The sequence below is a fragment of the Myotis lucifugus genome, unplaced genomic scaffold, assembly GCF_000147115.1.
Source record: "Myotis lucifugus unplaced genomic scaffold, Myoluc2.0 scaffold_17, whole genome shotgun sequence".
Classification (NCBI taxonomy): domain Eukaryota; kingdom Metazoa; phylum Chordata; class Mammalia; order Chiroptera; family Vespertilionidae; genus Myotis; species Myotis lucifugus.
Window position 1 is genome coordinate 11,206,446 of NW_005871065.1, and position 72,089 is coordinate 11,278,534.

A 72,089-nucleotide genomic window follows, 5' to 3' on the forward strand; every position below is an offset into this window, starting at 1 on the left:
TCGAGTGAAAAACAATGAAATGATTAGTTAACATATATTGTTTTTGAACAAGCATGACTTTTAAAAATATGTCATAAAAGAAAAGAAACACAGCTGAAATAACTGGCACCTTCCAATTGCGAATAACCAAAGTAGCAGTTTGCCTACAGTATAAAGGGCCAAAAGTTACTTTCCCCAAATGCCCTCTATGATTGGCATATAGAATAAGTGGGACAAAGAAAAACACTCCAGCTCTGGCCGGTCCAGTTGGTTGGAGCATCGTCTTGTACACCAAACTGTGCAGGTTCCATCCCTGGTCAGGGCTCATAAGGAAGGCAACCAATCGATGTCTCTCTCTCTCTCTCTCTCTCTCTCTCTCTCTCTCTCTCTCTCTCTCTCCTCTCTCTCTCTTACCCAAGTCAATAAAAAACATCCTTGGGTGAGGATTAAAACAACAATACTTCAGTTATCCTAGTAGTTCCCACTTAGCTGTGGTTTTGCTTTCCTTGGTTTTAGTTATCCATAGTCAACTGCAGTCTAAAAATATATGAAAAAGTCCAGAAATGAATGATTCATAAGTTTTAAATTGCACGCAGTTCTGAGTGGCATGATGAAATCTCACATTATCTGCTCTGTCCAGCTTTGGACATGAAGCATCCCTTTGTCCAGCGTCTCCGTGCTACATATGCTCCCTGCCTGCCTGCCTGATAGTCGCTCAGTTATCAAATTGACTATCCAGGCATGGCAGTGCTTGTGTTCAAGTCACCCTTATTTTACTTACTAATGGCCCCACATTGCAAGAGCAGTGATGCTGCCAATTTGGCTTTGCCAAAGAGAAGCCACAAAGTGCTTTCTTTACGTGAAAAGGTGAAAGTTCTCAACTAAAGAAAGAAAGAAAAAAATCATATGCTGAGGTTGCTAAGCTCTACAATAAGAATGAATTTTCTAGTTGTGAAATTGTGAAGGAAAAAGAAATCTGCGCTACTTCTGCTGTCACATCTCAAACTGCACAAGTTATGGTGATGGTGCGTGATAGGTGCTTAGTTAAAGATGGAAAAGGCATTACACTTGTGGGTGGAAGACATGAACAGAAAGCCTGTTCTGATTAATGACATGTTGGGCCAGAAAGCACTGAGCCTATACAAAGACTTCAGCAAGGTGTCCCCTAAAATGAATGATACCATCCACTTACTGCAAGTGAGGGATGATTATAGATTTGGAACTAGGTTTGGACTGAAAAATATAAAAACTACTGGAGAGAGAGAAAGGGAGAGAGAGAACATTCACATAACTGTTTTATGTATATTGTTATAATTGTTCTATTTTATTATTAGTTATTGTTGTTAATTTATTACTGTGCCTAGTTTATAAATTAAACTTTATCTTAGGTATGCATGTATTAGGGAAAACATGGTATATTACTATCCAGAGTTTCAGGAATCTACTGGGGGTCTTAGAATGTATCCCCCATACTGCAATTTCAAGAGCCCTTTTGCCCTCTCTGATCACAAAAGCATACTAAGATAGACCCTTGAAGCAATTATTTCCACCACACCTTGGTTTAAGAGGTGCAGCCTTGTATTAAGAAGTCATCTGTCGGGGGTGGGGAGTGGGGGGGACATCTGTAACACTTTCAACAATAAAAATAATTTTTTTAAAAAATAAGTCATCTGTCAGATAAGATGGTTTTTTGTTTTTCCAGATGTCAAGAAGATCCAGCTGATAGAGAACTTAAAGGCTCTGATCATTTATCTAGGCTATAATTTATCTTAGTTTTCTTTTCTTTTTTCACATAAAAACCTCTCTTAGGTTTGGGACTTAAAAGTTTTCCTGAACTCAAGCAACTTACTGTCCAATTTTAATTGATGATATCTGTGGTATGGTATATCTGCTAACAATTTGCCCCATTTTATTAGCTGATGTGGGTTTTTTTTAAGATTTTGAAATTGATTTTTTAGAGAAAGAATGTTTAGAGGGAGGGAGGGAGAGAAACATCAATGTGAGAGAGAAATATCGATCGGCTGCCTCCTGCACACCCCCCACTGGGGACAAGTGCAATGGGGAGGAGCTGCCTCCCCCTCCAACCCCCACAAAAACAGAAAAACCAAAACACAGGCGGGAACTTTAAGAGAAGGCGGGGATCTTAGGGGTGCTGGGAAGAATGGCCTTTTGCTGTGCTAAAATGAGGACTGGTGGGTCCTGGGTGAGGAAGACAACATTCATCTCCTAGGCAGCAGGGGAGTGCCAGCCGGGAGCCGGGAGAGGTGCCCATCAGGAAATGTGTGGGAGCAGCCCCGTGGGCATGCTGGGCAGGGGGCTCCCCTGCAGTACCTGTGGGCTCTGTGGGACTCTCCCTCGCTGTCCGTGGAGAGCAAAGGTGGCAGTTGTTACTGGATTTCATTAGTGAAACCTCATCCCTAGACTGAGGATGCCGCCCTGCGCCCCACAGGGCTGTATTCAGAAGTAAGTGAGCTACTGTGTGTGAAGATGTTTGCACAGCGTCTGACATAGAACAGCCACCCCAAAAAGATTTTTATTTTTCATATCTCAGGAAATGACAGTAAGGATACTTACAAGTAAGAAAGGTTGGGGATCCAATAGGCATATTCCAGGTATTCGGTGGGGCTCCCGCTAAGTGAAATGTGATTTCTCCCTCTCCCGCCAGGCAACCCAGAGCCCTCGGGCTGTGACATGGGGGACACCTTCTCCTCTCCTGTGCCCGGGCCCCAGGCCAGCTCCCTGAACCCTCTCTTCTTTGTGGAGGCTCCCGAGGATGCTTTCCTCTCAGTGGCATCCCCCAGAGTCTCTCCTTTGGGCTTTTTATTCTCCAAAACAGGATTCTCTTCAGCTCCCACTTTCTTATAATGCCCTTTCTACTTAAAAGCAGACATGAAATAAGAAGGCACAAAGTCCTGGTCCTCCAGTGTTCAAATCCCGAGCTGACAAATAGAAAGCCCATGGGCTCCTGCTCTCCTGCTCTCTCTCTGCATCCTCCTGAGAGGGAGGTTTCAACAGAGACCCCTCCTCCTCGCCCCCAATACCAAAGGGATGGTGGATTTAGTTGAATATTCTTTGAGAGATGTCCATGGTTATAAGCTGATTTTAAAATAAATGAAAATTATAGACAATAAGCACATTTCCTTGTTTAGTAAATGAAGTAGGATTTCCATTTTAATTCAACTCCTCACCATTTGGTGTTGGTTATAACTTCAGGAATTGTTCACTGATTTTGCAAAATTTTATACATTACTGTGATTATAAAAATATCTTAAGGTTGAGTAGATTTAAAACAATATAATGACCTTCAGTGCCATTGATAAGTGAGTTAAGGTCACAGAGTTTTGTGTTGTTTTTTCATATATACTTGTCTTATTATTTCAGAGAGGGAGAGATAGAAACATCAATGATGAGACAGAATCATTGATCGGCTGCCTCCTGCACGTCCCACACTGGGGATCAAGCCAGCAACCTGGGCATGTGCCCTGACCAGGAATTAAACCCGTGACCTCCTATTTCACAGGTTGATGCTCAACCACTGAGCCATACTGGCCAGGCAAGGTAACAGTTTTATAATTGAATGAGGTCTGAAGTATACATCACTGCAGGTGTGAATACATTTCCACCAACTATACAGGCAGATTAATAACCAAGGAGGCTATTTTAGTAAATTTTCAAGTAAAAAAAAAAAATTGCCCTCAGGAATCTCTTCAAAGTTGCAGTTAAATTGTGCAATGATTAAAATTTGATGTAATAAATTTCATACCAATTCTGAGTTTCTGGGATTAATAACAAACATACAAAGATATTGTGCCGCGAGTGAGGTCTGGGACCTCCTGCAGAACTGAAGAGACATCCTCAGAGACAGGGACAGGGTGGGTGGACAGGTCCTGAGGGCTGGTCTTAATGCCACCACTCCTTATAAGGGGCCAGGCAGTGCCAGGGTAGGGCACCACGCTCTCTAGTCCCAGGTAAAAGGCAAAGAGAAGGAATGCCATAGCCCCTGTGTTCAAAAGGCATGAGGAAATGAAATGGAGGCAAGGGGGTGGTACAGTTCCCCTTGGTTCTGAAGAAGACCCAGGTAGACGAGAAGAGAGCTGAACATGGTCCCAGATTTATTTCATTCTTACAGCATACAGCTCTCACCCTTCACAACACCCATGGAACTTTAAGGGAAGTAAGACAGAGAAAATAAGCAACCAGCCCCATTTAGTGGGCTCCTTCTCTTCCCTCAATGTCCAGGACATCCTGACCACAGATCTCCACGAAGGACAGCCGCAAGATGCAGGAGGAAAGGAATAGAGGAAGCTGGTTCAGTTTGTGCCCTTGATTCTCCAACCTGTTTTAACTACTTACTTAAAAAGCAGCTAATTACTGGGGAGCTGGCATGGGAATAAAAAGAAAAGGGGCCTGTAAAAAATAGTAAAAGAGGAAGAAGAGAATGGAAAATGCTAACAGTTCATCAGGCATCCTGTTTCTCTATCTGATACCCTACTATGTGTTAGCTAAATCAATTCAGTAGCATCCACCATTGAATGATAGAATTTTTAGATCCAACTTGGGGAAGGTTGAGCTTTTAATGTGTAATTATAGAAAAAAGGGTGGCCCTAATTGGTTTGGCTTAGTGGATAGAGCATCAGCCTGCGGACTAAAGGGTCCCAGGTCGATTCTGGTCAAGGACATGTACCTTGGTTGCCAGCACATTCCCAGGAGGGAGTGTGCAGGAGGCAGCTGACCAATGTTTCTCTCTCATTGATGTTTCTAACTCTATCCCTCTCCCTTCCTCTCTGTAAAAAATCAATAACATATATATATATATTTCTTTTTTTAAAAAAAGGGTATCCACATTAGCCCAACCAGTGACTCCCAGAATCACAAGAGAGTGTCACAGTAAGCCAACTAAGTCAAGACAAGAGGTATCTGGGAAAGTTAAAGGCATTCATATGTATATGAGGGGGAAGGAGTAAGGCAAGACATTTGTGAATGCCAATTTTTATAGGGAAGTATAACTGCAAAGATTAATGTCCTTGTACATAGACTAAATAATGTCATTTACTACAGCTCACTATGTAGAATGTTTATCCTCTTTGATCTCATCTGAATACAAAAATGATGGCATGGTTGTTTGTGGAGAGGCCCACAGGATACAGACCTTCTGTAAAGGATTGGGGAGCCTCTGAGTTCTGAGATAAAAACTTTCCTGTATATTTACCTTCCACAGGAAGAGAACATTTTTTCTTTGGCACCTTTTCTTTTTGTCATTTTATTTTTTCCCTTTGGCGCCTTCTTAACCTGGTTCAGATCCCTGACTGATGTCAAATAGCGTTTCAGTACAAGTAATGTATCACAGAAAAGAGAGCACCGAACTGTTTCTATATCTGAACCATTGCTCATGTAAATGGTGAGGCTATTTCAATGCGAAAGTAAATGCATTCTCCATTCAGCCCCAATAAGTTTAGTACCCACCTGGCACCACAGTTATTACAGTGTTATTAACTATATCCCCCATGCTGTACTTACATCCCCAAGACTGTTTTATGACTACCACTTTGTACTTCTTAATCCCTTTTTTCACAAAACCCCCTCCATTCTGGCAACCGTCAGTCTCTATGAGTCTTAAACAGTTATCTTTAGATTAAAAATAAGAAAAAGAAAAAAATCAATTTACCTTCATTTATTCCTTTCCCTACATGCTTCTATTCTTTATATAAATCTGGGTCTGACCTATATAATTTCCTTCTGCCTGAAACTTTCTTCTAATTTTCCAGGAAGGTCTGTTGGCAATGAATTCCCTCCAGTTTTGTTAGTCTGAAAAAGTCTGTATTTCTCCTTCATTTTTAAAGGATAATTTCTTTCAACACTAACGATTTACTCCATTCTCTTCTTGCTTGTATGGCGTCCATGGAGAAGGCTGCTGTATTCTTATCCTTGTTCCTCTATAGGCAAGTTACACACACACACACCCTCCTTCCCATCTGCCCCTGGATTTTTTCCGTTTTCTGTCTTTGCTTTTTCTACAGTTTGAATAGGATATGCCTAACTATAGATTTTTAGGTATTTAACTGGCATGATGTTCTCTAAAATTCTTGGGTTTGTAGTTTGGTGTCCCCAAAAATGCATGTTACAACTTTTATAATTATCCCATAGTTCTTAGATGTTTGGCTCCGTTTTAAGTTTTAGTTTGAGAAGTTTCAATTGACCTATCAGCAAGCTCACTGACTTTCCTCTGCTGTCTAGTCCACTGATGAGCCCATCAAAGACATTGTTACTGTGATGTTGACTTCTAGCAGTTTTGATTCCAAGTTTCCATTATCCATGTTCATGTTACCTTTTTCCATGAGTCTTTCCCATATGCATGTTATTTCAAATGACCTTTCCCATAATTTCATTATCAGTGTCATATATGTTCTGATGGCTGCTCTATTTCTGTCATTGATCTTGCCTTCTGGCATTCCTTGAAATGTGTAAAACTTGAAATCTGGATGTCTTACCAGGTAATAAAACTGAGGTAAATAGGTCATTTATGTAAGGGTTTGTTACTCTGGCTAGGAGCTGGAATGTGTTTACTGTTTGTTGCAACTATAAGCATGAATAGGCTTCAAATTCCTCTAGTGGGGTTTTTTCCTCCTCTTGATTTTGGGACTTCTCTTGAACTACTGTCTTGCAGCTCTCAGCTCTAATCCATTATTGCTAGTTACTACTTTTTAGGAAGTGCTAGGTCATGGGCAAGGGTATTTTCTAATCAAGTCTCAGTATTTTAGTTGTCCCATCTCAGGGGTGTGGGTCAGAAGCATATCTGACCCCTCCCCCAGGATAGCTTTCCGTTTTTTACTCCCAGCCCCTCTCCTAGCTTCAGCATCCTCCAAAATCCCTGCTGACTATAAATTTTAGTTTTCTTTGAGACTGAAAGGCTGAAGGATAAATTAGGGCTGGGTTCTCTTCCTCAGATGGGATGTTTCAGAACTGACTCTTCAGTCCCTTCTCTTGGAAGTCAGGCCTTTGTTAGGGAGAAGGGGCTCAGTGTTTCCCTATGGCTGTTTACCCCAGACAATTAATAATTCACTCAGGAAGCTTTTTGGAACCCTTCTGGGAACCTACCTGGGGGGTCCCCCTGAGGAAAAATCTGTTAACTTATGGGCCCTACACCATGATTGTAGCCCGTTTTCACTTTCATGCTAGTCTGCAAGCAGCCTCCAATAGTCAAAATTGTTTCAGTACTCCAAGATTGAAAGCAGCTTCTGCTCCAGGCATCCTATGGTTGTGACCAATTCTCTAGATTTGGGGATGGTGGCTTGCCCTGTGACCTGTTCTCTGATCGGAACAAGAAGTTTTGACATCTGCAATATGAATCACCATTGGCTCTTAATGCTTCATCTAGGAAATTGTTACAATCCGACTAGCTGGCAGTAGGACTTAAAGCAGAAAGGAATCTAACTGTGGGGTGCCTATTATTTATCATCTAAGCTAGGGCATTTTTTAAAGAGAGAAACGTCCATATGAAATGCCCATCAGCCACCCCGCCCCCCACATGTGCCCTGACCAGGAATCCAACCACCACCTTTTGGTGTACAGGACAATGCTCCACCTAACTGCGCCACATTGGCCAGAACTAATCTAGGGCATTTTTGAGAGTAAAAGGGAGACTTCATTAGAACTCCTTACCAAAAGAAAAAATGTGTTGTCTCTGCTGTAGTCATTTTAAAATAAAAATCCTACACTTTTACAAAGCTGTTTATGCCAACGTTCTCAGATCTCTAGCCAGAATTAAAACAAGTCCTCCTATAACTATGGAGGTCATTTCTACTAATCATTTTAGAGTCATATAAGGAAGCTCACATCACATCCACTGTGCACTTTAGAATCATGCCAGAAACCTTTTATACTACAAACCGATATCCCTAAGTCTGCCACTATCACGAATAAAAGTCAACAAAACTTAAACAACAGATAGCCAATTTATTAAAAAGCCTGATTTACGCATCTGCAATGGTGACCTCGACCTCCACCCCCGGCTCAATGCTGATGGACGTGATCTGCTTGACGATCTCGGAGGGGCTGTGCAGGTCGATGAGCCGCTTGTGGATCCGCATCTGGAACCGGTCCCAGGTCTTGGACCCCTCCCCGCAGGGGTCTTCCTTGTGGTGATTCTCAGCGTCTGCAGGGAAGGAAGGAAGCCAGGCGTTTAGGGCTTTTGTGCTCATGGGCCGGGGGCACCCTGGGAAGCTACGCTGATGGACTCCCCCTTTCGTTTCCCCGGGCACCACTCCCTCCCCACCACAACAGGTTCCAGACGCTTTTCAGTTCACAGCGAGCCCCTTCCCCGCAGACTCCCCTCCCCCAAACAGCAGCAGCCAGGAGGCCCCCGCCGCCGCCGCCGCTTACAATTAGCTCCTCAATGGGAACCACCCTCCACCTGCAGAGGAAGCTCCGGGCAGCCAACCCCGCATCCCAAGCCAGACCCCGGCCCTCCACAGCCCCCCTCGTCAGCAAGCCCAGCGATTCGCTTCACTTCACTCACCTTGGTCGGCATCCGCACGGGCCCCTTCACCTTGAGATTCTTCTCCTTGGCGCCTCTGATCAAGTCCGCACACACTAGGGAGAAAGCAGCACCCTTTAGTTCATTCGAAACAGCCAGGCCGCCCTAAGAAACGCTGCCCGCCGCCGGCTCAGAATAGCGTACAGAACTATCACCGCCGATCAACGAGCAATCGTCTCCTCATCGCCAACGGCGGGGTGCAAGACACGGTGAAAATGAAATTTCAGCTTCTGCCTTCTCAAAGGCCAGCGACCCGGGTCAGCTTCCTTCCGGGTCCATCTTGCACAGAACTAGTGACCCTCCCGGCCCCATGTCTCCCCCCGAAGCTACCGACCCTTCTCCAGGGACTTGACGTTGCGGCTGGTCAGCGTGATTCTGATCCGGTGAATCGCCACCTCCGGCTCCACGGGGGTCTTCCCGGTGTCTTTAAACGCCTATGGCCCGAGGGAGAAGAACAGCAGAGGAACTTTGTCAAGTCTATCGCTCCTGGGGACGAGCGTCAGCACAAGCCTCCCGGGCTCCTCCGCCATTGCCGGGAGCCCCGGGACTAGTGAGTCTCGGTTACTCACCGCCTCCCCCCAGCCCGGCATCCGTCCCCAGGAGCGAGCGAGGCGCGGGCCCGAGTCCCGCGACCGCCACCACCGCGCGGCGCCGCCCTCCGCCTCACCATGGCTGCGGCGCGGCTTCCTGACCGACTTGTTCCTCGGCGAGAGCGAACAGCGGTGAGTCAGGAGCAGGCGGGACGGAGGTACGCTCCTGCAACCACGTCTTCTTCAAAGAGAAAGGCGTGCAGCCCGCGCGGCGCTTATATAGCTGCGCTCGGGTCTGCTTCCGGGTCTCGCACGTCTCTCCGCGCTGCCCCGGAAGAGGAATGGCCCGGTTGGCGCTGGAGGCTCGAGAGGCGGCTGCGCGAGTCGGGGCTGGAGCGCCGCGGGGGTTGGCGGGAAAAGCGCGGACTCGGGCGCCCCCTGTCGGCCTGGCGGAGTCAGAGACCCTGAAGATGGCCCCCGCTCCAGCGCCAGCGCAGTACCAGGACAGAGAAAATGCGACCTGCCCTAAAACCTGAGAAACTTCTTTCTGGAGAACTTACCTCCAGGGAAATGACTTCTGTGGTTTTACAGTGCAAAATTTGCTTCCCATGCAAACCGAGTCACTCGTTCTCTGAGTAAGTGGGTAAGTTTTCTGAGTTTAACTCACATGGGGATTAGGAAAAATGCTTCCCATAACCTGGGCATGCTATTTTTAAAAATTAATAGGTAGTTATTTTTCATAGCCTGAAATATCCTTTGGCCTCCCAGACCTCTATAAGCATCTACATCTTTTTCTAGAAACCACTGTATCTGGGTTCTCCCCTCCCGAGAAAATGAGGGCGAAAATGTGTGGCTGCCTGGATTTTCCTGGAGCAAGTTGTACATCTGGAGACTCAGACTATCTACCTGATTCTAAGACATGTTATCTCCTCTCTCTTCCCATAAAGTAATGTTGGATAGGACCCTTCAAGATCTCACTAATACTGAGCATCTATAATAATCCTATATAATAAAAGACTAATATGCAAATCGACTGAACGTCAGAACGACCAGTCGCTATGAGATGCACTGACCACCAGGGGGCACACGCTCAATGCTGGAGCTGCCCCCTGGTGGTCAGTGTGTTCCCACAGGGGGAGCACTGCTCAGCCAGAAGCCCTGAGCCGGGCTCACGGTTGGCGAGCAGAGGGGCAGTGGCAGGAGCCTCTCCCACCTCCACAGCAGTCGGACATCCCCCCGAGGGCTCCCAGAATGTGAGAGGACACAGGCTGGGCTGAGGGCCGGCCTCTAGTAAAAGCATAATATGCTAATTAGACCAGACGTCCTTCCTGACGAAGCTGGGCCTGTGAGGGAAGCCTGGTCCTGGGTGCCAAAGGGCAGCCAGTGCCGGCAGCCAGGGGAAGGAAGGCCTACTCTTGCACGAATTTCGTGCATCAGGCCTCTAATCTATTCATAATCAAGTATGGGACAAAGTACAGTGGGAAAGCCAAGAGTAGTCAACTGACCTAGGCGGCCAGGAGTGTAGTGGGGACATATATACAGTAAACCCTTAATTTTGCGGGCTTTGATTTAACAGACAAAATTTCCTATCCCTATGTCATGTGAAAATTAACACCCTGTTAATTTTAAAATGCTTTTAACCAAGATTTTCTTATAATTAAATTAACAGGTTATTTTTTTGTTATTAATTCGCTGTTATTTCTAACACATTTTAGCGACAAGGCCATGTGTTGGAAAAACCATTGTAGTAATTTCGCCGACATAAATATTACCTTTCTACAACTGTAGTCTACATACTTATATCCAAGAGTCACGGCTTATAAACAATGTTCAGCAAACCATTAGCACGTGATCACTCGGTATTGGTTCTGTTGTGGACTTTCTGCAGCAGTTAACGTGGGCCTGTTCAATGTTGCCACTTACTGTGCTAAGCCACATGCCAGTTTGTGCATTTGTTTACTTGTGGTGACTGGTGAATTCACGCATTGACTACACCTGTTCAGTATAAATTTAAAATTACAGTAATACATATAGAAAGCCTTTGTGTGAAATTAAACTTTTCATGCACAATTCTAATTACACAAACGTGCCTACGTAAGTAAAAACAGGTAAACTAACTAATTTGTCCATTTTTAAACATACCCATTCGGAAAACCTACTTTATTACATAATGGACTTTTGGTTTTAACGGACACCTCCTCGCCTGGAATTAGTCCGTTATATCAAGGTGTTACTGTCCCTAAATATGAAAGGCTGTTTAAATAGAATGAAGTACAGGGCAGAAGGAAGAGTAAATAATCTCATTATTTTACAAGTGAACCTCTGAGTGCAGAAGAGTCATTTGCTCAGACAAGGAATTGGTGAATGACAGCTCTGACCCCTCCAGTTAGGACTCTTTCTTGAACCTTTCTCTTCTGTTCCTCGGAAGGAAATTATATTTAAAATGCTTATAAAATAATAGTATTGATTTACTTATTGGATGATAACTGGCTTTCTTTGGCTTACAACGAATATATATATTAGATTTTGCTGACATTTAACAATTCGTTTATGTGTGAAAATGTGGATATTGTCCAGTGGAGTTATTCTAAAATGTCATCCATTGGCTGTAAATATTAGCAGAATTTCCAGCCGAAAAACAAAAACCTGCATTCTTGCTGTATTGGCTGTAACCAAAATGAGACTTCATAATTTAGGGCTTTAACTTAGCAGTGTATGGTTATCAACAAACAAAAGTGCAATTGCCTAAGCTTCTGGGGATGTGAGCAACCACCATTGCATTGGTATTGAAGGTGAATGCGCATTTTTTTTCTTTTTTTTAAATTTTGTTTTATTGCTTAAAGTAATACAAAGAGTATTACATATGTCTCCTTTTTCCCCCCCCCCCTTGTCATTCCCCGGACCTCCCCTACCCCCCAGTGTCTTGTGTCCATTGGTTATTCTTATATGCATGCATACAAGCCCTTTGGTTGAATGCGCATTTTCACAGCTTACGGCAGCATTCCCGTTTTACCAATGCTCAAAGGACAAGCAGAAATTCAATGATGGAGTGCTTGAGAAGGCCATTGGTGATTTGTTCCAATACCAAATATCTGCATCTATTCTTAGGCTTGCATTCCCCTTCAAGCACTTGAGGAAATGGAGAACAAATTAACTTCCCTGACCGTAGAAAAAGAATTTCAGTATAGACAAAGGCAAAATGTGGCCAGGAATGCATGGGAAAAATTGTTGATGTGACTGGAACTAAGGAAACAGCTGGTTAAGATAATATGAGACAAATGTAATGAAAACCTCACTATTTTTAAGTTGATAAGCAGTTTCAAATATTTTGTTGTGTTTTTTCTCTTGAAAGTTAGCAGCTGCTATAGTCCCCAAGTCTTAATTTAATATGTAATATTTTAATATTAGATGTAAGATATTCATTAAAGAAAAAGTAGAATTTAAAAGGCCGCACAAAAGAAGAAAATGCCACCAGTCAGAGATAAACCACTGTTTATACCTTCAAGTGTGCATGTATCTCGTTATATTCTATACAGGATTTGTTAAGTTGCTTTATTCACAGAATATTTTGTTACAATAAGTATACTTCTGCAACATCCCCTTTAATAACTGAACTATATGAATGGTTCATCATAACTTATTGAACTAGTCCCCTATTTTTAGACATTTAGGGTGTTTTTCTATTTTTCACTCTTGTGAACAGTACCAGGGGATACATGCTTCTATCTAGACCAAGGTTTCTCAGTCTCAGCAGAATTGACATTTGGGGCTAGATAATTCTTGGTTGTGGGGGGTTATCCACTGCATTGTAGAATGTTTAATGACATTTCTGGCTTCACCCACCAGATGCCTGTAGCAACCTTTCCCCTCCAGTTGTGACAATAACAAGTCTCCAACATTCATTCCCCCTATACCCCCCCACCATGAACCGCTGCTGTAGATGAATCTTTAGCTCATTTTAAATATCTTGGATCAATTGCTACATATACTTATGCATTGATAGCTTAATCAAGGAATAAGCATATTTTAAATACTTTGGAATTGGGTAAATTGCCTTCAGGGAAGGTTATACCAAATAGATACTTCTAGCAGTATGATGGAGATTTTGTTTCTTTGTAAAATTTAAAAATATTCCTAAGACCATTACAAACTTTGTTTTGAATATCTCTAGCCATCACCTTCCATGACCAGTTGCTGTAGTTCTTTTCAGTTATTTGTAAAGACTTTTACTGCAGTTATTTGTGTCTTCCTGCGTTCGGCCACCTACTGGTCTTTTGCTGCAATGACAGTGTCGTCATACTACTTCCAAAAGGAAATGTGCAGCATGAAAAACTAATTCGGGGTCCACGTGTGTATTTATGGATAACATTATGACAGCAAAATGTCAAATGAATGAGCACGACTCTGTTTAGACACTGTTTGCTGAGATTTTGGTCTAAATAAATTTATGTTCAAACGTTGAAGTCTGAAATTGAAGAAAAGCCAGAGAGTTTTACCAAAGAATGCTATTTGCCTTCTTTTGTGAGATGATTGGAACCTATGGCTTTAACCACACAGCAATTCTGCTGTGTTGCTTTTATGTGCTGGACAGCCTCAACTATGGCCCCAGTGACCCCCCCCCCCCCCACCAGCTATGCACACCACCTGGAATGCTCTCCTTTTGAGTGTAGAACCTGTGACTTGCTTCTAAACACTAGAATTTGGCAAAAGTGCCAGGACGTCACTTCCCTGAATAGGTTACAGAGGATTCTGACTTCTGTCTTGCTAACAAACTCTCGCCCTAACTAGCTTTGATGAAGCGAGAACCATGTTAGGGCAGCCCATGACTGACAACCAGCAAGGAACTGAGGATCTTGGTTCAACAGCCCCAAAAGAATTGAAATTCTGGCTGGCTGGTGTTGCTCAGTGGTTGAGCATCAATCTATGAACCAGGGCACATACCTAGGTTACAGGTTCAATCCCTGGTTGGGGGGGTGGGGAGCAACGGATCAATATCTCTCTCACATTGATGTTTTTCTCTCTCCCTTCCTCCCTATCTAAAATCAATAAAAATAAATAAACTCTTTGTTTAAAATTGCCTCATATTGTCATGGATCATTTTGCTTGTTAAATGTTATGCCCTGGCTGGTTTTGTACAGTGGATAGAGCATCAGCCGGTGGACTGAAGGGTCCCAGGTTTGATTCTGATCAGGGGCATGTGCTCTGGTTGCAGGCTGGGTCCCCAGTAGGGGGCGTGCAGGAGGCAGCTGATCGATGACTCCCTCTTATCATTGATGTTTCTATCTCTCTCTCCCTCTCCCTTCCTCTCTGAAATCAATAAAAAATATATATTTTTAAAAGTTGTGCTTAAAATTCACCAATTTAAAAAAAAGTTGCATCACAATATTGTTTTTCTTGATTACTGAGGTTTTTTGCGCCATAGCAAATGTTACACCGAGGTGAATACCTCCCAAGGCCTCAGCCTGGTCCTCCCTCTGATGGGCACATGTTGGAAGCAGCAGCTGTGGTGCGGCACAGGGGACACCGGAAAGGAGGTGGGAGGACATTCACAAGTGCAACCCTACCACTTACTGGGCCTGCCATCTCTCAAGAGTCATGTCATCTACATGAGCCTTACTTTACTCGTTTGTAAAAGCAGGGTGTTGACCTAGATGATCTTCCAACTATGAAAATCTATTGTGCGGAACCAAACAGATTCAAGGCTATCTCTTCACCATTAACATATTGCCAGGTGTGCAAGATGCCTTCTGCCTTCTCTATCCCTCCTTCCTGCTCCCAACACCAGGGGAGCCAGATTTAGAATGGGTGTATGTGTGTGTAGGGGGGGGGGCGCTTAAAATAGCAGAGAAAGGTCTCTTCTCCCCATTTCAAGTCCTTTGCTCTGTGGTGACTGTCCATGTGATTTGGCCAGGTATGTACAGTCTCAGTTCTTTCACTCAAACATGACCCAATTTAGATGATAAATTTTATGAGCTTACTCCAGCAGAAGTCTAACTCATGATAGTGGAAAGCTTTGCATTGGATCCTCTTAGAGCGTTAAACAGTACTGGACACAGATTTAATAACCTGAAGTTACCAGATAGTCATGGGCCCTTTCCTAGATTTTGATTAAGGGATGGGGAAAGGTGATTTGACACAGTGCAGTTGAAATCAGTTACTGGGGTAGTGGTGGTGGGGTGGTGGGAATGAAAACTTTTCCATGTCTATACCCTCCTGGATTGGGACTCATCAAGAAATTGATTGCTAAGAAAGACCTTCCACATTCTGAGATTATTTTTTAAAAGTTATCCCTGGTTTCTTTGAGTAATTTTATGATTTCATTATGGAATGGATTTAGAATTATATCAAACACCTTTTCATTAACTCAGCAGGTGTTTATATGATTTTTCTTTTTTGATCTATTTTGATCTATTAATAGGTTGAGCCTTTTTTTAAAAAAAATGTGTCTTTTTAAAAAATACATATTTTTTTTTTATTGATTTCAGAGAGGAAGGGAGAGAGAGATAGAAACATCAATGATGAGAGGGAATTATTGATCATCTGCCTCCTGCATGCCCCACACTGGGGATTGAGCCTGCAACTCGGGCATGTGCCCTGACCAGGAATCAAACCATGACCTTCTGGTTCATAGGTTGACACTTAACCACTGAGCCATGCCGGCTGGGCAAGGCACCCTATTTCTAATATGCAGTTCTTCAAGTACTCATGAGGTAACATTTTCCTATTTTTCTTATTTGTTTCCTATATGCATTTTTTTCTTTCCTTTTCTTAGGAACTTTCTTTTCCATCAACCTTATTTCCATTCTGTTAAGATTTTGTGGAAGAACAGCTTCAGATCACTCAGTGATGGTTCCTACCCCCGAGTGGCCTGAGCAGTGGGGGCTGCAGACCAGTCTTCGGTAGGAAACTGCTGAATAGGCACACACATGCCCGCCTTCAGGCCCGTCTGCGACCTCAGTTGAGCAGCAGTGAACTTGGGCGCTGGAGCAGTCCATCCACCCTGAGATTCCTCCTTGGTCACAGCCTTTGCAGCAGTGCCTGCTCTTCCCTTTCAGTCTCTTCAGGATCTCTCTAGAAGTAGTGATCAGGCATAACTTCCCATGGGCATTCATGGGAGAGGGTGCCATGTGTGTTCAATGCTTCCCAGGCCAGCATCTACCACATCAGACCCACTGAGTGAGCCTCCTTGTTGTTGCAAGGGATGGCAATGCCCACATAACACAGAGGAGAGTCTGTCTTACACAAAGCAACGGTAGGCAGGTTAACATAAGACGCCTCTGTGAGCCGCTGGGGGTCAGCCCTGGGATCATAACCACCAGAAGTCTCGGCTCCAGGAAGGCTGCCTGGATCTGGTTGGTGAAGGGTCCAGGAGTGAAGCAGCAGCAACAGGAGGGCTCCAGAGGCAGCAGCAAACTTCAGCACAGCTCACTGGCCATACTCCTGGGTGATATGATGACATCAGCACAGCTCGCTGGCCAGTGTCCCTGGATGATATGCCTGACATCAGCGGGGTTTTCAATGGCAACAATGGCACGAGCTGCCAGCAGAAGCTTCTCCCAGGTTCTCTTCAGATTTTTTTTAAAATATATTTTTATTGCCGAAACCGGTTTGGCTCAGTGGATAGAGCGTCGGCCTGCGGACTGAATGGTCCCAGGTTCGATTCCGGTCAAGGGCATGTACCTGGGTTGCGGGCACATCCCCAGTAGGGGATGTCCAGGAGGCAGCTGGTCGATGTTTCTCTCTCATCGACGTTTCTAACTCTCTATCTCTCTCCCTTCCTCTCTGTAAAAAATCAATAAAATATATTTAAAAAAAAATATATATATATTTTTATTGATTTCAGAGAGGAAGGGAGAGGGAGAGAGATAGAAACATCAATGATGAGAGAGTGTCATTGATCGGCTGCCTCCTGCACGCCCCACTCTGGGGATCGAGCCTGCAACCTGAGCATGTGCCCTTGACTGGAATTGAACCGGGGATCTTCCAGTCCCCAGTCCAATGCTCTATCCACTGAGCCAAACCAGCTAGGGCCCTCTTCAGATTTGTGATGTAGATGCCATCACTGTTCCTCTTGTAGATGTACTGTTGCATCTGGAAGTCAAGGCTGGTGCCACCTAAGTGGGTTCCTGCTGCCAGGAACTTGAGGACATCCGCTGCCTTCATTTGCAGAACACCAAGGGGTCTGGACGTTGTGAGAGTTTCCCTTTACGTTACCTGCAAACCGAGAACAACACCATACGGGCCCCCTCTCTGGGTAGTGAGGAACGGGTATATGCATTTTCTTTATCATGAATTGACTTTTTAAGATTTTTACTCATTTCTTGCCTTGGCTGGGTGGTTTGGTTAGAGCATTGCCCTATACACCACAAGGTTGCAGGTTCGAATCACAGGCAGGGCACATATCTGGGTTGCAGGTTTGATCCCTGGTCTGGTACATATGGGAGGCAACCGATTGATATTTCTCTCTCACATCAATGTTTCTCTCTCTCTCTCTCTCTCTCTCTCTCTCTCTCTCATCAATGTTTCTCTCTCTCTCTCAAATTAATAAAACAACAACAATATATCCTCAGATAAGGATTAAGAAAAAAAAGGATTTTCTTCATTTTTCCATTAGGGTATGATGATGTTTCATTTTTATTTGTGTGTGTTCTTTATAGAAAAAAATTAACCTATGGTCAGTCACATTTTGAACAAAGTTTTCTCAGCCAATTATCTGTATTTATTTATATTTTTATATCCAGAAGTTATACTTTTGATGTAATAAAATATGGCAACCTCCTTTATAGTTTTTTCACTGCTTTTATAAAAGCTTAGGAACTCCTTCCTCCTTCTAGTTTGTATTAACTACTCAAATCCATTTCTTCCAGTTTTACAGACGCTCTTTAATCCATCTGGAAATGATTTGGGTATGTGGTATGTAAGTTATTTATTTTAAAAAACATATAGTTTTAGTAGAACTGTTGGTGGTAGGCTAAAAGTTCCTTGAAAACAGGAAGCATGACATATTCACTCTGTTTTCCTTGACTTTCCCAGACAGAAGAATCACTGAACACAGCCTCTCTCTCCTGGGGGAGAGCACCCCAAGCCGCAGTCAGGAAGAGTGGATTCCCCCACCCCTTCCCTCTGTTTGGAGACATTAACTGCCTGTCCCCTTGCTAGTATCATGGCGTCTCCCCACGGGCGCTTCTGCCCCTGTTGTCCGTTAAGGACATCTTACACATTTGCAGAATCAGGGAAAAGGCGACCCAAGATGTGAGCCCCCTTGTGCCTCTTTTATTTCAATTGTTGTGATTTCAGTTGTTCATATAACCCTCCACCCTCCCCAATGGTAATTTTTCCTGGAAGGTACCTCGAAAGATCTTCTCCTTCAGTCCCAAGGGCGGCCTAGGCTACTTTCTCTTTGCCCTTACATTCTCTTCAGGAGAAATTTCTTTTCCATTGGAACAGCTTCTCAGTGAAGGAGAAGCCATTATTTCCTGGTTGCCTTTTTATGTTTTTGATTAGGAGAGGTGGAGGGTTGGTGGGTGATGGCCAACTATTAGCGATCCTTAGTGATCCTTTCCATGAAGTCTTTGAGACTTGGTTTAAATAAGATCCTGAACAGACACTCCCACTACCCTCACTGGTGTCTGAAGTTGTAAGTTCCTACTCCAGGTCCACCTCTGGGACTCTCATTAAAAAATTAAAAAACAAAACAAAACACCCAATACTTTGCTTTTAATTTTTTTAAATTTACCTTTATTGTTGAAAGTATTACAGATGTCCCCCTTTTTATCCCCATTGATGCCCTCTACCCCGCTCCTGCCCCCTTCCCAGGCCTTCACTCCACTATTGTCTGTGTCCATGGGTCATGAATACTAGTATATGCATATAAGTTCTTTAATTAATCCCCCCCCTTCCCTCTGAGATTCATCAGTCTGTTGCATGCTTCCATGTTTCTGGATCTATTTTTATTCATCAGTTTATTTTGTTCATTAGATTCCACATATAAGTGAGGTTGTGATATTTGTCTTTCTCTGACTGGCTTATTTCACTTAGCATAATACTCTTCAGGTCCCTCCATGTTGTCTCAAAGGGTAATAGATGCTTCTTTTTTTATGCTTATTTCTTACAGCTGCATAGTATTCCATTGTGTAGAGAATGTAATACAGGGTTTATTTGTGGGAGGGGAGGGGCAGCCAGGGTCTAACACTGTTCTCAAAGGGTTCTCAAAATTGGCACACTTGGGAATTTGAGTGAAGTATCAGTAGGCTGGCCCTGGGCAGGGATGGGTTTGTAGACAGCCTGGATGAGGGTTCTAGCACTCAATCCTCACACCAGAAACCTAAGGCACAACTGTAAAAAGTCCGACTTTTGGATGGAATGTAAAGAGCTGAAATGACCAAAAGAGGAGGGTCCAGGTCAGTGGTTGTTAACAGGGAAGCAGCACGACCGCTACAGGCAGATCAGGAGACGGGGGGAGGGAGGGCTGGGTTCTGCAGAGACTATTGCCAAGTAGCAGGCAGGGCCAGGGATGCTGAATGTCCAGTAAGACTGTCCTGCCTCAAATACCAGTGGCACCTCTGGTAATCTATCTGTGACCAAGCAAGGCTGGGATGGGCACTTTCCCACTCTGCTGCCCCTCTCGTTGGTACTGATGTCTTGCCAAGAAGTCTAAGTAACAGCTGTCCAGACCCCAGAAGCTAGAAGAGTCTGAGGAGAGACCTGAAACACAGCTGCTGGCTTGAATCCCTTTTCGCTGAAGCAGGTGAGTTGCAGCTAGTTTATGTGAGGATGTCACTCTTGATATCATGGCGGAACTGGGTCTGTAAGTCACTCAGCTTCTTCAATCCAGAGGGGGCCGAGAGGACGATGGTTTCAGAGCGCAGCACTCCACCTGGTAGTAAAACCTCTCCGGCTTGTCTTTGGGGTTGTAGGGAGCCTGTGACTCGCCCTCATCCAGCTCCGAGTGCTCACTCTTTGGCCATTCCTCTGGTTTGGGGTGCACTGTATGCCCCTGCAGTCGGGTTCCACTGAGCATGCTCCTTGCCAAAGCCCTTTTGTGGCATAGGCACGAAGTCTCGAAGTCTGGCTCCTGGCCCTCTCACAGCTTGGCAGTGAGGATGTGTCCTACGCCACGTAGTCATGGGGGTTATTATCTCGGTTCTGGGAGGTCACTGGAGTGGCCCTGGGGCTGTTGGAGATGAAGTCCCAAGAGGTGACGTGAGGAGTGTGATCTTCATTGCACCACACGCGGAGAATGAACTTCACTGAGCATTCGGGGCAGAACTCTTCACGCGTGCAGTCCCAGGAGTACTGCAGCCTGTCCATTGTGTCCACACTAGTGAGGGGGATTGATTCAAGCCTGTGAATGATGAACACGTCATGAAGGAACTTGTCATCAATGGCTATTACGGGCACTTCAGTGATGAAGACCTTTTGAATAGGACTGGCCACCTCTAGGTCCTCATTCTTAATGATGAACTTGACACTCTCCTCAGTGAACTCTGTGAGCCCCACGGTGGGCTGGTTGGCACATGGCATTGCAGCCAAAAACCCATCTCTCTTTAAAATTGAATTTTTATGGGCGAAGGAGGAATCAATAAAATAGGGAGAGTGGGGAGAATACAAATAAAGTAAATCTAAAAGTAGCCCTCAATTCTAATAAAAGCCAACACTGGATAGTGGACCTGTTTAAAAAGAGAGAGAGAGAGAGAGAGAGAGAGAGAGAGAGAGAGAGAGAGAGGAGAGAGAAATAGCCCTAGCCGGTTTGGTTCAGTGGATAGAGCTTCACCCTGCAGACTGAAGGGTCCAGGGTTCAATTCCAGTGAAGGGCACATGCCTGGGTTGTGGGCTCGATCCCCAGTAGGGGGCATGCAGGAAACAGCTTTCCCTCTCCCTTCCTCTCTGAAATCAATAAAAATACATTTTTAAAAAATAGAAAAATAAACCATTGAATGTCTCTCCATCATTTTCCTCTCCTGACACCCTACTGGAGTAACAGAATGGCCAAAACATGGACAGCAAAAAAGCCAGAAGAGAAGATCCTGAAGCAATTGTATACTCAACCCTGAATTCAATGGACTCTATCACAGAAACAGAATTGTCTTAGTGATGGGTTATTCTAGCTGAAATTACAATAGCAGGACACTCTGAAATGATTATGGAAAGATACACTCCATAATTACACTCCAGGAGACAATGATAGTTGTATGATTTCCCCATAATAGACCAGCATGACCCTCATCACAACATTCATTGGGAGGGAAAACAGGTTGTTTTTCTGACTTAAAAAAAAAAAAAGAACTTATTCTTCAGATTGTGGCAGAATCTAAATTTCTTAAGGACTTAAAGATTACTTAATGTTTGACAAATGTTTGGTCAGACTAACTGTACAATGTGTTCTACTATGATTCACCATTCCTTAAAGGGGGAAAATCTACTTCCAGTTCTGAAGTCAGGGAATTTTGTAACTTGATTCCTCTGTGAGGGGACTTGCTTCTGGCATTCGCTGCTATTATTCTGTCAAATTTTGTTCTCCTTTCCCTTTAAATTTTTTCTGGCTGCACTCTATTATTCCACAGACCTTTAGGTTTCCCCTCTTTGTAATTTGATGCCCTATTCAGCAGTGTTCAGGAAGCTGTCTTGCTTTAGTTTAGTCCTTCTCGGCTGCTTCTGCTTTCCTTAGCTGAATGGGTAGCTTGTTTCCTCTTTTAGGCTTTTTCTCTTTTGAGGGAGCCTGTACTGTTTTATTACTCTATTTTAAAGAAAGCATGGATTTCACATAGGGAGTTGGCTCACATGTATCAAAATAATAAAAGAGAATATTTACTTTAATCACTTTGATATTATTTCTTAAAATTCATTTCATAGAAAAAGCACATTAAAATATATTCTGAGACCCACCACACACTCATTTTCGTCTTTTTGTTTTTTAATTTAGTTTTTTTTAATTTTTATAATTTATATGTGAGCAGCAGTTAAAGGGTCAAATAGTGGCACTAGAATTATTGCCCCCCAAAAGCCTCAAGGATGCCACACCAACTCTTGGAGTCTTGCAACCACTTTCAACTCCCTTTTGCTATTAATTTTGGTGACTAAATCTGTACCTCTTAATAACATACTTATGTGGACACTTCTTGATTTTTTTATTTTTTAGTTTTAGGTATTATCTATTGACTTTTCTCTTTGGAAGATTAGAATTTAGTTTTATTTCACTTCTATCCTCCGTACCTATAGTCACAATTCCTCTCCACTCATCCTTCCATCATTATTATGTTATTCCTTTGGTTAGATCAACATACAGTGTTGCGTTATTATAGCTATTATACAAGGCTATTTGAACTGAACCATTTGTTACACAATATTTGCTTTTCTTGTGTTGCCCAACTTTTTGTGTCCCCTAAAGTTAATAAAATTTGTTTCATTCTCTTTGTTTATTCTGTATTCATCATAGTTTATCCCATACTCTCCTCACACTGTGGAATATTATTTCAATCCATTAAAACACAGGTATTCATTAGTTTTATCTTCTCTGAGTCATCAGACCTGCACAATTGACAGCTTGTTATCTTCAACCATCATGGTCCTTGGAGATTCCCTTTGCCTCGCTCTTTTCTGGATATTCTGTTTTCTTCTTTTCTGGTTTATACACTTGCTTTAGTAGAATACCTCCTCAAGTAGTTTTGTGAGAAAGGGTGCATAGTAGTAAATTTTTGAGACCTTGCCTGTCTCAAAAGGTCTTTAGCCAACATGTACATTCAATTAATAATTTGGCTGAGTATAGAATTCTAAGTTAGAAATGATTTTCCCTCAGAATTTTGGAAATGGTAATCTCTATTGTTTTCTAGGATCCTTACCTTTTATATGTGGTCTTGTTTTGTTTTGTTTTTAATTTTTGGAAGCTTTTAGGGTTTTTTCATTGCCCCTAATGTTCTAAATTTTTGGCAATGTGCCTTGTTTTTATTTGTTGTCTGGGCAATCAACACTACATCTTTTCAATCTAGAAACTTTGTTTCCTAAATTGTTTGTTGATAATTTTCTCCTATTTCCATATCTTCTATCTCTGGAACTTCTATTATTTGAATATTAGGCTTTCCACATTGATCCTCCAATTGTCTTGCTTTCTTTCAATCTCTTTTACTTTTCCTCTACTTATCTTTATCAATTTTTCTAATGAATTTTTATGTATATAATTATAGTTTTAACTTCCAAAAACTCTTCACTATTTTCTGTTTGTTTGTTTTTAAAAAGAACCCTCCCCCCCTTTTTTTTTCATGTAGCCAGTATCTCCTTTTATATCTCTATGAGGATAGTTAAGATTTTTTTAAATCTTCCTCTTTCATATAAAAGGTTTTCTTTGGAAATAAAATGGGCTGTATGCTGCTATTTAATAGTAGGGTTATAAAAAGCTAATTGGTAACTCTGAACATGTGGATGGCCCTTTAAGAATGAAAGCCTCACAGTAGGTTATTCTGGTGGTTTTATTACATAGAGGGTATTAGCTTGGTTGCCAGATCCTGCGAACTTAAAACAGCCAATGCTAGAACTTTTGGGCATTCTGTGGAAAAACTCAGGTTGTATCTCAGGTTCCCCTACTGCTGGCTTAAACGTTCTAGGGCATCCTGAACTTCCCAGCTTCCTAACTTTTGTTCCTATAATTTTCTTTCTCTTTGTCCTTGTGAATTAATGCTTTAAAAAAATTCATCTGTCACATATAGGAATTAGGGAGAACAGCTACATGAGTATGTTTGGCCCTTTATTATTCACTGGAAGTTCCAATATTTTCCAAGACTGTCAGGAAATTTTACATTTTGGAAATGTAGCTAATATACTAATAATGAAATCAGTATTCACAAAATCTTAAATTTAGTGCTGCATGACCTCTTCAACTAGAATGTAATATCAACTCTTAAGTCTATGTCTGTGCTTTTGCTTTCTCCCACTGAATCTAGCTCGCATGATGCTCAGGCCATATTAGATGATGCAATATATGCTTGCTGAATATGTGAATACTTGGATAAGAATTATTTTATGATCAGATTTATGTGAAGGAAAGAAGTACACACTATAGCTATTTCCTTTTTTAAAACATTGGGCACGGCATTATATTTCTCAGATACTTTTTCTGTTTCTCTTTGAAAATCATCCTTAATTACATTATGCTTTCAATAGTAATTTTCTTGATTTTTATAAACTAAATATTGTTTAAACCTTTGAAATAATAAAGCTAAAAGTAAGGTATCCCCTGCCACTATAATAGAATGGTTAAGGACATGGGTTCTGGCCCTATCACTTATTTGTGTGACTCTGGGCAAGTTTTTAATCTAATAATAATAGTAAATATGTTAGAGTAGTTATGAGGATTTAATTTGACATCTGTGCAAAATACTTTACAGTTCCTGGTACATAATACTCAATACACTTTAGCTATGATGATAATTTTTCTGAACAGATTCTTTTTATTTGTTTGAGGCTTCTTATATATGTTTTGTTGTTGTTGTTAATCCTCATCTGAGGATATTTTTCCATTGATTTTTCTAGGCAGAGTGAAAGAGAGAGGGAAAGACAGAGAGAAACACTGATGTGAGAGATACACATCAACTGGTTGTCTCTTGCACAAGCCCTGACCAGGGCCTGGGCGGAAGAGGAGCCTGCAACCAAGGAATGTGCCCTTGACCGGAATCGAACCCAGGACCCTTTGGTCTGCAGGCCAAACCAGCTAGGGCTTATATACTTTTTAAGGGTATTTTAAAGTTTTCCCAATAAAGATTTTGCACATTTTTAAACTTATACCTACTTTTCAAAAGTTTTATTTTTTATGTCTACTTCTATATATTTCTCTATATATCTCTATCCATCTACCTCTTAAAAACTGAGTGCACACTGATACCTATTTCATTTCAACACTCTAGGATTAATTCTAGACGTCCTCCTCTCTGTACTTATAGCCCCCTTCTACAACATTTATGCAACTTAGCTCTCATTATCCTCAATATACTTATTTGTTCAACCCTCCTGTATACAACTAATATCCCTCCCACACTGGTCAAGTATTCCATCTTTTGGGTTGACTATCACCAACCACGTGGCTGTGGCTGTGTCAGAGAGAATATACTCTCTTTTTCATTGCTATTATAAAAGGAATTCTCTTCTTTTATAAATTCTAACTGGGTTTTGTTTACATTTACATATTTGAAATCTATGGGTTTCATGTTACTTTTATATCCTGCTATCTTACTAGTATACAATCTTCTCATTGTTTAAATTATTTTTAATTAATTCTTTATACATCCTGAAAATAGAATCTGCAAGCAAAATTAGTTTTCTCTCTCTTTACAATTTTAAAACTCAAATTTCCTTCTCTTTTCTAATTTCATTGATTAATAAAATGTTAAATAGCAGTGGTAGTATGCACATTCATTCTTTTATTATTCCTGACTCAGTGGGAATGCCTCCAGTCATTCTCTATTATGATGGTGGCTGTTGGGCTGAAATGTGTGTTTGTTTTATACTTTTTAAACTTATTTTGAAATAATTTTAGAAATATAGAAAATTCGCAAAGATAGTACAGAGAATTCTTATATACCCTTCGCCTAGCTTTCCCTAATGTTAACAACTAACCATGATGCAGTTATAAAAGCAAAGAGATTAACATTGGTCATGTGTGCGTTTTTAAAAGTCCTGTTAAGGAAGTATCCGTTGATTCTTCTCTTTTAGTCTCTTTTTTAAACTTGGGAATGAATGTTCAATTTTGTCAAATTTCTTCTCAGTACATATCCTTATTTTTTCTTTTCACCAATTAATATGATGAATTAAGTTAATAAATTTTCTAATATTGACCCATCATTGCATATTGGAATAACTCACATGATTAGAAAATTAAATTTAAAAAATAAACTGTTGGATTCTGTTTGCTAATAGTTTATTTAGAAACTTTAAATAAGATTGGTCTGTAGTTTATTTTTTTAAAGCAACTTTATCAGGCTTCAGTATAAAGGTTATTCTTAAAAATAATTTGAAAGTTTTCCTTCTAATTTAAGTAGCATCAAGATTTCCTAGTCTCTAACGTTTGGTATAAGTTAGTGGGACTTTGGGTTTAATGTCATATAAGGTGAGAAGGGGGAGGGATGGACAACCTCTTCTATTTCTTCTATAGAAATTGGTCTATAATAGATTTGCTATCTTCACCGGGGCCAGTTTTGGTTAAATTATAGTTTTCTAGAACACAATATATTTTTCTAGGTGTTCAAATTTATTTCTATACAGATATGCAAAGTTTTCTCTTAAAATTAAAAAAATTTCCTGTTATGTCATTATTCTCCCTTTATTAATTTTGTGTTTATGTGCTTTTATTTAAGTCAACTTGTGGTTTATCTGTTTTGTTGATTTTTAGGCAACAAACTAATAAACGCACCTCAACTTGTGAATTTTATGTATGAAAGTCATCACAAACAAGAAATTTTGTTGGAGGGAACAGGAAAACAATCTTTTTCAAAAAAGTTTTTACTTATTTGGTATGGGAGCAAGTAAACTATTAATAGTTTAAATTTAGGTGGTGGGTATGGAGAATTTATAGAAAATTTTTAGCATTTTACAACTCAGTTCTGTTTTGGACACATTGGTTTTATCAATAACAAATCTGAATAAATGCAATACTATGGAACTTTTAAAGTAAGTCCACCTGCTGGAAAAGCAAAGCATAGACCTCTATGAAGGAATAAGGTTAGTTACTAACAGCACTAGGACCACTACCAGATTGGTAGCGCTTAGAAAAAGCATTTGAGACTAAAGGAGGCTTTAGTGACTTTATTTTCTAAAAATATGTCCTACAAATATGATTTTTTCCCTACATCTTCACTTCTTTAAAAATAAATAGAAACAAAGACAAACGCTTATCTTGAAACAGGTTTAGCGTCAGCCGAGGTCAGCTCTCAGGGAGCTGAGGTCAGCCAGGAGCAGCTCCGCGCTGGGCCTCCGCACGGCACTGGCCCTCCAGCAGCCCTGGATCATCTGCCCCAGCCTCTTCCCAGGGATGGAGGCCGAGAAGACAGCTGCCGAGAGCGGCGGCCGCAGGTCGTAAGCCACCACCGCGTAGAGCACGTGCTGCCGCTCGCCCAGGTAAGGCACCTCCTGGGTCGTCATCTGCCAGAGAGTGATGGCGAAAGAATAGATGTCGGCTTGGGGCGTCAGGGTCTCGCCTTTGAGGAGCTCGGGGGCGCGGTGGGTGTAGGTGCCGCCCAGGTGGTGAGAAGGGGTCTGGAAGCACGGGAGATCCTCCAGCCTCTCAGAACAACCGAAGTCCCCGATTTTGCAGACGTCCCGCTCGCTGATCAGAATGTTGGCGGGCTTCAGGTCCAAGTGCACAATGCTTTGTGAGTGGAGGAAGAGCAGCCCGTTCACAATATCCAGGGCGTACCGCAGGCACTTGGACAAATTCAGCTCCCCTCCTGCACCTCCGTGAGGCTCCACTTCCTCCTCCTCCTCCTCTTCCTCGGGGGAGCTGGTAGCACCGTAGATGACTTGGTGTAAAGTGACATGGCCACCGAACTCCATGATGATGGCGCCTAAACTATCAAAGCCCACAGGCGTGCGCGTACTGGCAGCCACAACCCCCACGATGTTCTCATGGCGAAGCCTCGCTACGTTGAGCTCAGCCCAGAAGCTGCGCTGGGACGCCAGGCGGTTCTTGGTGCACCTGTTCACTTGCTTGATGGCCACGAGCACCCCGTGGTAGGTCGCCTTGTACACGGAGCCGAAGCCCCCAGCGCCCAGCCTCTGCAGGAAGCACACCTGCTCCCAGTCGATGGTGCACCAGGCCAGCCGGCGAGGCAGCCGTGGGGCCCTGGGAGGAGTGGTGCCCAGGAAGAGCTTCCCTGTCCTACCTGGGAGCTCCGAGGGGCTGCTGCAGGGCCTGGAGTCCACGGAGGGAGAAAACTCGCCCGGGAGGTAACTGCGCCGCGGGAGGGGCGAGGGCATGGCCTCTTCCAAGTGGATCCGGAGCGGCTCGGGTAAGTGAGAACCCCCATCAGTCTGGGAGCACGACTGACTGCCTACTCCCTCGCTCAGCCTCAGGGTTTTTCTCCTCTTCCTTCATTTTCCCATTGAGCCGCATCTGGGCGGTTACTCAGCAAGGGTGTCTGTCAGATGGGGAAAACAATCTGAACGAAGCACAACAATATCTTCCAGGTGAAAGCATTTCCCTTCAGCACTTACAGTGAATTCTTACAACAACTGGCTCTCAGATAAACAGCACCCCTCTTTTACACTATTTCTTAATTGTATTAAAATGGGCTCCTCCCACCCCCCCCCCCCCCAGTCTCATCCTCTGAACATTATCAGCAATCAGACGGAAAAGGCCACAGCAGTACGATTTCACACTTTGCAGGCTATAATGATGGTCAGTGTTACTCTCCAGCTGCATTAAGTCACTTCCAGCACTTATTGGCAGAAAGGATTGAAATATGAACAGCTGACATTTGTTTATCTGATTACAGGGATAACTAGGTGCAACCTATATATGTGGGTAAAAAAAAACAACGTAACCTTAAAGTAAGGGATCCAAATAGAATCACTGATACAGGCCAAAACATGCACCTCCTAGTTCATCACGGGAAAGAAAATTTCTCTGACACTCCATTCAGCTTACAGAGCAAATTAGCAAGACTCCTTAGCAACATATCGACTTCCTAGCAATCCTGTTCCCTGGCAGTTCAGCCCACCCAGTAAGCATGCTTGCAAGAGAGATTCTAGGCTCCACAGCAAATGAGTTGCAGAAGTCTTGAAACAGCTGTTGGGAGAGGAAAAAAGAACAAAAAATGATTCAGAGCCATGATCAGGGCTTCAAAAAATAACAAATATGAGAGAATCCTGGGAGAGGAAAATATCTGAAGAAATAAAATTGACACAGAATCGCTAGTGCCTGCATATAATGTGGGAAACCAGGATGTTGAAATTAAATTCAGGGTCTTGCTGTCCAGCCATAAACTTTCCTTTCTAATTGTTACAAAAACAAAACAAAACAAAAAACAACAACAAACTAATTTTTATTCCATATCTTTGGAAAAATGACCAACAACATTATCCTGTTCATTAAAAAAACAGGTTAATGTTAGAATCTACATTCAAAAAAAATTCAAATGGTAAATTTTATTTTAAATTTTTGTACTTAGAGCATATAGGTGATATGTAACCACATTTTTATGATAATAGGTCTATGCTTCTGAAATATATTGGTTTTAAAAAGATATGTTAATACACAAGCCCTTTTGAAGTCTGTTGAGCCCTAGGATGGGATTCCTATTCTATACCATCTGTCTGCCTTAGTATGTGATAGTGTGTGTGATATTTAACCTGTTTAAGCCTCACTCTTTTCATTTAAGAAATTAGGTTATGCCAGAACCGGTTTGGCTCAGTGGATAGAGCGTCGGCCTGCGGACTCAAGGGTCCCGGGTTCGATTCCGGTCAAGGGCATGTACCTTGGTTGCAGGCACATCCCCACTGGGGGGCGTGCAGGAGGCAGCTGATCGATGTTTCTCTCTCATCGATGTTTCTAACTCTCTATCCCTCTCCTTCCTCTCTGTAAAAAATCAATAAAATATATTTAAAAAAAAAGAAATTAGGTTAATCATTATTAAAGTAAACTTTTCTATTTGGAATAAAAGTTGGGGAGCCCTGTCCAGATTAATAATAGCACAAATCTAAAATATGCAAACTATTTTAGTAGAAATATTTTAGTAGAAATGGCAGTTAAATGAAGTTGTATCAAACCTGAAATATAACAGGATGACAGTAAATAGAGTAAAATAAGAAAGCAATAAAATTATATTCTGCCATAAGTACATATTACAAAATTTATTCAATAGTCATCACATAGTTAGGATTATAATTTAGGGCTCTGAACCTGTTCTGTGGTATTAGGAGTGTTGTGGATATTAGCTGAATAAGGGCAAAAGAGTACCTTAACCTCTTTGGTATTACACATAAGGCAAAATGGTGTGATTGTTGTCATATAAGTTATTTTTAAGATATTAGCATAAGTAACTCATTTTTCAAAGTTTGATTTTATTATTTACATAGAATATAAGGTATTAATGAAAATGTGGTACTCTGTACATTCACACACCCCCGCCCCCCAACATCATCTGTCTGGCTTATTTCACTTATCATAATAGTCTCCAGGTCCATCCATGCTGTAGCAAAAGGTAAGATTTCCTTCTTTATTATGGCTGAGTAGTATTCCATTGTGTAAATGTACCACAGCTTTTTTACCCATTCATCTACTGATGGGCACTTGGGCTGCTTCCAAGTCTTGGCTCTTGTAAATAATGATGCAACGAACATAGTGGTGCACGTATTCTTTCAAATTAGTGTTTTGGGTTTCTTTGGATATATTCCCAGAAGTGGAATTGCTGGGTCACTTAATTAAAAAGGAAAAAGAAAGAAACTAAGATAACAAACAAACAATAAGAATTATCATCTGCCAATCTGCACAGGAGGATTTAATTGAGTATAGCTTTTAAAACAGTCTCTGGGGCAAGATGGCCTGAGTTTCTTACTGTCCCTCAGTTTTCTCACCTGCTAAAATAACTGAAGAAAATATGCCTACATCAGGATTGTTGTCAGGATGAACAGAATTCCAAATACTGAGATCAGGGTTAAGTAATACCTAAATGCTAATTATTGATGAAACTCATTAAAAAAACAATGATTATGGGTTTAAACCAAGAAGAAACAGAGTTGTTAGAAAGTATTGGTTTAAAGTGTACTCTATCAGGGCTGAGGCAACGCCCTTTATTATAAGCTAAACCAATTTGAAGTTTGAGTATTTTCTTTGTGCACTTAATTTTTGAGGTTAAAAGATGTAAGAGCATGTTGCCGTATTGTTACATGCTAAAAATGCGGAGGGTTAACACTAATCTGATCAATTTTAATAACCTTGTCACCCCCAAAGAACGGCAAAAAATAAAAGTTTTTGATAACAGGGTAGGCAGTCTAGCCTCGAACTGCAAATGAAACAAAGGAGAGAAAGGGACTGTGTGCACCTACTGAGGAGCAAAGGGCTCTCTGGTGCTTAGAGTCAAGGCTTTACGTTTTCTTCCTGCTCTTTCATTGGCAGCATGACTACTGACAGTCACCTCAGTACCAGGCAAACAGCGGCATTGACCACAAGCTGTGACAACAGATATCAGGATCAATAGCTAATGGAATGTGATCCATGCTCACCATGAACTCACTCGGAGGTTCGGGAGCACTGATTGTGGGAGGGAGTCCCCGTGGCGCGGAGGCTGGCGGATTACGCAAAGGGCCTCAGCGCTACTCGCCACGCCCTGCGCCCGGGATCTAGGGCCGCGCTTGCGGCCAGAGCGCGGCCCGGGATTAGGGGGAGCTTTCCCTGCCCGAGTCCCCAAATTACTGGAGTTGAGTGGCTTCTGGTCAGGCAGCCGGACCGAGGACGTCGCCGCCTCCCCTGCACGACGCAGGGCTCCCCAGGCCTCTGGCCCCTTAGTCTGTGTGCATCTATCTCCTGGGGAACCGAGGCGCCATGGCGGGGCCGTGGGCCATCTGTTTCGGGGGCGCCTAAGCACGTGGAGGAGGCTGGTACCTAGGCGATGTGCTAAGGCCAATTGCGCCAAACTGCTGTTTCCTTGCCCTTATACGTACACAGGATTTTATCTTTCTTTCATTTCAATTCAGAATCATCACGTAAGCTTTTGGAAGACATTTTAAAATGCCTTTAAAGTCAGTGTCGTTACAACAATGCACAGAACCCCGCTTCCAAGGGCCACCTCGGCTGCTACCCCGCGGGAGCGCGTGCGCCACCCTGGGGCCGTTTCCCAGTGCTCTCGGGTTTCACCCCAATTTCAGAAAGTTAAAATGTGAGGGAATGCCCGAATTGGAGTCTTTGAAGTGTTTTATCACTATTTACAAGGTCAAAAATTCACATTTGCTTTTTTTAAAATAAAAAAGTTAAGATATAGCCCTAACCGGTTTGGCTCAGTGGATAGAGCATCGGCCTGAGGACTCAAGGGTCCCAGGTTGGATTCCGGTCAAGTGCATGTACCTTGGTTTCGGGCACATTCCCAGGAGGGAGTGTGCAGGAGGCAGCTGATCGATGTTTCTCTCTCATCCATGTTTCTAACTCTCTATCCCTCTCCATTCCTCTCTGTAAAAAATCAATAATATATATATATATTTAAAAAGAACATCCTCAAAAAAAAAATAAAAATAAAAAGCTGATATAAATGAGTACATGTATTTTACTAAGATACGAAGATCACAGAGTCCAACTTGAAAAACATTTTTTTTTACTTAAGTAGAGTTTTACTGCTGATACTAATCTGAAATTTGAATTTTATATTTAGCAATATATAATATACTCGCTTCCATGTCAGTACAGCTACTTTTGTTTTTGTAACATAATATGGTCAGAAGCAGATCTAAGTTTTGTGGGGCCTAAAATTTTACAAATAAGGAGACCCTCTTTAGGAAAACGATGGAAAAATTAGGTATAGAGGTTTTGCCCCTTCCTTGGCCTCAGCTCATCTTCCATGCTCACCATGAATCGATCTGGTTGGCGTGGTGATTTAATTGGTTTTCCTTTAGATGTTTCAGGATATCATAGTCCCAGGGTCCATAAAAGGGAAATTAAAATGTGGGGTTGTCTCCAGTGTATCTATTGCAGACGACCATTCACTGTAATAGTCCAGTACAATGGAGGAAAGCTGGAAATGCCTTCCTAACATGTAAACATGGTGGTTTTATTGGCTGTTACAGAAAAAATATAAGGTGTGTGTGTGTGTGTGTGTGTGTGTGTGAGAGAGAGAGAGAGAGAGTGTGTGTGTGAGAGAGAGAGAGAGAGAGAGAGAGAGAGAGAGAGAGAGGTGGGGGGAGAGAGACTAGATGAAAGATGAACTCAGCAGAGTTGGGTACTGGAGTCCAAATATGGTGACTCAGGACAGCAAAGGACCAGTGAGGAAAGGAAGACAGAAGCTTACAAATGTCTAGTGACTCATTCTGCAGCCTCCTTTGCTGAATTCAGGTTCCTGGTTGCAACAAATTTTTCCGACCATACCAAATTCTTACAGAAATAAAGATCATGGTCTCAAACTTCATGACTGTCGTTTACTTGTAATCTGTATACAGAAATAAGAGATAGGGAAGCATACACACACACCAGTGGCTTAACTCCCTGGTCTTCTCAGAATCTTCTAGTTTGGCTTGCTCTTTTAATCACTTCTTTTGTAGAACAACTATAAGGAATTTAATGTAGCAACTTCAGCAACTCATTACTTGGGTAACCCAGAACATTTCTGAAAATCATTTATGTATTTGTGCAAAGGTCTTCTGTGAAACAGTGAAGTGTGTGGAAAGGGGTACCTATATCAGATGGCAGCTGCAGGTGCTTCTGGGAGGGATGAGTAGAATCTTCATCTGAGAATTCCCTGGATCCTTAACTTAGGATACCGTGAACACTTATATGTTCTGTATAATTTTTATATCCATGGGCCAAATAATTGGAGGCTGATTTTGGGGTTTATATATCCCAATTATCATTGACACATTTTAAAAACCAAAAAAAGGAGAATTTGGTCCCTTCCACAATTGACAGCAATCCCATATGGCCCAGCTCTCACCCATATACAATGTCCAATCATGTGACCAGATGTTATTAATAACTTGAGTCCATATTGGTCCCCACATTCAGCCCAATCCAAGGAGGAGAGGTGGCTACAGAATAATTTGTCCCAGATGACCCCATAGCAGACACTCTGTATCTTGTGTCATTTTTCTACCCAAAGGAATAGTGTTAACACATTAACAAGAGTGTTGATCCAGGTGAAGTAGAATCACGACTCCAACTTTGAACAGCAGAAGCAGGGTCAGGGAAACCTACTAGAAGATATGAAATTACAATAAGTCTCCATTTTGGATGGCTTTAGGTTTTAGGTTGTACTGTCCCTTGTTCAATGAAGACATATCCTCTGGTGAGGATTTTTTAAAAATCTATAAGACAGATAAATCTCAAGCTACACTGATTATGGAAAAGAGAGAGTAGACACAAATCACTGAAATTGGGAGTGAACAAGGGCATATCACTAGTACTTAAAAGGATATTAAGAAAATATTGTGAACAACTTTATGCTAAATATTTGACAACTTAAGTAAAATGGACACATTCCTTTAGAAAAAAATTACCAAAACTAACAAAAGAATAGAAAACTCGAATAACTCCATATTTATTAAAGAATTTTTATTTGTAATTAAATCTATTTCCATAAAGAAAACTCTAGGACCATATGACTACATTGCTGCTTATATGAAACATATGAAAAAAATGATACAAATCTGACACACGGTCTTTCAGAAAATAGAGGAGGAAACATTTTCCCAACTCCTTTTATGAGGATAGAATGACGCCAAGACCAAACAAAGACATTGTAAAGAAGGCAGAGAAGGCTGGAGAGCAACATCTGAGAGCAACATCTCTCATGAACAGAAACACAAAATTTCTTAACAAAATGTTATCAATACCATATATAAAAAAGAGACTGCATCATAATCAAGTAGGGTTTATCCCAGGAATCAAAGGTTAAGTTTATTTTAAAAGGCCAACCAAAGTAAGTCACCATGTTACTAGTACATGAAAAAGAGACAAAATATAATACTTTTCACAAATGCAAAAAAGCATGTGTTAATATTTAAACCCACTTATGACAATAAGCCTCAGCAAACTAATAATAAAAGAGAACTCCCTTAACCTGATAAAAGACATCTATAAAACATTTATAGTTAACAACATATTTAATAATAAAAGACTAAATTCTTTTTTTAAAATCCTCACCCAAGGACATGTTTTTATTGATTTGAGAGAGAGAGAGAGGAAGGGAGAGGGAGAAAGAGAGAAAGATCTATGCTAGATCTTTTGCATTTCTAGATATGCTTCTAATAATCAAATGATCAATTCCTAAAAACTGCTGGGAAGTTGATTAGTATTGTATTGAATATATATAAAAAATTAAAAATGATTGCATTTTAGGATTTAGTCTTCCAATCAATGAACATGGTACAGCTCTCCATTTACTTAGGCCTTTAGAAGGTAGAGTGTTCTTGTCCCCAATGAGAGCCAATTGCAAGCAGTTCTCAGAACTCTACTGAGTAGAACTCCTCCTTTACTTGTCTATTTGGGGCAGGGGATAGGTACCTACACCTTGGAAGGCTGAAGCCACTAGGAACAGGTAGGGAAATGACCCAGGTGCCCAAGAGCCAAGCTTTTTCCTGGATCTGACACAGTAGGCTTTGGCAGGTTGATTAGGCTGCTGTCCATGCACGGTGGCTGCTGGGGCTCTTGATTGAGGTGGCTGGGAGAATAGAGGAAGTTTGAAACTCAGTGGTTATAGAGGGTGTTCTCTAGAGACCAGTGTTCATTTTATAAGAAGCATCTCAACACCACTCATAGAGATTGGAAGTGCTGGGTCTCAGTGGCTTAACCGCTAGATTATGTGATTAGATTGGAATTTCCCAATGGGATTATGTGGATCAGTGAAAAGATAATGCCACAATTGCCCTTCCACCTGGGGAGACATCTGAGCAGTGCTGGCACCAACTGAAACAATTTTCAACATTTTAATAGAAGTAGTTCAATAATGTGGCCAGCAGGCAGGTGCCAGATATCTGGCAATCCAGTATCTTCCTGTTCTGAAAGCAAATGCCTGTGGGAAGTTAGAGGCTGAGCGGAAGCCCAAATCCAAGAGTTTCGATTTGAGGAAAACCTCTGGTTCTGAGGAGTAGGAAACTGTAAATCAAAATTTTAAGCCAGGAGAACTGCCTTCTCCCTCACAAATAGAGCCCATGTTTTCTCCATGTTGCTCAACAATGGTTTTAATTGAATTTCTATAGATTTATGGAGAGTTCTAGAAAAGCATATTATATCTAGGACGCATGAAATCTTATTAAAGAGTGATCAGTTAGTGATATGACATGTAAAACTTAGAAACCTTATTAAGCCTATAGTGATGAGGAGGAATTCAAGACAATGATGAATAAAGATGAATGTGCATAGACTCTTGCACTCAGAGTAGAAGCCTTTAGATTACTCCATTGTACCTATTTGTTAGTCCTCAGTACTGGACTTAATTGGTGGTTATTAACATATACATAGGGCTGAGGGGGGCAAAGCTAGAGCTGCCTTCTTGTGTCATCTGTGGTTTTAAATTTTGAATGAACATCCCAAGATATTTCTGGGGCAACTGCCAAATTCCAGCAGTTAATGGAAAAGTAATTGGGGCTATTCATTATCTACAATTGTTGGTTTGGCACGAGAAGCAAAAAGCCTGAGGAGCTTGATCCCTGGGGGTGGGTGGAGCAGGTATAGTTATCCCTAGAGAAACACGGATTCTATCAAACATCTATATGATGCACGGAGTGTTAGTGCTACTCCACTGACGGTCCTGAAAAAATGCCACTATACCAACTGGTCCTTGATTCTATTAATTACAGGAAATTTATGATTCAATAGCAATTATAAGAGGATTAGAAAGGATTATTCCCCAATTTTTAAACCACTCTGAAGTTCACTTGGATTCATCACATGAAGGCTGTGACACTACAGGCACAGCAGCACACACTGTTGGGGGCCACCTCTGCTCAGGACAGTGGCCTCCTGGAAGTTTTGGGGTACAGGGGGAGAGGACCATGCAGGACATTCAGGGCACTGTTTGTTGAGTGCGAATCTCGAATTTAGCCTCCCTGACTCTATAAATCCTTATTATCCACATGCTGTTTCAGAACGATGCTCTAACCAACTGGGCTCCCCGGCCAGGGCCTTAACCATGGTCTTTTATTTTCTACTAGAGGCCTGGTGCACGAAACTCATGCACTCGGGGAGGTCCCTCAGCCCGACCTGCGACCTCTCGCAGGGGAGCGGGCCTAAGCCAGCAGTGGATAGCAGCGGTGCTGTGGAGGTGGGAGAAGCTCCCAGCAGCGAGCCTGACTTCTGTGGGAGCACACTGACCACCAGGGGGGCAGGTCCTGCATTGAGCGTCTGCCCCCTGGTGGTCAGTGCACGTCATAGTGACTGGTCGTCCACCGTTCAGTTGATTTGCATATTAGCCTTTTATTATATAGGATACTCTGATGCTTTGGCAGCTAGGGCCTTGCTGACTCTGGAGGGTCTGCCCTTCCCAGGGCAGCCAGTTCCTAGAGATAGTAAATAACTCCTTCCTGAGCAAATACAAACCAATGGATCCATAGCCCCATCTTCCCAATCCTCGCACTCTGAGCCACTATCCACCTGCCCTAATAATCTCCTAAGGCCACGGACCAGACAAAGACTGACAGCTTCTCTGCCCAGAGCCTACTGAAATGATTCAAACCCGTGAGTCTCAGCCTCTTTACCCTGCCTCACCCGTTCCTCCCTGTGGGAACCACAGGCTCTTGCTCATGGTTGTTCCCTCACCCCCTGCCTCCTTACTGAGTCCGGTGCTTCCCCTGTGTGGCCCCCACAATGGTGAGGCATTCCTCCCACCTCTTGGGGACTGTGCGTAACAAACGCTCTTTTCAGTGGCAGTGTCATTTTTTGATCTGTTGGCCTTACCATACCTCAAATTTCCTGTTAATGCCCTACATTTTAAACAGTGGTGATGGTGAGTATAGACAACTCTTTCAGGGCAGTCTGCTGTCAAGAGGATTAGAAGAGTGGGAAAAGTAGAGGGGAATATGGGATCAACACATTACAGTATATCTGCATACGGATGGTAATGATCTTACAAAAGGAGGGAAGTAATGCTTTGTGGGGAGAGAGGATGGAATCCAGTGCAGGAATGAACTAGCTGACCTCAAACGGGCGTGTGGATAGTTCACTTATTTTAATAGGAAGGAAGGCAGAGTGCAGATGCAGGTAGACACTTAGAGTTGGTGGTCAAAAGAGGTGGAAATTCTTTTCTGTTTGCTTTTACAGTGGGGCCTTGACTTATGAGTTTAATTCGTTCTGAGACTAAGGAGCTCGTTAAGGAGCTCGTTAACTCAAATTACTCTATCAACTCAATGCAAAAAATCGGCGGAGAGACAGCTGGTATCTCAAAAAACTCGTTAGTCAGGACACTCGTATGTCAAGGCCCCACTGTATTTTCTTGGTAAAAGAAGAAGCAAGACCATCAGCTGGGACTGGGGAGGAGCGTGTAGGAGACGTGAGGAGACAGGAGATGTGACTTCCTGGATTAGGATGAAGTAGTCATAATGCTAGGCAACACCAAGGGCCCATCTGAGGTTCAGGATCAGAGTTAGCCTGACTGTGTGGTTTTCACAAGGAAGAACTATGGAATCAACAGAGAGTTTTAAATAGACTTGTTATTTTAGAACTGTTTTAAATATACAGAAAAATTGTAAGACAGTACTGAGAGTTCCCGTATAACCCACACCCAGTTTCCCCTATAACTAATAGCTTTTATTAGCATGGCACATTTGTCACAGTTAATGACCAATATTGGTACATTATTAACAATAGTCCTTGCTTTATTCAAATGTCCTTAGTTTTTATGTGATCCTTTTTCTGTCCCAGGATCCCATTCAGGATACATTACAATCAGTCATCCTACTTCCTTAGGCTCCTCTTGCCTTTCGTAGTTTCTCCGATTTTTCTTGTTTTGAAGGCCTTGACAATTTTGAGGAGTATTGGTCAAGTATTTTGTGGACTTGCCCTCATTTGGGATTTGTCTTGACATTTTTCTCACGATCAGACTGAGGTTATGGGTTTTTGGAAGGAAGACCACAGGGGTAAAGTTCCATTTTCATTACACCTTCTCAAGGGTGCACAATACCAACATGACTTATTCCTTTTGACATTGACCTTGATCACCTGGATGAGGCAGTGTTTGTCAGGATTTTCTGCTGTAAAGTCTCTATTTTAGCCCCTCCCCCTTCCCTTTCCGTACTGTACCCTTTGGAGAGAAGTCACCATGTGTTATCCATACTTAATACGGAGGGAGTTATACGGCTTCTTAAATTAAAAATTTGGATTCTTCTGCACAAAGATTTATCTATTCTCCCTCACTCAATCATTTACATCAGTATGCAGTCATAAATATTTACTTTATACTTTGGATTATAATCCAGTACTACTTTATCTTGTTGTTCAAATTGTTACAGCTTTGGCCACTGGGAACTTTTCAATGGGCTACTGTGTTCCTTTGACATACCTCTGCCATATGGGGTTTTTATTGCTATTTTTGTGCACTTCTTTATTTTCTGACACTAAAAGATGTTCTAGGCTCATTTTATTTCCTGCTCCAGTCCTAGAATCAGCCATTTATCCAGTGCTATTCATTTTTAAAAATTTTGTTATTTTTTAACTTTAAAATTAAAATATTCAAAAAATATATGTACAGCTTAGTGAATTATTATAAGGAACATACCCTTCCAGTGTTGTGCTGAAGCTGATTCACAGTCTCCTAAGAGTTGTTTGTTCAATCTCTTCCCAACTTCACATCCAATGACATCATGTTGGTAGCTTGAAATTGGCCATGGTGGTAGTATTTACATGATGGAAACAGGAAATGCTAAAAGTCAGGGCTTTCTTTTCCCCCTAGAGAGCCAGCTGTTAAATACCAGCAAGCTACTGCTTGTAACCATCATCCAAGTCAAGAAGTAAAACCACAAACTAATAAATAAAACGTTGCCAGCCACCCCAGTCACCCCTCCATGTATCCCAACACAGTCCTCTCTTACTAAAAGTAACCCCTACCCTTACTTTTATAGTAATCACTTCCTTGTGTCTTGTTAATGGTTTTTATCACCTACTAGAGGCCTGATGTACGAATCTGTGCCTGGGTGGGGTCCCTCTGGGTGGCCTGCAGGAATCCGGCCGAAACCCCGCGCCTTCCCAAGGGGAGTGGCCTGGGGATTGGGCTGAAACCAGCTCTCCAGCCCTCCGACATCCCCTGAGGGGTTGTGGATTGCCAGTGGGCACAGGCCAGGCTGAGGGACTCCACCGGTTCACAATTGGGCCAGGGAGGGGCTGCCGGAGGGCTCCAGGGCATGTCCAGCCCATCTCGCTCAGTCCCCATCGGCCAGAACCCAGCAGCAAGCTAACCTACTGGTTGGAGCATCTGCCCCCTGTGCACCTCATAGGGAGCAGTTAAGCAGCCTTAGCATATCACTAGCATATTTTACGCTTTGATTGGTTCGGTTGTTCTGCTGTTTGGTCTATTTGCATATTACCCTTTTATTATATAGGATGTGCCCATCCCTAGACACTATGGTTATTATCAGATATGATTTTTACCCTGATGTGTATTTTTTTTAAGGCCTTTAATCTATGGACTCCCTCCATCCCCCCCTCTTTTTTTAAAAAACAACAACAACACAATTACTCTGTTGAAGCATGTGGGCCATTTTATCTGTAGACTTTCCCCAATCTGTATTTTACTGATTGCATATTCATGGTATAGTTCAACATGTTTCTTTGTACTTCATTATTTACTGTATCGAATTGACATTGCTAGAATATTCCACCTAACAACAGCAGCATACACAGTCTTTTCAAGTGTCCATGGAATATAGGGTGTCCCAAAAAATGTATACAAACAATTTGAATAATTATAAAGGTAGTGTTTATTAAAATACATTTCATTTTCAAAATTGAGCTATCAGTTGTTAAAGTGTGTAAACATTTTTGTGTGTATATCAATAAGAAAACAACCAAAAACCAGAAATCAACAAATGTAAAAAATTGAAGCCAAAAAGAGTATGTTCTCTGATCACAATAGAATGAAGTTAGAAAAGAATAGCAGAAAGATAACAAGAAAATCTTCAAACATTTTGCAACCAAATAACACACTTCAAAATAATCCTTATGTCAAAGAAGAAATCTCAAAGGAAGTTGAAAAAAACCAAAACCAACATTGGACTGATATGCATACAGCATATCAGAATTTATGGGATACAGCTAAAGCAGTGCTCAAAAGGAAATTTGTAACACTAAATGCTCACATTAGGAAAGAAGAAAAATCTCTGATCAATAGTTTACACTCCCACCTCAAGAACTTAAAAGAAGAAGAGCAAAAGAAACCCACATGAAGTTTAAGGAAAAGAATTATAGAGCTCAGAAAACAATGAAATTATAGCAGAAAAGCAGTAGGGAAAAATCAATGCAACAAAATCTAGCTTTTTGAAAAGATTGACAAAATTGACAAACCTCTGGCAAGACTGACATATAAAAGAGAAGACGAATTACCGATATCAAGATTGAAACAGATAATATAACTACAAACCTTGCAAACATAAAAAAATAATAAGAGATACTACAAAGAACTCTCTTTTATAAATTGGCAAATTAGATAAAATAGACCAAATCCTCAAAAAGCACAAACTACCCTAATTCACCCAATATGAAATTCGTAATTTGAATTATTCTATAATTATTAAGGAAATTAAATTCTTATATTCAGAACTCTCCCCAAAGAAATCTTGAGGCTCAGATGGCTTTAATGGAGAATTTTTCTTAAGGTTAAAAAAAAAATTAGCCAATTCTACATAATCTATTCCAAAACACAGAAGAGAAGGGAACACTTTCAAATTCATTTTATGAGGCAAGTATTACCTTGATACCAAAACCAAAGACAGTACAAGAAATGCAATCAACAGACCAATATTCCTCATGAACATCGATGCCAAAATCATTAACAAAATGTTAACAAATAGAATTCAGCAATATATAAAACATTGTACAAGTGATGTTTATTCAAGGAATGCAAAGTTAGTCAGTAGTTAGTATTTGAAAATTAAAAATGCAATCCACCATATTAGCAGGCTGAATCAGAAGTCACATCAACATATCAATTGATTCAGGAAAAAAACTTTTGAAAAATTCAACACTCATCTATGACAAAACTCTTTATGAACTAAAAATAAAGGGGAACTTTCTTAATTTAATAAAGGGTATTTATAAAAACCTACACGTAATAGAATTCTCAATGGTGAAAGGCTGAATATATTTTGCCTGAGATTGGGAACAAGGTAAGGATGTCTGCTCTCACCACGTATATTCAACATAGTACTGGAAGTTTTAGCTAGTGTAATAAAGCAAGAGAAGAAAAAGAAAACTCATAGAGATCAGAAAGAAAGAAATAATATTGTTCCTATTTGCTGATGACATGCTTATATCTGAGAAAATTTTCCAAATTTACAATAAAATAAAATAAACCCTGAACTAATAAGTGAGTTCATTAAGGTCACAGGATGAAAGATAAATATACAAAATCAATTGTATTTCTATATACTAGCAATGAACACATGTACCCTTAAACTAAAAATACAATCCCATTCACTATCACTCAGAAGGAGAGAGAGAGAGAGAGAAAATCTAAAACATTTACAGTATGTTGAAAACTACAAAACATTGATTAAAGAAATGAAAGAAGACCTAAGTAAATGGAGAGACATACTAGGTTCATTGATTGGAAGATAACATTGTAAAGATGTCAATTGTCTCCAAATTGATATTTAGATTTGACGCAATTCCTATCAAATTCTCTATTTTAGGAATGAAGAGTGTTCTAGCACTAGCCAGTTTAGCTCAGCAAGTTTAGAGCATCAACCCTTGGACTGAAGGGTCGTATCATGGGTTTGATTTAGGTCAAGAGCATGTCCCTGGGATGCAGGCTCAATCCCTGGCCCTGGTCGGGGTGCATGTGGGAGGCAACCAATCGAAGTGTGTTTCTCTCACCATTGTTTTTCTCTCTCTGTCTCTCCCTCTCCGTCCACTCTTTCTAAAAATCAATGGGGGGAAAAACCTCGGGCGAAGATTAACATACACACATACATACATAAATAAAATAATTAAATAGTGTTCTAAAGTTTATATGGAACTGCAAAGAAACCAGAAGAGCTAAAATAATTTTGATAAGAATAATGAAATGGGAGGAATTGGTCTACTCCATTTCAAGACTGGTTATATAGCTATAGTATTTAAGACCATGAAGTATTGGTGGAGGGATAAGCACATAGATCAATCGAAGAGAGTAGAGAATACAGAAATAGATCCAAACTGATTTTTGACAAAGATTTAAAATCAATTCAAAAGAGGAAAGATAACCTGTTCAATAAATGATTGCTGGAGCAATTGGACATCTCTGGGCAAAAAAGTGCAAACCAAACAAACAAAAAACCCTCTTTCTAAGTCTCACAGTTTATAAAAAAATTATCTCAAAATGCATCAAGTGCTTAAATTTAAAACATAACCCTATAAAACTTTTAGGAAAAGACATGTGAGAAATCTTCAAGATCTAAGGTTACACCAAAACTTCTTAGACTGAAAACCAAAAGCATGATCCTTAAAGGGAAAAATTGGTAAATTAGACTTCATGAAAATTTAAAACTTTTGCTTTGCAAAGGACCCTGCCAAGAGGATGAAAATACAAGCCACAAACTGGAAAAACCTTTGCAAACCACACATTCAACAAAGGGCTAGTATCTGGAACATATCAAGAACGCTCAAAACCCGGCAGTTAAAAAACGAAACAATCCAATTTAAAAATGGGCAGAACAGAAGAGATGTTTCTCCTAAGAGGATATGCAGAGTACAAATAATCACATGCAACAATCTGCCATTAGAGAACCTCACTATCATTAGGAGTATTCACTACCTTCCACACCCTGCATTTTTTTCTTTTTGTTAATCCTCACCTGAGAATATATTTTCCATTGATTTTTAGAGAGAGTGGAACAGAGGGAGGGGGAGAGGGAAATGTCCATGTGTTGCCTCCCACATGGCCCTGACTGGGGGCAGGGACTGAACCTGCAACCCAGGTGGGTACCCTTGACTGGGGATAGAACCTTCGACCCTTTGATGCTTGGGTCAATGCTGTAACCACAAAGCCACTTGGGCCAGGGCTCTTTATTTTCAATCCTCACCCAAGGATTTGTTCTTATGGCTTTTAGAGAACGAGGAAGGCGGGGGTGGGGTGGGGGGAGAGAAACAGTGCTAGGTTGCCTTGTGTATATGCCCTGTCCCGGGATCAAACCTGCAATGGAGGTATGTTCCATGACCAGAAATCGAACCCACAACTTTCGGTGTTCGGGATGATGCTCCAAGCAACAAAGCCACGCTGCCAGGGCTCCCACACCCCATTTTGCTTTTCTCCACAGCATTTATCACCACGGTATGCATCATGTATTTATTCATGCGTTTATTTATCGTCTGTCTCCCTCCAGTAAAATGCAGTCTCCATGTGGGGGGGATTATCTTTTGTTCACTGCTTTTTGTCTCCGGCCATAATTTTGCCTGGCAGGTGGTGAGTGCTCAGTCAATGTTTACAGAATGAATGAATACATGCTCTTGCAAGGTTAGGTGGAATTCAGCTCTGACTTTTATCCATGGGGTGCTGGTCTTTTGTCAAATAATAGAATTTTAATCACTTTTTCCTTCTTTTCTATGGTATTTGACTTAGTCCAATTTTCTACTCGTTCTTGAGTCTTGGTAATTAATATTTTATTAGGGAACCATCCATTTTCTCTAAATTTGCAAAAATAACTTCAATAGAGTTAGAAATAGTAGTCTCTTATAATTCTTTTACTCTTTTATCTCTTTTTTATTTAGCAAGGATCACCAAAGGTTTTTCTACCTTATTGATTTTTTGTTGTTGTTGCAAAGTATTCATTTCACATTTATTTTTCTAATTCTTACCTCACTGAATCCACCCTTAACTTGTTTTATCTATTTACCTTCTTCTGATTTATTTTATTGTTCTTTTCTTTCCAATATCTTATGTTGATGTACTAATGAGGATGAAGGCTAAATTGCCGTGGAAGGGCGTCCCAAAACCTCCTTACTATTTCTCTTTCATAGGAGTCCTGGTGGGTAGGTAGTCTGTTCCATGCACTCATTCAGGAACATAAGCAAGCAGAAAACTCCCATTCTCTAGGGCGAGGTACACACACCATAACATGAGGGACAATCCTGTCTGTTGCCTGCTTTTGTAAAAAACGTTTTATTGCAACATAACTACGCCGATTTATTTACATCTGCCTACGGCTGCTTTTGAGCTACAGTGGCCGGATTGAGCAGATATGACAGAGAGCAGATGGCCCACAAAACCTAAGTTATTTTCTCTCTGGCCCTTTTCAGAAAAAGTTGTTGACACTGGGCTAAGGCAATGTCCTGTGTGCAGAATCACAATGGGGTCACCACTGGGCCCTTCTTCCCGCTGCGGGGGGAGGGAAAGCAAATGGGGACACTGCATGCCACGAACACCAGGAACGAGAAAGCAACGCATGTCACCATTATTATTTAACATTTTTCTTGGAGATTTTAGTGAATGTAAGAACATGAAATGACTGGCATGGACATTAGATAATACATAAAAGTTTTTTTGTTTGTTTGTTTGTTTGTTTTTGCTGATGATATGAATGTACACTTTGGCAAGCCCGGAAAAAAACCAACCAATTAGAATAATCATGCAACTTCGGTTAGTAGATAGGAAATAAATGTTAAAATAAATCAACTGCTTTCTTATGTTCTAGCAATACAAATCTAGATGTGAAATGTGAAGATACATTTTAAATTACATAGGAAAAATTTTTAACAAGGTAGATTGAAGGCCAATATTAATAATCTTTAATATTACAACACATTAAGCAAAATCTTAAAAAATGGAAAGGTCTTTGATGTTCTATGTTACTTCTCTCAAAATTAACATCTAAATATAATGCTATTTCCAATGAGACTAGAATTAGAAAAAACAGGGTTCTTTTTCATAATTGAATAAAATATAGGGTGTCCCCAAACAATGTATACACACTTTGAATAATTATAAAGGCAATGTTTATCAAAAATACATTTCATTTTTTAAATGTAATAGAATCTACAGAAAAATGTGTATACATTTTTTTGGGACACCCTGTATTTTTTTTTAAGTATATTTTTTTATTGATTTCAGAGAGAAAGGGAAAGGGAGAGAGAAATAGAAACCTCAATGATGAGAGAACATCATTGATCGGGCTGTCTTTTGCAGGGCCTACACTGGGGATGGAGCCCGCAACCTGGACATATGCCCTGACTGGGAATTGAACCATGACCTCCTGGTTCATTGGTCGATGCTCAACCACTGAGCCATGCCTGCCAGGCACCCTGTATTCTTAATGTTGAACAAAATGTCTAGGACAATAGTGAAGAAAACCATGAAAAGGAACATTGGAGAGGAGATTTGCCACACTCATCAGAACCAACCCTAAAGTCACCTTAAGCATATCAATAAAGTCTCCAGCTAACATATGACAAGTGTGGAAGTTCATTGAAGAGAGTCTATAGTGTGATGCCAGCACAATCATCTACTTTTCTCAAAGAAATTAAAATTATATCAGTATCTTATACCTGATATAAAAAAATAGACTGAAATTTAAATATAAAAATATAAAACAATAAAAACCTTATGAAAAAATTTGGGAAGAGTGATAAAGTTAGTCTTTAACCCAGTAATTCTAATCCTGAGATCCTATCCCATATAATAAAGCCTGAAAATCTAGGGCCAGAGAAAAATTTTTTATTCATTATGACTATATAAAAATTCACAACTTTAAAAATGGTATCTATGATGCCTTGTGATACCAAAGGCATGAACAAAACAATATTGCTGGAAAAAGCTTATAATGAAGATGACAAATGATTAATTTCTCTATTATACAAAGAAAATGTACAGATTCACTAGAAACAAGCATCTAGTGAAAATGAGCAAAGGGTATATAAACAAGCAAGTCATGCAAGAGAAAAAAATGCAATTGGCCACCAAATAAATGAAAAGATGTTCAAGTTTACTAGTAAGTCAGGGAAATAGCAAATAAAGTCACGATTGAAATATCTCTTTATTCCCACCAGACACACAAAACTGAAATGTAATGCTTATTACTTACTGGTTTAAGGAGGTGTGTGTGTGTGGTGGGGGGGAGGGGGGTGCGGGTAGTGTTTTTACATATTAGGAATGTGTAGTGTTACAGAAATTGAACACTAAAACATTCTAGTGAAGCAATCTGGTGATATCTTTTAAATTTCAAATTTCAAATACTCTTCAACCTAGGGATTCCACTTCTGAGAATTTGTCCTATTGATCAGAATTTGAGAATTTGTAGAATTCAAGATGCTGCCACGTCCTTTGAATTATCTTACTATTTTTTTTGGGGGGGCAGTTTATTGTTTTTTGTGTGACTCAATATATTATCAATTTTTATGCCTCATTAAAGTTTCAAATATGCCGATTAAACATCACAGGTTCCCCATTTCCATAGGTGCTAAATGCTTTACCACAGCTTCCTTTCCCACGGTGCCTGGTGCCTCCACTGCTGCCCTGCACTCATGCTGTCTCAAGGTTGCTCCCGATATTCACACTCTGCTTGACCATACTTGGCCATGTTACTGGTATCTCTCCAAGTTATACTTGCACCAAAAAATTCAGGAGTCTGTAAGCCAGAATCCTCTCAAGATCTTTTGCTTGCAGCTGGGTAGCCACAGGGAGGGAGGGGTATGGAGGAATGGAGTAGCTCCCCTCCCAGCTCATCCCCCAGTTTTTATCATGAGCGTAATCTCTAAAAACCACAGCATCTCCATTTTACCCATTCAGACTGGGTCCTCATGATCTGAAGATGTCTGAGGTGGGGAATGAGTGGCGACTGGGGTGACGTTTGGAGAGCATAGCTGTCCACCTTTGAGACCCAATCCCATAGACTTGAAGCAAACAAGTAGGTGTAGTTTCTTAGCACCAGGTCCTGGGTATACTTTGGATCATTCTGACCAGGAGCAGGGAACCTGCTTATTTTCACTCCGCGGAGCTTACTCCAACAGAAGGTAACCTCTATGAGAATAGGAACTTGTCTTTCAATATGGTATGCACAGCCCTTGGAATAAAGCCTGATGTATAGTAGGTATCCAATCAATGTCTGTAGAATGAAGGGAAAAAAATGAATAGATCCTGTTTGTCAGGGAATCATACTTGGGCAGGGAGTGCTGAGGCAGACTTGCATCAAATCCAGTCCCCCAAATCAGACTTGCTGTACTTGATTCTAAACCTGATACCTCAAGGTAGCCATTATTGCCTCTCCTCTTCTTCCTAAAAGCAACATTTGGAGGTCTCTCCAGGTTTCTTTAAAGAGTTGAGCTTCTCTAGTATTGTTTTTTGCTCCAGTGTTCCCCAACCAAACTAGATTTTACAAATCTCACTCCACATCACCTTGTTATATGGCTTCATGTCAAAGTCTCCAGTTCTTTTGCTCCTCTTTTCAGGTATGATTATGTGTTTATCAGACTTGATATGTAAGTCCTAGCCACTTTTATGATTACAAAATACCCATTGAAGACATCTGCAATACATTAGGATTTATCTGTTCCAAATACTTAGTCACTAACAAATGATCAAAACTAGATCTAACCACGAGTTATTAGCATTATTGTTCACCACTCCCTTATTTCTTCTGCTTTCTTAAGATGTTCATATAAATTCCATTTTTGCTTGTTTTTTAATTTTAAAAAAATACAATGTACTTTCTGAATTCTTACATGTCAGAACTCCTATTTTGCTTGAACAGCTGTTTGACAACTTGGTTGGAATATGACTCCACTGACTTCTCTCATTGTGTTTCAGGTAAGTCTGGTGTCAGTTCTGACAGATTCTCTTTCAAATTGTAGGCATCTGGGACCTATGTGTTCTTCTGTTTTTCATTTATCCTCATATTTCCTGCAAATTTTCTTAACCAAGACTGTAGCTTAATTAAAACTTCCTTGTATTTCCAAGGTATTGTTCCTGTTTTTTTTTTTTTTTTTTTGTGTGTGTGTGTGTGTGTGTGAAAGTGTTCATTATATTTTCACTGACTTGATGGAAAGAATCTTTTTTGGGTAAACCTGTCTGGCAAGTACTGAACCTCTTTTGAGCTCAGGGAAAACAGCTCATGTTATTTTGGGAGTGTTGTTTCCCCAACTCTCAACCCCCTACTTTCTTCTTTCTTCTGGATGCCTGGATATTGGATTTCCTAAAACTGCAGTGGTAAAGTCTGGAGTCAAATCACCTGGTACAAATCCCATCACTTCTAGCAAGTCACTATCTCGGAGCCTTAGTTTCTTTATCTGTACAATGAGGATAGGAATAGCACTGGCAAGGGAGGCAGACAAAGAATTTTTGTTATCTTCCCAGAATTTGAAATGTTAAGGTAAAGCATGAGACTTTTAGAGCATGAGACTTGTAGCCTTGCATGTTTTATTATGCCCTTCCCTTCAAATAGGGCTGATCCCAGTGGAAAAACTTCAGGCACCTGAAAGAGCTCAAGTCCCGGGCCCTGATCCTAGATGTATGGCCTTGCACAGAAGCCTTCATTCCCTGGACTCATCTGTAAAAGTGAAGTGGCAACTTCAAAGGCCTGTTTTAGTGATACACTTTAGTTTTGATTCTTTTTTTTAAAGGACAAATTGATTTTCAGTCTGTGTAGAATAAGCAAACGAAAAGGTCCCCTTTGGTGGCTTTTTATTCACTGGCCTAATTGCTAAGGAGAAAAGGAAAAATAAAATTTAAATGCGATTTAAGGAGATTTCAAAATGATGATTTGTTATGAGAATTTATCATAGTACATGATGAATACAACCTTAAGAACCCTATCTAGTGATGCCTGTATCTAAACAGTCACACAACTTGTGGACATTTTAGAGCTAAAGACTCCATGGTTAGAGTTCTTGAAGTACAAAGTTACAAGAATTAGAATTCTCAAAGGTTCTCTAGTTTTGGGCCATTGTAGTGAAAGAACTTTGTTCTATAGAACAAAGAAAACCTGAGTGTTAAAAGTATTATTTACAAACTTTTTAGAGTCAAATTTTGAAAGAGTATTTATTTTTACAAACGTGTCTGAAATATTAAGATGGTTGAGAAAGATAAGAGCAATCATTGGCCTTCAGCCAACAAATAGGTTTTGATTATCTGCCATGTGCAGGGAATATGTGGACAAATACTTAGAAGAGTTTAATATATATAATATCTACATCAACATATTAATATATAATATCTATACCCCTAAAATGTATAAATATATAATATACAGTATAATATATAGCTATCCTATCTAATAAAGAGGGGATATGCTAATTGACCCTCACACCATCGCAAATGTGGCGCCCACCGCCAATAAGGAGGGAATATGCTAATCGACTGCCACGCCCTCAAAGATGGTGGCGCCCACAGCCACAAGATGGCGGTGCCCAGTCTCCTCAGCTCCGCCGGGGCAGCAGGTGAGCGGCAAGGTCGGGCCAGCCCCCAGGCAAGCCCAGCCTTGCCACGTGCGTCTGCCTCTGGAGTCCCCCAGTCCCCTCAGCCCCCCAGCTGCCCAGGGCCGGCCCAAGGCACAGTCAAGCCTTGGATGGTGGCTGCCCAGCCGCTCAGGGCCCCCCGAGGCTCAGGTAACCAGGGCCGGTCTAGGCTTGCACTGCCGGCAGTGGCAACAGCAGAGATGTGATGGGGGCATTGCCTTCCCCTAATCGCCGGGTTGCCTCCCACCCCTAAAGGCTCCTGGACTGTGAGAGGGGGCAGGCCGGCTGAGGGATCCCCCCCATTCAGTGCATGAATTTTCATGCACCGGGCCTCTAGTACCTATATAATGTATAATATATACCTGTATCCCTGAGATATGTTACTATATAATGTATATTGGTAAACATATAATAATGTACAATTATATAAGATACAGATCCCTGAAAAGATCTAATAAGCTGTAATAAATGTTCATAGGCAAAATAAGTTACCTTTCACTGGGTGAGTCCAGAGAAGGGAAAGGTATCGTTAAAGGACTGGAGGAGGGGTCAGATTTTGGTATGTGGAATTCATGGGCAGGAACAGAGAGAGCTTTCAGGGATGGAGAGCAGGATAACTGAAGACAAAGGGATGAATAAGCACAAGGCACAGTGAGTAACTTCATATGAAAATGCCAGAGGAAGAGGAAATGGATAGACACAGTTAAGAATGGAAGAGAATTTCAGGGTCCTTCAAATCACTGACTAGTACTAACTTGAAACTCTGAGTAAAGGTACACTTTAGGAATAAATATAAAAGAATTTATGACCAAAAAATTCCACAGTAAGTACTAACACTTTACTACTTACAAAAGATAATTTAAGGTAGAAGTCTGGAAATGAGTTGAACTCTTCTGCTTGAAGTCTTGAAACAAAATGGTCTTCAAGACACTTAGAACTGAGTTTATACTAATCAGCATTTATTCTGGGGTGGGGAAAGCTGACATACCTTAAAATCTTGATTGGGTCATGGCTTAGGCTATTAACCTACTTACACAATGAACATTCCTAGGGCATGAAAATCTGGTTACAGGAGCCTTCTAGAAATGTCAGCAGGTGTGTGTGAATTCTGATAACAGATTGGTTATGTATTTCTAGAAACAGAGCTGTTTACCAGTATTATTCCAATGGGACTACCAACTGCATTGACCACACTTTGAAAGGGACCCCAAGAAAGTGAAGTTTTAAAATTACAAATAGAATAAACCAAAAGTTAAACCTTTCAAAAAATCCTTATATAAAACAGAAAATTTCATAGCTTATGCGAGGAACCATTATACTTCTGACCCTCATCCCCTCAAAACCCAAGGCCTTCATCGAGGTATAATTATAAATGGACTCTATGCCTATTAAAAAAAAAGATTAAATTTACAAATGTTTCCACTTGTGCATTTATAAGTAGCATTGGTTTATATTTCAAGGATGCCTCTATTGTATAAAGCAAGATTATCCTGTTTACATATTTTTTAGAAGAAAATTTGTTCATTAGAAAAAAAACCAATTCCATCTGCAAAAATGGCAGCCAGAACAACAAAATAGAAAAGGAGATTCTGAACCCAGCAGTGGTTGAGTGTCAACCTATGAACCAGGAGGTCACGGTTTGATTCCGGGTCGAGGCACATGGCTGGGTTGAGGGCTTGATGTAATTACTTTTCCATAAGGGAGATAATTCCTTAAGGGAATTAATCCCATGCTTTTCCAGAGTATTTCCAGCATAAAAAGCAAAAGCAGCCCTGGCTGGTGTGACTAGGTTGGGTTGGAGGGCCCTCCCATACACCAAAAATTCGCGGGTTCAACTCCTGTGGGTTCAGTCCCCTATTGGGGTATGTATGAGAGGCAACCAATCGATGTTTCTGTCTCTCCCTTCCTCTCTCTAAAATCAATAAAAGATTAAAAGGATTAAAAAAAAGCAAAAACATTTTCCTTCTCTGAGCAGTCCTTGACATCTCTCATATGCATTAAATAAAAATGTATTTAATGTTAATGCTAAGAACTAAGAAAAAAATACTTTTATATTTGCTGGAATTAAGCATGTGAAAAGAGGAACTGCCAGTATTAAAATTACTATTCATTTCCTTTACCTCTCTGAAAGTTGGAGAGGCTTAAAACAGAAAAGCCAAACATAAAGGAGGAATTTTCCCTATCATGCTGAAAGTGATGCTATGAGATACATAAAAATTTTTTTTCCCTACAATTGGTTCCTGGATAATTATTGAATTTTCAGAATATCTTTTGAAGTTGCATTACTGTTGAACTTAGGAGTTTTAGATGATCTGTGTTTATTGTTTTGGTGTAGATGAATTGTCAAGGGAGGGTTTTCAGCAAAATTTTAGACAATGAGCACAGGGGAACTTCTAAAAGGAATTTAAGTTCCGACAGACAATAAGTGTTAAATGCCAATTTTATCTCACAAAAACAAAAAATGTTATCAATTTATACTTTCTGATAGCTTTTAAGAATGCTTTTTTGAATTCTCACCTGGATTAAAGTTTTGATGCATCATGTTTTTACTTTTTTATTTACAATTTCTATCCTTCCTTTAAATGTACAAAAGTTTTTAGAAAAGCAAAAGCAAAAAAGAAACCCTAGAACTTTACATTTCATTTCAATAACAAACTGTTGTCTTAGAGCCAGCTATTAGAAACTTCTATTTATCAAATGAGAAAATATTTAAAATTCAAAGTGAAGGAAAAAAAGTTATAGAAAATAAAAATTTATCATCTATTAAAATTTCAGGAAGTTCTACATTATCTAAAGCAATTCTATAATTTTATTCATATATTTTGTGGAGTTCACATATCTTTTTCTTACAGCAAACATAACACTGTAGGCCACAAGGAGCTGCAGTACTATTGTTTAATTAGCAGCAAATTAATATTTTATATCTGAATAACTGGACAATAAATAGCCTGCTTCTTTGGATGTGGATGTTTAAAATGTAGTATTACTGCAGCTTCATAATGTGACTGCTATTTTACAGAGCTTATACACACGCAAAAAATACGATCTTTGTCTATATTTTATACAAATACAACAGTAGTTTGTGAATACATTTTAAGTACATGATATACATGATAAGCCACTTGATTTCCCAATATCACAGAATAGCCATTTTAAATGCAATAAAAATATACAAAATTCAGCCTGGAATGCAGATTTTTTTTCTTTTCTATTTTGACTCAAAACTTTATCATTAGAACATTTAAAAATATTAGTTCAAACACTTTTTCATCAGCTAAAAATACAATTTCAGCAGTCCAGCTTACGTTCAGGCACGATGCAATTCATTTCCTAATGGATTCCCAGTTTTTGTTAAATTCAAAGGGCCATTAGTAACACATAGCTTGTTCTTCACTTTATACCATTTTATAAAGCCCACTTTTCTTTATGAGTTACAGTCATCTTGTGGACAAAAGCTGGGTTTGTTCTGGTAACATTTGCATGTCCAAGATTTCCTTTTGCAAGTGCACATGAATACATTGTGGTGGGTGGTGTAAAAGTTTGTTAATGACAAATTAAGTCACAGTATAAAAATATATTGTACACCTTTACACCTAATGAAGTCCTTTTTTCCTATGGATAAAAAAAATACGACTGAATGAGACAGAGAAGTTTGTAGCACCATGAAGAGTTGTATCCCAAGTTACATTAGCAGCATGATCCAACATAATTGAAGGAGTGTTTCTGAGAAGATAAACATTCATTCTGGTTCATCTGTACCACTGAAGCTTATATAATGAAGTGTGTTATACATTAGCAATAGTTCTGTTATTTCTACAGCTAGGTAACTTATCAAAAGACACTGCCTTCCATCCTCAGAGGGTTGATAATGTTGTAGGAGGGCATAAGGGTGATCTTTGAGTGCCTTTTTGTTGATAGTACTGAGTTGCTTTATATGATCAGAAAGTAGCTCTTACGGGTTTTTAGCACAAAACTACACAAGACAACTTATGTAATCTATGTAATCAGAACAAACAACCTGTGTTGTCGACATGACTACCGACACAGTGAGAAAAATAAGACAAAGTCAACTTAGCCACTCATTTGTCAGAGATAACAGTCTGCCATTACTAATGAAGAATATTCAACATTTAAATGATCTCCTCCAATGTCACATGGATCTCAGTAGGCTAGAAGCAACTTGGGTGAACTGGTATTTTTACATTTCCATACTGGGAAGACAGTGTGTTTTGAGACACGTAAACCTTGTAAAAAAATAAACCATTGTAAAACCTTATGAAAAGACACACACTGATTCTGTGCAATATAGCAAATTGATAAGAAAACACTGTAAAAATGTACCTGTTTAAAATATCGTCTAGCATTTTTGAACACAAAGCATTATATATCAAAGATCTACATATATATCATCTAATGGCACTTGAAACAAATCATAATAAGTCTTAAAATAAAAGGCATAACCTATAAGAAAGTTTCTGTAAAGGTTTAGATTGTTTGAAAGTGCTATATCTTGTAATGTGTGTAGTATAGAGGTTGACCAAGCTCTATTTTTATAAAAAAAAAAATATTGGCCTATATATGTGTATTGCTCACTAGATGAATGATCCTGAAAATATGTACTCTTTAACATTCATTATTAGCTTAAAAAAGCAATCAGCTCTGGCTCATGTTTCAGTCAGCATATGGTTTTTAAAAACCGCTACTGTCCAAATTAACACAAATGACTAAGAATAATAAAGCACAAGCAACAAATAGGCAAAAATACGTAGTTTGGAAGAAATACTAAATGAAATTTAAAAGCTGCACAAAGAGTGGTGCATGATCAGCCAGGACAACTGAAGTTTTGAAAAACTGAATTTGGTGATAGGATTTAAAAATGCAAATTTTAACAGTGACCAATAAGTATAAAGATGACATTTGCATATATCAATGGATAGTAATTGCTTACTGTGCCATGATCCTTCCACAGTCATGCTTCCATGTCTGGTGATCTAATTTTCACACACACACGTGGAAGTTCAAACTGAATGAGGTTCAATATCTTGTCTGAGGTCCACATTCTAAACTGAAACATTTTTACTTAATGATCTTTATTATTATTATTATTTTATTTTTAACCAAGCAAAGGCACTACTAGAAATTTCAAGGATGATGATTCTGGCCACTGGAGAATAAAAACAGCATTGGCAATAATTATTTTTAATTATATCCAGTTGACATAAAAACAGATGTCAACTTTTTTTCTAGGAAAGAAAGAGAGCCAATTCTGTGTTGCATACTTGTTAGACCATTGTGCAATGAAAATAAATGAGTCTGCCTCATCTTTAATAGAAATTCTCTCCAAAATGGTTTAGTGACCACTACAGTCAATTTTAAAACAACAAATTAAGCTGAATTCCCTCTTACTTGGAAGTGCTATTTTAAGTCTATGGGGCAGCAACAGGCAAAGAGGTGTATGTATGAAAATTAAGACTATACTTTTAATACTGGTGCCCTGAAAGATGTGCCTCCATGTATTTAAAATCCATACAGGGCGAGAATTAGGCTAAAAATATATATATACATATATGGCGCCATTCCCATTTCTAAAATGCTTTATTTAATAAATCCTGGTACTCCCTTTTTTAAATTTTTTATTAGCAGTGAAATACAGCCTACTAAGGCCAATGTCTCAGTTCATCAATTTGATTTCCTCTTTAACAAATTTTAGATAAAGTAGTGTTTCCACACTTGTATTTGTGATTTCTATTTAAAAATAGGTTTTCTATTTATTTGTGCTCTGTCACCAAATTTTTTTTCCATTTTTAAAAATGGTCATTAAAGCAATATTGAACACTAATCATTCAACTAATGATTTCGGTAAGCAATCTGTTTCATAGAAACTAAAGGAAGCAGTAATAAAGCAGAGCTAAAAGCCTACTTTCAGAGCTAATATTCTCCTAATCAAAAGCTTAGGAGCAGTTTGAAAAAACTTTTAAATGTATTTCCTTATTAACATATATAATCTTAATGCCTTTGGAACACTTTTATAAAATGTAATTTTTAATAATAAAATTTAAATACATAAGTATAAAACTACAGCTCCTAGGACTAAAAAAAATAGGAGCATGATAAAATATCAGGAGCCAAAGTTCCTTAAGAGAGCAACTTTGATTCTATGAAGTGCGATAAATGTGTTGTGTGTGTGTGTGTATGTATAGATATAATATATATAGTGAAACCCCCATTTACATTATTACAATTTACATTCCTCCACAAATTATACTACTCCCAAATATTTTAAATAATGCATTATATTCAGTAATCTGCACTCATTTTTATAAATTCTTGGTAAACATTGCAATCTGCAGTGATAATTGGCCCTATAAATAGGAAAAGAAGCTTCCATATAGGGCTGAGTGCTCAAAAATTTTTTTCTTTCTTTTTCTTTTTTAGAGAGATATATACTCTTCTATAACCTTCCATCCCTCCCCCACCCCCCACCTGCCCCAACGGACAGGCTCCCAAATAAGGTGTTAACAAGTGCTTAATAGATATGTTTTTAAGTTGATGTTCCTACTGACAATTAGAAAAATATAATAATTTGACCTTTCAGAAGATTATGGTCGTTGTTTAACATGAGGAAAGCCCATAACGATTTTATTCAGTGAACAGAATATTTTTGATTATTTTCACATTAACTAAGATAGTGCTTGTTTTACTTTACTTTTTCTCCCTCTAAAAATTCAACTTATTTACAACATTCCCCGCATTTCCCAGAGATGTGTAAAAGTGGGTTTTACTGTATATATTTTTAGTTGCTTAAAACTTTGTGATCATTCTTCAAATAGTTTTCTAATGCATTTCACTTTAAATTCTCCATCTGAAAATAGCAAGGAAAGATGAATTAACACTAAATAAGAAAGATACCCTAGGACAAAACTGTTGTTTTTGCTTTTGGCTCTTAAGGGAAAGAAAATGTAATCAAATTTAGCTACAAGTGATATAAGCAATAGGCTTTTACTTTACTCCTAAACAGTCTAGTTTCCAACTCTGGCAACAGGGGCATGACCCCTAGACAAATCCCTAAGTTGAACTGTATACTTCGCATCTATCTTCCTGCTTAGGATGTTTTTCACACCATCTAAGCTGGGACAGTCCACTCTGGGGTAAATACACCTAATACCTGTGTTCCACAATGGTTCTAGGTTCTGGACTAACTGTGGACTAACAATGAAAATAAAATTGCTGGCTGCACTTGACCCACCCTTTGGCCTTGAAAGGTGGAAAATATCAAAAAGAGCTGTCTATATACTGACTTTGAAGACTCCGATGCCATATACGTTAGTATTAAATGGAAAGAGAGCAAGTTAAGCAGTTTAAAATGTGGCAAAATATCCTGTGTACTAATTTAAGGCCAACTATTAAGTAACATGGAGTGCTGTGTCACCTTAATAGGAATCTCTTTTTGCTATAAATACTGGTGCTTTGTGTTTAGGTTTTGTTTTCTTTATATGTGAACAATAAAGACAGCAAATATTTGAGCCAGACAATAGCAAGTCTTCAAAATATACTGACCTGAAATTATTGTATACTAGTTATCTCCCCAAACTGGATTCTTAATTCATTTGAAACATTTGATTTATGAATCCATTTAGAAGCTAATAAAGATTTAAAAAACTCTTGGGTTATTCATATACATTTTAGAAAATTTACATTCTCTTGCAAAATTTTTTAATGAGCCAAATGTCAAAAGGCAGAGCCATTAGTAATGGAACAAAAATTCTAAGATGAAAAAGTAATTTGAATGTGGGATTTTAAGACTTTACTACTAATAATGGCTTTCCTATATGAAAAATAACCTTAAAATATGACAATTGGCAGTGAATTAGGATGAAATACCCAGGTAAACATAACTGGACACCAATGGTTCCAAAGCTAGTTTCTATTTTATACTGGCTTAATAAAAATTGGTACTATACAAAAGCAGAAACTTTTATACTGTCTAAAAGTAGGCACTAAAATAAAAAGTCATCTAAGGCAGGGCTACACATACATTTCTGTAATAAATCCACGTCTTGGAGTCCTACTGAAAAGCCTGATGGAAACGTGGTAGGGTGGTGCTTGTGCTTAAACTACTGGTGAAAGCTGCTGACAGTGAGTGCAGAGATCCAAGACCTATAGTGTTTGCAGGATCCTGAAGATCCTGTGTCTGTGAGGGGAGCTGAGACATAGAAGAATGTGCTTCTTCTTGGGAATAGCTCATTCCAAGGCTCCCCACTGATATCGGATTATAGGGAGGGCCATTTAATGGTATGAAATTAAACAACTGAGAAAAATCCAATGCTGGTGTGTTTAGGGGGTCACTGATGGAAATAGAGCTTTTTGACAGGGAGAGGTCCCCTGCACCATCATCAAGGGACCCAATCTGAGAATCTAACCCTAGTTTAGATGACGATGCTTGAGAATCCTGGGATGAAGAGGGCACGCCACCTTGTAGCTCCATCAGATAACTCTCAATTTCCCCCTTTAATGGCTGTTCTTTTTCAGGAATAGAAATTGCATATGAGGTAGAACTGAATGGGTATTTGAAGGAAAGGTGGTGAGAAGGATGAACAGCATCCATATCTATTGGGCATGTCATTCCCAAAGGTAAAGTTGTGATCATTTGGTGGGCAGATCCCGAGCTCTGCATGGACTGAAATGGAGTGTTATAGAGGTTTAACTGCAAAGTGTTTGTGAATGGCTTTGATAACAGTTCACTGGAAGGTAAGGACATCACCGGAAGGAGCTCATCTTTTATAGGCACAGAAACATTACAGGTAAATGGATCCAGAAAATCCACTGGTTCTGTTTTGACCTTCAGAAGTTCTTGGTTGTGACTCTTCTTCATATGTCGAGTCAGGTGATCCTTTCGGCCAAATCTCTGTGCACAATACTGACAGAGGAAGTCCTTTCTTCCAGTGTGCACCACCATATGTCTCCGGACATCTTTCCGGGTGTAGAATCGGCGGTCACAATGCTCGCACTGGTGCTTTTTTTCTTTAATCCCGCCAGACGACTTGCCTGCATGAGATTTAAGGTGCTCCAGCAGCACTCCTGTGCTTTCAAAAGTCTGCAAACAAACCTTGCAAGTGAGGTCACCACTTGTTGCAGCATGCAAGGCCAAGTGACGTTTGAATCCAAGCTTGGTGTTGTAGTTCTTCCCACATTCTTCACACTTAAATGTCTCTTTGTTAGGGTCATGTGTATGTAGGTGATTCTTCAGGTGATCTTTGCGGTGAAACATTTTCTCACAATAATTACACTTGTGGGTTTTCTCAGGAGAATGAGTAGCCATGTGCCTTTAAATACAGACATATTCTGTAAGTATCATGACAAAAATGGTACGTATTCACTTTTCAAATGGAAGCTAAACTGCTATGCTAAAACAGAATTTCTCTAATAATGGACACTTTTAAATTTAGTATGTACTACAAGGGTAGTTAATATACCTAAATATTGCAAAACTTGAGTCATTTAAGTTGCCACTTTAGTTTTCACTGGCTGGTTTTTAGCTATTATTACAAAAGCAAATGAATAAGACTGAATATACTCACGTAAACGTCCAGACCTTTTCTTGTAATTTCTTTGTACAAATGGAAATTCTATTCTCATTAAGCATTTCACTTTTAAAAAATCCAAAGACACTAACACATAAAAATATGTGATTTAGAATACTAAAACTAGCCAACGTCTAATCTACTTAACATTTCCTCTCTGCAAATCAGCTAAAAAATGTCTATACAAATATATACGTTTACACTGGCTTCACATGGCCAACATCATAGCAAATATAATCTGAAAGACAAATAGAGTTTAATACCTTTGTAATTTGTACTTAGAAACAAAGGCCTTGGTGCAGTCTTGTTGTATGCACTTGTAGGGCCTCTCTCCTGTGTGAGAGTAGGAGTGAACCTTTAATTTCTCAACACTGTTAAAGGCCTTGTCACACAGTTGGCAAGGAAAGTTTTTTCTTGGTTTGGTTTCACCACGCTTACGTTTCCCTGAAGGGACTTTCTGGGTATCTCTTACTTCTGACAAATCACCAGGAATGACAGTGGCCATCGCAGCCTAAACCAGGCCTTCTTGTTGGACACTTGGGAACTGCCCAACTCCACTAAATGATTTAGCTTTAGGTGGCTTCTCAAGTTTCATGTGGTCGTAAAAGAAAGCAAAAAGGGACTGGAAAAAAAAATAAGAAACAACTAGTTTGTAACTAAATTTAATTAAAAATTTTTTATTTGCTATGTGATGCTTTTGAATTAAGAAAGAAACCATAAAATGGATTCAGCTGGTCTAATGTAATATCTGTGGGTTTCTTTATATTTGTCAAAATACATATTAATGCATTGCTCAGAATGAACAGTTCACACATCTCTTGAAATTCCACCTGATAAACGTTGTATTTAGGGAAAGCAGTCGCGATTTCAGAAGCTCTGAGGAAGCATCAAAACATGACACTAATCTACAAGGCACTTCAGTCTCTTCCCAATGATATCCCTCCATTGGTGGTGTTTATAGCTTTCCTTGTTTTTAGTGTCTTGTTTGTGACTTTTATGCCATCACAGAATAAACAGAACTGTGAATTATGAAAAAACAACAAAAAAACATGACACTAAAAGTGGCTTTATTAAGCTTCAAATTTTACAAGGTACTAGAGAACATAAATCTGACTGAGAACATAAAAATGTTTCCACAAATATTTTAATGTCAAAATTATTTTAATTTTTACAAGTTGGCTCTAGTCACATTCTTTATTACAGGAAAATAAAATATAAATAAGCAACTGAAAACTCTTTTAGGCACCTTGTGAAACATTTAGTCCATGAAAGATGTACTTAATGCACAGACACCAGAGGCCTGAAAGAGTTGAATGCATCACCCAAAGTGAAAATTTACTCTTTATACCAGTGTCATCACACGCAGAGGAATTTCTGAGTCAAGAGTAGAAATGACTTATCTTCATAACAAATGTGCATTCTTGACATGGAAAAGCCTTTTTTTTTTTTTTTGATTTAACTGGTGTCTGTGTCCATTGGTTATGCTTATATGCATGCATACAAGTCCTTTGTTGATCTTTCCCCTTTACCCCCACCCTCCCCAAGGAAAAGTCTTTTGATGTTATATTAGGTGAGGACCATGGCTCCTTGTCATTTGGAGGGAAGAAGGATTCGGTTGAAGTGATTTTCCTCACCGTTTTTTCGTTTTTCACATCATAGAAAATGATTCTATTCATTGGGCAGACTGAACTAGAGTCATCAGGCTTCCCTAAGAGCGGAGGGGTCAGTCTTTGACACACCTGTAACCTGTGTGCAGCACACCAGTGGGACTTTTGGCTTAGAGCATAATACCTGTGCAAGGATGCATCATTATGAAGGTGTTTCAGGTTGTAAAAACATGTGTCAGAGTTCTAATTCATTATCGGTGCTTTGAGAAAGAATGAAATGAACATATTTTATGACAAAGAGTATGTCTACTTAAGCAAAAATTTTATAAACTCACTGAAACCTTTGAAAATTTATGGACAAGAGAGAGTTAATAATTTCAACTGTATTTCTCAGAGTAAGAAACCAACCCCCAAAGATTCAATTGGCATAAAAGAATTCAATGATTCCTCAAAGTTCATGAATGCTAGTTTAGCAATATACTTTTAAGAGACACAGAAATGATAGTGAGGTAAAGACTGGGGGTGGGGGGTGAGGGAAGTGGGAATGGGGTGGAGAGGGGTTAATGGGGGAAGAGGACATCTGAAATATTTTTGATAATAAAAAATAAATTTTAAAAGAGACACAGAAATAATAACTATAACCTCTTTAAAAAGGATCTGATTTTTAAACTGAAAACTGAATGTGGCCAAATGACTGCTGTCAAATACTAATCGGATTTTTTTATCTTATTACATATTCAGAAAAAAAAAGAAAATCAGTTTCTTCACATCACTTGTCTTTGGCATGAGACTGACACTTGTCTTCACAACCTAGAGGTATGACACTGACCTTCACAGATTCCAGTAATATTTTTGCAGGGGCTCTAAATTTAACCTGCATTTTTGTAAAATTAAGTGTATACTACAAGAGACCCTACTGTATTTTAATGTAGAGGTGTCACTAAACCAGTGGTCGGCAAACTGGCCCCTTGAGTGTGGCTCTTCCACAAAATACCATGTGCGGGTGCGCACGTGCAGTGCAATTGAAACTTCGTGGCCCATGCCACAGGGCCAAAGAGCCGCATGTGGCTCGCGAGCCGCGGTTTGCCGACCACTGCACTAAACAGGCAAAATAGAGTAATTACTTGGTGATTAAAATGTAAAGCGTGTGGGTAAGTTTATCAGTATTTGGTTCATGCATCCTTTCTTCATCAGTAGGTAGACACAGGCAAGGCCTTTCTTTATGCTGTTCAGACTGTGTAAGTCTCCACTGCAGTTTAAAAGTGACATGAACACAATAATACAACTGATGTTACTAATGCTAATGCAGTATGTGCCCTCTGATTTAAGATCAGGTTTGGAATCTCAAGGACTTGTTCTTTTTCTATACATTCTTATTCAGGAGACACCTTCTCTGCCTCACTCAGAAATATTTAGAGTTATTCTTCTGTAACCAGTAATGACACTGTAAATTGGTATAAAGCACTCTCCCAGGCAGGAAAAAAGAGCAATTTTGACTATTTGATTTCATATCATGATGCTTTTATGCCCTTATTTAGAACATTGTAGGAAACAAGCTAATACATTTTCAACTATAAAATCAACACAGAATGCAAAGAATCTAAATCCCTGTTATATAACTAATATCTGAAAATATTTCAAAGACTGGTCATATCTGTCAGTGTGTTATGAGATCCAAACATAATGGGCAGAGAATTCCAGTTGAGAAAAATGATAACTTCTAAGTTATTGAAAAAATTATACAAAGTACACCATTAAACAATATACAAAAGCATCTGATTATATTAAAATTGGCGATACTCAACATGGAGTAACAAATGAATTGTTATCTTTGGATGTACATACTGAGCAATGAAGAACTGCAGATTTCAAATATTACACTTTTCTAAGACCAGCTGAAATTTTTTCATGGCTAATAATATCTTTTTATCTCAATATATTACAAAACTCAAATAAGTTATTGATGCATTTAAAACTTCAGAATAAATACAAGGCTGTGAACTCAACATCAAATAAAAGTATACATTCATAATATGCATATCAATCAATTACTTTAAAGGTACATGCACAGAACTACAGGGATTTTTGTTCAATGCATACCTGATGACAGATGGAAAAAAGCCTCAGACCTTGATCTTAGCCAGTCCCACTGACTCTTCGTGGAAGAGAGCGGAATCCAGTCCTTCCCATTTTGGCCAATCTATGAAACAAAAAATAAGAATGGACTACACTCTAAGTGGAACCAGCATATAAATGATGGAAAATAAAGAATAGAAGAATTGCAATTTCATGGCACATGCTTACATTCCATACTCTGCTGACAAGTCATGCATTAATTTTTACCAGTTGCAAATTTATTAGTTCTAAGCACATTTACAGAATGCAGAAACAAAAAATAAAATAGTATTACCTATACAAGTGGCATTTTGTGATGCTGAATGACTCCCCATTTCTTTCCCAAATTTAACTTTTAAAATCTAACTTGCCTACTGAGAGAAATGGATATTAGAGCTACTATTTGTAATCAAAATTTCATTAAGCTTAATATTATGGAAGAGACAAACTCAGTTCTCTCTTGGAGAGAGTGCATGTGGAACATCATCAAAGAACAGCAGTCTCCTGATGGGAGCACTTCACATGCCCACATTGCACACGCTTGTGCAATTGGGCTTGTTACCTGCAATACCTGACAATTTATCTCTCCTAATGCTGCAAAGATTGCTGAAATGTAGCAATAACTCTGTGCTCTTCAGATTTCAAAAGCATGCAAGGGAAGTTAAATATAGGTTTGCTGTAGGAGAAGGGAATGCCAGGAAGAAAGCATCATTTGGTTTGAAGAGTACATTGTTAAACATCTTGAAATATCTTTAAAATGCCTATTAGTAGCATGATCTTCAGGAGACTAAGACCATGTATAGAAAAAAACCTGTTAAGTGATTTTTTTATTGTACAAGTAAGTGTGAAAAGAATAATGGTCAAAGGCAGAAAAAACTACAATTATAATAGAGAGTACAGGGCCCAGAGAGCTAAAGTAAATTGGGTATCTTAGAGATGAACGTTCAGAATCATGATTACAAGAACTTTAGAGGGATAATATAAATCAAATAGTTAGATACAATAAGAAAAGAATTCACCAAATGACAGAATAAATGAAAATAATTTTACTTAATGTTCTAAACACAAATCTAACTAATTTCCCCTGACATCAAAATTTTCACGTATTTTAAGAATTTGATGATGTGTAAATAAAATATTTAATAGAGGACATTCAAGCATCATTATAAAAATTCTAAGAGTATATTTGAAAGCAGCATTATTCTCATGGTTTAACAGTGAAGAAAAATAAAAATTTAGACTAATAAAAGATATTTAAAAAGTTAAAGCAAAAGCTCCATTCTTTTGTAAAGCACAGGACATGCATAAATGGAAGAGCTGAATTCTGCACATCAAAACTGCAAAATAATAAAATTAACTTTGTAAATACTTACTTGCCCAGGGCACATACTGAGTTTTTGGCAGGGTAATTAAGAATATGAGTCTGTTTTATGTATTATGATATTTTAACAATATAAATACCTTACAAGTGTACAGCATTTCCATCTCTATTACCGCCCTGGAATTCAATGGATCTGAGAGGCGGACACATTTATCATCACTGCCATTTTAAGGTGAGAGGCCCAGAGAAGCTGAACATCTTGACAGCGTATATGTGGTTAAGCATATGTGGTCAAGGAGGGGCTTATGCACTAAAACTCCTATTTCACTCTTATTCTACTGCATTCTAAAAGAGCAGGTTGGCAAACCAATTTGAAAGTAGATAAATCCTGTCATTACACTTAAAAAAACAAGAATGGGGGGTAGTGCCTATTTTCTCTATCAGAGCTGCCAATATGATCCCCACAGAGAAATAAATTTAAGATTTAAAAGGCTCCTTTTAGTAAAGACAGTTTACAAAGTGAAATTTAAATAATTTAGGTATCAGTTAAAATAATAACTAGTATAATTGTTTAATGGGTAGGAAAAGATCTAAAACCAAAGATGACTAGTAAACAACAAATTATATATTCTTTTTCCCCAAACAATATAAATTTTACTGCTATCTCAAATACATTCATAAAAATTTTATTTATGCTTATTATTCATTGGCATTTATAAAAGTCCTTTTGAGTTGAAGTATTTCAATATAGTTTAAAATTATGCATCTTGATTTGAAATATTACATGTCTAAATTACCCCCACTACATATTTTACAGTCTGAAGTGAAATAATTTATTTTATCATAAAACATAATTCCAATATCACAGTGATTTCTCTAAATTCAACCTAACCATTTTGAGTTCTTATGAGTGGCCAAATAATTTCAAAGGACTGCTAATTATTTCCCCAAACAAAAGAAACCAAGAGCTGGTTAGGGTTCATTATTACTTGGCCTGGTATAATAAACATAAAAAAATACAATTTGCATTAATGCAATACTACAACTAAAATGTCAACTAAAATTATTTGTGTATTCTCTTGTATAGGATTAAAAAATATTTAAAAAGGCAAATAGTGACTAATATTCTAAAAAATGTGCAACAAAATTCGTACTTCTGTTTTGTCTTTTTTACATATCAAGCATTGGTTACTATGCTTCTCTAATTATTAAAGTTCATTTTAGCCTTGATCTGAAGAATTGTGAAAGAAAGGTAGAATCTGTACATATAACCATTTCAAATCGCCCTAAGATGAAATAGCACTTCAGAAAATCCTTTTAGCTTTTGCTGACATTTTTTCTTAGGGCAACTTCGTATACATAACAATAATAATTAAAGGGGATATTGTGTGCATACAGGTTTATCTCCCATGTTTTACATTTTAAAACAGTGACTCATAGAAAAAGAACAAGCAAACATGAATCATACATCAAGGGTCTACTAAAACGAATTCCTATTAGGATGCTGGCAAAGGAAGAGACCTGTATTGAAACTGTTTCTATATTTAAAATGTCACAGTTCTGCTGTGATTTTTTTATACTTACCTGCATCAATAATTCTTTCATATTTAAGTTAAAAGGCAAACATATACTTTGCTAATTAAGGGCAAATATCATCCATAATCAAAGCTTTATTCTCCTTTATGCTAATCATAAGACACTATTAGTAAACAATTCAGGAAATATCAACATTTGCTTGAAACATGTTTTTCTTATAAATAGGTAGGTAGCAAAAAAAAAACTTACCAGTAGTTAATACTTTAATTTACATATATAAGACACAATAGAGCTTTGAATAATGTGAAATAAATTAACAAGATAAAATAATTGAAGATAGTCAATTTTTGAAGTAAAGGCAACAGCATACATAAAAATAACAGAATATTCTTTTTGAACCTGTATAATAATGTGGAAATTTTTTTACAGCATTCAATTTTTTGTAGGACTGTAAAATCACTTATTAAAGAATAAATGGAAAAAAGATATCTTGCAACTATAAAACATCTTAGATCAATTTAAAAACAGACTGTAGGTAGCATTGGGGCAGGAGCTGAGTCAGTTTTATTCACTGCTATTTCTCATAAAAGTAAAATTTCTGGTGAATTAATGCAAATAATTAAAGGAGGGCAAGTGCTTACCAGCAACAAAATGAAATATAGCCTTGCTCAGGCACTATAGTAGACATAGGACAGAAGATACACATCTATGTTCAAGTAAAAAAAACCCCAAACACCATAAATGCAATTTGGCTCAACATGCTAAATGCCTTAGCTTTGTAATGTCTTAGATGAAAACAATAGCAATTATAATAAGAGCTGTCTAAAATACTTTTGTTTCAGAAAACAAGCCTTCTTTGATTGATCTTATTGCTAAGGAATCAATTGGTTAAAGTAGATAATATCAATTCAGTTCCCATTCCTAATAAAAATTTCTGAAGTGAAAACATGCCTAGTGGCTGCATCTGTGCCTGCTATGGAGATGAAGGATGGCTGGATGGTTAGATGGTTAGATGGGGCTGCTGATGTCTCAAGAGGAGAAGAGAAAGGAGGAGTGCCCACTGCAAAGCAGGAGACATAGCAGAGAGCTGGGTCTGGCACCTGACCCGCCAAAGTTGGAAGTAGGTACCCAAATACCTGGAATATTGAAAATTCTGCACTTAGTTTCCTATAGTAGATGTCATAGTTAACTAAATTAATTAAAAACAAGATGTCTTCTTTGAATTGCTGTATTTGATGTTTTCAACTTTTGAGGAATTCATGAAAATGCAGTTCTAGGACAAACCTTTTGAAATTTACCATTAAAATTTAGCCTTAACACGTTAAGCGCCCAGCCTGTTTTGTCTTCCGGACAGAAAGTACAGTGTCAGTCACAGGTGACTGGGCACTTAACGTGTTAACTGACTCTCTCTCTCTCTCTCTCTCTCTCTCTATATATATATATATATATACACATATACTTATATTTATATTTTAATCCTCACCTGAGGATATTTTTTCCATTGCTTTTTAGAGAGAGTGGAAGAGAGGGAGGGAGGGGGTGAGAGAAGGAGAAAGAAAGATCAATGTGATAGAGACACATCAATTGGCTGCCTCCTGCACTACCCCGACCAGGTTGAACCTGAAACCCAGGTACCTGCCCTTGACCAGGAATCAAACCCAATACCCTTCCATGCGAGGGCCAACACTCTAACTACTGGGCCATACCAGTCAGGGCACCTTAATGGATATTTAGAGAGCCTTATATCTAAATATAAATAAAAAGCAAGTAGAGAAGTGAAGGAAAATAGCATTAGTATTTGATTTTAAGAACCAACAGGAAAAAGTCAATGAATTCCAAAGCAGAACCAACAAAATCCAACGTCAGTTCTCTTCTCTGTAAATTAGGATGTGCCTTTTTGGGTCACCTTAAACCTAAGTATGGCTGTTTATTTTCTTTTTGGTTTCCTTAAACCAGCGGTCACCAACCTTTTGGACCTCGCGGACCACCAGTGGTCCGCGGACCACTGGTTGGCGACCGCTGTTCTAGAATACCCAAAGAGAATGACTAGACACTCTGATGATGAAGATCAAATAAATTTTATCTTCCAATTCAGAAATATTTTCCTTGGTTAATTATTTTATAGAGCAAAAATGTTTAGGTTAAAAAGTTTCCTTCTCTTTTAGAAACGCTCTTTTAATGATCCATAACTTAGAAGTTAGCATTTCATTTTAACCACTATGTGGGGGAATTTTGTCCCCTTTGGTTGTATATTTTTATCAAAATTAAAAACTAAAAAATACAGATGAGTGGTATACCAGGGGTGTTTTCATTTACTTCAAATAGGGCAATTAGTATTTGCAAACAGGAAATGAAAGAGGAATAGTGCAAAAGGAAAGCAATGATGTCTTAGAGAGCAATAAATCACAATTATATCTTTATACAAAGTAAGATTGCTTAATGAAAACTTACAGCATTTTTTAGAGGTTTTCCCTGTTTGTTTGTTTTTTGTGTTTTTTTCCCCTTTTTCTGGTATAAAGCATTTTCAAAATATTAGTGCTCTGGTTAGGATTATAAAGTAAGTAGCTCACAAGTCAGCTCAATCTGAAAATTTCATAGTTTCCAAGTTGCAAAGAGTTGTTTTTATTTTTAGTACCACTGACCCCTTAAATTCCTGGGGCTACCATAAAAATGCTTAGCACCAAGTATAATAATGTTCACACTGAAGGACCCTAAACACTTGGAGGACATGCCTCCATTCATTTTGGTTAACTGTCTAATGCTATTAAAATTACAAATACAGTATAATCCAGGCTTCATGTTTGAACTCCCCAAGCACTCATACTGAATCTGTCTATAAATTCAAATGAAAAGGCAGAAATTATACACATTAAGACAAAGTGATGAGGAAAGAAGGTTTTCCTTAATAATAAAAGCTCATGCAGAGAATTAGTTTTAAGCCATCCCAAAGTAAAGTGCACTTTAAAAAGAGGTTTGTGGTATGATACACAACAAGGTACGAATGTTGTTAAGTGTGCAAAATCTTGAGCAGCACTAATCAATCTAATAAAAGCAGAACCCACATCCCAGGAAGGCTCCATACATGCCGTGACTCTGAGTTATGCCCATGTGGCTGTCCAGGACAAAACCACTGTGGAAACAACCACTTCTCTTTATTTCCACAGAACTGAAGGTAAATAGATCAGATCTAGGCAGAATTGTCAAGTCAGGAGTGGCTACTCCCTGCTCCACCTACAGAGGACCCATGCACTCCCCCAGCTGTCACAATTAGAAGAGAATTGATAATTATGCTTCTTCACCAATTTTACTTGAGCAAGAATGAACTTTAGAACTTTACCTCTCTGAGCCTTTTACCCCCTAAAATATGGACTATAAAGCTCTTCTTGAAATTCCTTGTCTCTCCTGCAGGGCCATAAATTCAGAGAGAGACTATTTATTCATCCTTATATCCCTAGCACCTGGTCAGGGCCCTGGCATGCAGTAGACATTTGATAAATATCTGTTGAACATAACTATAGTCCCTTAAAAGAATTTCAGGAATCAAAACAAGCAGGTAAACATGCTTTGGGGTTCCTGGAATCTCAAATTGGTTTAACGCAAGTCAGAAGACAACCCCCACAGAATGAAACTGTTTTGACAGAGGGGTGGAAACTCAGGGGAGCATCAGAACCACCAGGGAGTCTGTCCTGTTTCTGTCAGTAGGTGTGGAAAACTAGGGAGACGAGCATGTGCTGCTCAGAGGCCTGCAGGCATCCTGACAGGTACACCCCAGCAGCCCTCAGCTGGCCGGCATTTTTTGGAACATTTGTGTTTTCATATTGTTCCTTAAGCACATAGCACCTGTACTGATAATAATTTACCATTTGGAAATAGCCAATGAAATTTTATGGGAAGGAAAAAGGAGCAAAGTAAAATTAAAAATCTTTAAAGAGGATGTTCTTCATGTGAAATTAAAATGTGATGAGGATGTCGAAAATATCAGAGAAAATCTTTACAGAGATGAGAGAGACCAAAAGAGAAAATCTATGTAAATGTAGTTGACTAAGTAAAAGTAATGAATTATTTTTCTTTTCCTAGCTTCCAAAAAAACAGCTTTGTTAAAAACAAGTTTAAAAACTACAATGAAGTAGAAAAAAAATCTGTAACTTGAAACACTAAAAAACCATTAACATCTTTTCATATATTTAAAACGTATTTATAAGATACAAATGACCAAAAAAGTTATGCTAACTTGATTTTAACACTTAATCTCCAGAGAATGCTGTAATTAGAGAGTTTTGGCCAGATTAATTAATGCACTTTTTATTGATTATAAAGCTCTGTTCATGGACTGTGAGGCCCTGCCTGGCTCTCAGCCTACGTTCTCTTTTTCCCAGGGCTGGGTCCTGCCTGTGATCGGTAGAGTTTGGGCCCATCCTCTGGCACTTGGCAAGCCATCTTTGTTTTTCATCAGTCTTCCCATCCTGGGGCTGAGGGTCCTGGCCTCTAAACCTCAATCCTGTGTCTGAGGTCCTGCTGACAGACTTACCTGAAGTGAAATCCATGTGTACCTGATTTCCAAATATCGCTACACCTTGATTCTGTGCCATTGAGCTGCATTTACAGGTTGGGAAATCTAGATGCCTGTGCGTGTGCTCTTTCCAACAAGGGCTAACAAACTGCTGTTGATCCAGAGTTCCTTGTTCTAGCACCTGCCCCATCCCAGCAAGCAGAGCTAACCTTCCCTCCTCACCTGCTTATAGTTAAACAGACAGAAGGAGATAGAGTGGTAACATGGGATAGTCTATTACTCTGAGCAGGATTCTGACAAAGAAGAGCTCAAGAGTTCATCTGTGGGCTATTTGGGGACCTGAATAACTAAGCTCTTATAGCAGCTATGCATTTTGTGCAGAGTAAGGAAGACTGCTCCTTGTTAGTATTCCAATCCTTCCATCAGACCATAACTATTAATGAAGTCCTACTGAGCATAATACATATAGACAGACCTTAAAATAGTAAGTGGCATGCTTATTATGTGGCATGCTTTTCAAAGCTTTTAATATTTTATCTCAGATTATTTAGAAACTGGAGTGATTGATCACTTTGAAAGCTATGCCATATAATGATAAAAGCCACCTACCTGAGCCCCTGCTCCAAACTCTAGCAAGGTAACCTTATTAATAGACCATGATAGAATGAAGCATTCTGGGTGCCAAATACGGCCAAAGCAGCACCAAGAGGCAACCTAAAAAGAAAACAAGAGTTAGTTTGAAATTCCAAAAGTCAGACCCAATCTGGTCAATGGCATATGAACCAAATTGTTTTTTATTCATTATCACTTATTCTTATTCTTTTAAAAGTGAAAAGTAAACAAATCAGTATCCCCAGATTAATATATCTCCCCTCCTCCCACCAATCACAATTAAGTTATCTAATAGTTCATATTTTTATTTGGTAAAATATTTATCCAAGTCTACTGCTATTTCTCAAAATTGCTATTTTCTTCATTTATATACTAAACACATCATTATTTTCTCTATACCACAGTTTTCAGAAAAACTTTTTGAGGTGTAGATTCTTATTTTCAAGAACAGCCGAGGAAGAGGTCCTGCCTGAGGAGTGTGTCCCTCAGGCCATCTGTTCCCAGGAAAGAGTGCAAA

General features: G+C 39.3%; 3 protein-coding genes, 1 non-coding gene and 2 pseudogenes across 7 annotated transcripts in view; all 6 read right to left on the reverse strand.

Annotated features, from left to right (window-relative positions):
* Positions 1-7,912: 7,912 nt before the first annotated feature.
* On the reverse strand, positions 7,913-9,306 carry RPS20 (ribosomal protein S20). Its single transcript, XM_014452706.2, is given in 5 exon segments — positions 7,913-8,107; positions 8,110-8,131; positions 8,495-8,568; positions 8,847-8,946; positions 9,082-9,306. Coding segments are annotated over 5 exon segments (375 nt in total). The 5' UTR covers positions 9,103-9,306; the 3' UTR covers positions 7,913-7,949.
* On the reverse strand, positions 8,636-8,701 carry LOC111825220. Its single transcript, XR_002828367.1, has one exon. It is a non-coding gene; the product is annotated as a small nucleolar RNA U54 (small nucleolar RNA).
* Positions 9,307-15,895: 6,589 nt separating the features above from the next.
* LOC106696490 lies at positions 15,896-18,481 on the reverse strand (annotated as a pseudogene).
* Positions 18,482-19,805: 1,324 nt separating this feature from the next.
* On the reverse strand, positions 19,806-20,565 carry LOC102430484 (annotated as a pseudogene).
* Positions 20,566-26,937: 6,372 nt separating this feature from the next.
* MOS (MOS proto-oncogene, serine/threonine kinase) lies at positions 26,938-27,999 on the reverse strand. The gene has a single exon (XM_006085286.1). The coding sequence runs from the start codon at positions 27,997-27,999 to the stop codon at positions 26,938-26,940; it is 1,062 nt and encodes a 353-aa protein (XP_006085348.1).
* A 25,082-nt stretch (positions 28,000-53,081) lies between these two features.
* PLAG1 (PLAG1 zinc finger) overlaps positions 53,082-72,089 on the reverse strand; it is a 49,326-nt gene continuing 30,318 nt past the window's right edge. Inside the window, exons 2-5 of one of the 4 annotated variants that reach the window (XM_006085287.3) lie at positions 71,570-71,674; positions 63,579-63,678; positions 60,135-60,493; positions 53,082-59,613 (exon numbers count right to left, since the gene is read on the reverse strand). In XM_006085287.3, the coding sequence (XP_006085349.1) occupies positions 58,356-59,613; positions 60,135-60,376 (1,500 nt within the window). In that variant the 5' untranslated portion in view covers positions 60,377-60,493; positions 63,579-63,678; positions 71,570-71,674 and the 3' untranslated portion in view covers positions 53,082-58,355. The remainder of the gene's footprint in view (positions 59,614-60,134; positions 60,494-63,578; positions 63,679-71,569; positions 71,675-72,089) is intronic. The other 3 variants (XM_006085288.3, XM_006085289.3, XM_006085290.3) reach the window with 3 other exon arrangements.

What these genes read in the sequence shown, in the direction of transcription:
- MOS (XM_006085286.1), bottom strand. Translation starts at nt 27,999, where the DNA reads ATGCCCTCGCCCCTCCCGCGGCGCAGTTACCTCCCGGGCGAGTTTTCT.